Here is a 72089-nt window from a genome sequence, read left to right on the forward strand (position 1 = left end):
TTTAAAGTCAGAGCTGCAATGTGGCTGCTTATTTGTTAATTTCATTTTTAAAAGACTTTGCAGAAATTGTAGACAGTCCCTCCAAATGATTCTACAGGAGGCTGACAAAAAGCCAGTTTATTCATTGCATATGAGCCATCCTTTGTCTGCATATAAACCATGTGATTTCCCAATAAGAAAGAGCAGCTGGAGGCTTAGTGACATCTGAGGGACAGGGAAAAATGCACAGAACAGCCAGTGGCTGCTTAATGTCTCTCAAACTTCTGAAAAAGACATTATTCCAGAAATAAAATTGCCATGTGCTACTTTCCAGTGATTCTTCTGTGTATAAAGAACACAATTTATAATCTCATCATGCATAAACTTCAGCCTGTTGGCAAACTGTTTGCAGGGCCTGGTAGCCCAAAGTCTCCTGGTACCTGACTGCCTCCTTCCCCTGCCCAGCTGTCAGGTTAAAGATGAAATGTTAGATAGTCCTAACCTAAGGGGGAAGTCTGCTTCAAAATTAAGTAATTTTAGTCAAGGAAATACTCTCAACACTTGATAGATTGTAGACAAAAATAATTCTCTTTTTTTTTTTTTTTTTTTTCTTAATGTGGGCTTTTTTTGTTTGTTTGGACAGCTTGGAAAGATCATCTAATCCTTTCTCCTGGCCTGTGGCAGAATCAGAAATACTTGTCTGTTCCTTGGGGCTGTTTGTTTAACCTGTGTTAAAATCGTTTGCTTGGCAACAACTCAGTCCAGCATTCTCTATCCTACAGTTACAAATAATGTAGTTTTCTTTTTATTTTCTAACCAAAATAGCTCTTGATCAAAATTGTTCCTAACCTTTCTTGTCCTGTCTACTCTGTGAAGTGAGATTTTTCACTCTTTTTTTTTTTTTTTCCCCCCATCAGGCTTTTCTGTTTGAAGCCTGTTCACATGTTTTCCTTTAGCATTGTTAAACTTGGTTATTCTTGAGAGACCTGAGTTCCTCCAACAATTGATCTCAGCCTTTAACAAGATTGAAACAGACACAAAGAAATGAGGAAGAAATGCAAAAAAATAGTGGTAAAATTAATCAAGATCTGAGGAAATAACACTCATTATGCAGCAGCAGGTTCTTGGTGACCTAGTGAAAAATCTGTAATCTCAAACCTCAGTACATGTCAAGTTCATAAAACTTAGCTAAATAAAGTTGATAACACCGTATTTCTTTCAATGTTAAAAAGACATAGGCCTCAATAACTTAATTGTATCTTTGCAGAAAATTTATACTTTTACTGAAGTAATTCAGTATTTCAGTGTCAATCAGTAAAAAATTCATTGATAAATATGCTTTTCTTTAAATAAAACCAAATAAATAATAAGTATGTTTATAAACATATATAAGGATATTTATAAGCATAAGCATATAAGCATATAAAGCACAATAACCTTTCTGGGGAAGTTAGTTTTCTTTAGACTGTGTAAAAAAAGCCTCAAATAGTACAAATTTAAATTTTGTTTTCCTTTTCTTGGGATAATGCCATCAAAGTCAGAAGGCAGGGATATATTTTGCAAATACCTGTAAGAGAAAATATGAAGGAAAAAGGAGAAATTGAAACATAAAAGGTAATGAAAAACACACCCAACAATCCAAAACAACCAGTTTCAGGTCTTAAATTTTCCCTACAGTTAAAACCAGTCTGTACAAACTGGTATCCTGGAGTTCAAATATTCACTGTAGAAGCTGATAACCTGGATACAATCTTCACACAGGGAAAAAACCCCAAACCTGAAGACATACTGGAATTCAAAACAAATGTTGCAGAAGCTAGTACCTGGCTCTAACACTTCCTTGAAAATTCTTCCCAGAAAATATTTTTTTGTCATTGGGCTACTGATAAAAAATGGCAGTTTCTGATAGTGCTTTCCCACAGTGAACATTAATTCTGAACTGGGATTTTAGCCACTGGCTTCCTCTTATGAATGCACCTACTCAAATGCAATACACTGATGAGTACCATTTTATAGTGAAAAAATATGGTTTGGATCAAAGTTTTCTATTTGAAACAAAGAAATATCATTTGCAAAGATGGACGAGTTTATACAATTCTCTGAATGTGAATAGAAAAATTCAAACCAAGCCAATAATGTAACATGACTGATTAATAAAATCCTTCAGAAAACAAGACCTTCACAAGGAAGGATGAAATCTCATTTCAGCTGGTGTTGTTGGGAGGGAATGAATTTTGCTACCAAAAAGCTTAAATCTTTCAGTTCATCATTTTCTCCTGAATTTTCAGGGCATCTTTGATCTGTAAATAAAATTTGCTCTTGTTCACACATCATTTTTTGTTCCCCATGATGGGTTATTTTTTTACCTTGCTCCTTGGGAACAGTAATTTTCCTGCCATGTTTTGTCCACAAACTTAATTTACCCTTGCATGCATCTACATCCTAAAATGAAGTTCTGTGTTCACCTCAGTCAGTGTAAATAGACATGCTGTGACATGCTGATGAGTGGCAGCAGGAATCCACCTATGATAAGAGCTTGAAGCTGCAGGGAAGGTTTCTTCTTGCAGGATGCATTTTGTATATGCTGTCCTTTTTGGATTGTGGTGGGGGAACCCATGCTTTGCACACTGTGTAGAAGTGAGCTAATATCCCATTTCTTGCCTTGCTCCTGTTTCAAAATTATGTTTAGGTTTGCAGAGTGTCAGAACCACAGGCCAACAGAAAAACCTGACTATCAGGGAAGGAAAAGGTATAAAGCTATACAGAGAGATATGGATAGTCCAGAGTGACCTTCAAGGTTTGAGTAGCCTTGATGGTGAACAGTAATTATATGGGTTATGTACTTGATTAAAGAAAAACAAGGGAAACTGAAATGAGAATTTATATATGGGTGGTGAAATGAACTAGGTTGGATTTTGCTGGGTAATTAGCTAGTTACACTTGACCATATCACCTCCTTGCAGCAGGGCACTAACAGATGGTGTACAGAGCTGTCAGAACAAAAAGCCTTGCCTTCCCCCATCAAGATATGCTGCTGCTGAAGGATCAATTCTTCAGTGCAAGCACTGGGGGGCTAATAAAGACTCCAACCCTGGGAACGGGAGTGATTTACAATTGAACTTAATCTATTTGAAAAATTCTAGCAACCACATTAAAAAAACCCCAAATCTCATCACGCACCACCTGAATTTCCTCAGTGCCATCTGTCTGCTGCATTAAACAAAACCCTGGAGACCCTCGGAGGGAGAGAGGCAGAGTTTTAATGATTAACCTAACCTGGCTGTCAGAATGGATAGCTTGATATATAGGCCCTGGGTTGGCAGTTTCTGCTGGCTAGTCACTGGTGCTGCAGAGGAGGTTCAAGCAGCAGGAATTCCCCTCTGGTGTGGAAACCAGCCGGGTTCTCCCGGGACGCGGCACCGGGGGAGATTCCCGGGCTGGAAGCACCTTTACACCTGCAAAGGCAGCACCTGCAGAGGCAGCACATCAACCACCACTAACCCTGGCAGCTCCTCTGCACCTGAGCTCTCTGCAGAGATACAGCACAGGCTCCCTGGCTTTATTCCTGTTATCCCTGGCTTTATTCCTGTTCAGGAGTTTACCTGCTGAAAAAACCTGAAATGTTCTCAGTTTGGCACCTGAGCATTCAGCTTGTGGTCCTGGGGGTGCTGAAGAGTATGAAATCACCAGCCACAATTTCATGAGCTGAGATTGCAGTTTTATGAGATTTCTCTAAGATTCAGAAGTGAATGTGGCATTTTTATAATTTCCATTTGATCAAGAGGAACAATACCTACCTTGGCATCAGTCTCAAACTTGGATTTATAGGGGATGCCAAAAGTAAGAGCTTTTAGTCTTATGAGAGCAATATAATTTTAATCTCTAAGTAAACATTTTTCCTTTGAATAGAAAGGACAGCTTTTCACTATAAAAATAATTATAAATTATGGGTGCTATTTTTCACTCACTCACTCACTCACTCACTGACATTTTTCATCTCATGCTGATGTATTTGAAATATTTAAATTAAATTGCTACTTCTTTGTGTTTGTGGAGAGAATGTAAACAATGCAGCTTTTCTGTTAGAAAATGTGTAAGAATCATCAAGATATTTGTGGGTGTTATTTAGTGAGCAATCATTTTACTTCTTTTACAGTAAAATTAATGGTTCCACTTTGCAGGTAAAGAAAATGAAACCTAAGCTATCATTTTACAATAGATTTTACCAGAGCTAGCAATTTACATGTGAGCAGAGAGAACATAAATGGTGAAAACACATTCATAAATTATATATGTCTGAAGGCTTAAGGGAGAAAAACATTGTCTGACAAGCAACAACCAAAAGTATAAATTAATTCAGTGAAAAATTCATAATTAAAATAAAATTTCCTAGAATTAGTTACATTTTGTATTCATCCAGATGCTTATACATAGCTATGATTATCTAAATTATGAAATTATTTGTGCTTTATGCTCACTGCTAGACTTACCTAGGAAATCTCTCTAGATCTGTAAAACCTTCCTGAAAATCTGTAATAAACACCAGCAGATTTAAATGTATGTGAATTCTACATAGATGAAGAACACAATTAAATAATGTTGGTATCTATTATATTCTTTTCTTTGGTACTAATTATTATTTTTATTAATTAAAAATCAGTTGTGATGTAAATTAACTTTCTGAAAAAAAAGTCATTTTCTGCCTTTTGACACTTAGTCCCTGCAGTCAATCCCCAGGGTTCAGGGATGAGAACTGATCTCCCAGTAATTACTGAAGGACTCTGCTCTCCCAGCCAGGGAGGGGAGCAGGGCTCATGTCTCTGCAATGTCTGAGTAATCCTTCATCACACAAGTTATATATATTTCTCATAGCTGGCCCCACTCTTATCAATCCTTCTGAAATATGAGAATCCCACTGAGGTCCATTTAGTCATCCTGCATCCTATTGTTAATGAATATGGCAAAGCAAGACAGATCCTAATGCCAGTATCTCCAGGCAGGCTGGCAGCCCTCTTGCTTTCATTTTCATGCCCTGCTAATGCTTGCCAGTGTCATTTGATGATTGCTCTGAAGTGTGTTTCACACACAAGGTTCACATCTAAGCAAATCTGAATTCTGGGTATAAAGTCTCATGGGCAACTATGATTTACTAGGAATTTATGTATATTTATATGTATATATGTATATATATTTATAATGTTTTATAAGTCTTTCTTTTCAGGTAACAATAATAAAATAATAATAAAATTAAAAATTGGTTCCTGTTTTAGTAGTTCAAGGCTCCTCTGATCCTCATGTCCATTAGGTGCTTACCAGGAATGTCTGTTGCACTCTGCTGAATCAGAAAGTGTTTCACCTTGACCATCAGTGTTTTAGAAAACATGGAGACCCCACAGTTTGTACATCTTTTGGGATGGATTATCAGGCACAATATAAAAAATTTCTAGCATTGAAAAAATTAGTTCTTTGTCATTTTTCCACACCCTTGTTCCTCAGATCGCTGTAAATTTGCTCTGCTCTCTCATTGGTGTTAGGGTGATGGAAGGTGCAGAAGAAACACATACTCTGCATCTATAACCCATGTGCTCTGCTACATTGGAAAGGGAATTCCACTGCTAAGAAAAGGGTTGGAGGGTTTTTGGCTAGTCCAGCACATCTCTTATTTTCTATTTATATTTCCTCTAACTCAAAGGGTATTATGAACATGCTGCTGTGTTCTAATGAAGTGACCACAGAATGGGTGACAGCAGGGATCAATAAGATTGAAGGCAAAGAGCAGGTCTTTTTACTTTCCCTTCCTTGAATCTTCCTATTCCTTGCCAGTTAATTATGAATTTAGGCCATTACTCTAACAAAAACCACCATGATATTTTGTCTCTTGGAATAGCAAGAATTGCTTCTCAGCTACATGTTTTGAAAAACCTGTAGAAGAGTGTTATATAAGGTTATCATGAAAAGGTTATTGTGTGCACATTTTCTGCCAGATAAAGTTTTTGATCAAAAACAATAACTACTAAGATGTCTGAATTAATTTTCATTAAAATATTTTAAATAAAACAAAGGGTCTTGAGTTACATTAAAAATACTATGCATATTATTTTGCCAAAATCTGTTTTATAACAAGAAAGAATCAAGTTGAGTTATCTCAGAGCAGTAATTGCTTCTACTCTGTTTAAACATTCTTGCCACTAAACTTTAATGTATAAATGCAGAAGTCATTAACTCCTTGCTAGTTTTATAAAACAAGTATTGTGAAATTTTTTTCTGTTTAAATATTTTTTTCGCATGTTTTACTTTTCTTCAAAATATCCAAATTTGTTAAAGTTGCTGGTAGACCTTATTTCTCCTTATTTTATGCTTTTAAACTTCATCTAGAATGGGAAAAGTTAAATAAATCTTTATCTAAGTGCTGCCTTTCCATAATTGCCCTGCATATAAGAGGCTAAAAGACTTTAGTCTTGTCTTCAGTGGGCTTGGGCAATGAAGATCACCTGGATAAGGTGGGTTTTGTCAGACAGCAAAAAAGCTGAAAAAACCCCACTTTAGATAAGAAAGACAGCCCCATGATAACAAGGCTCTTTATAATCTTCTAATATCACATTTATATGTTCCAGTGTTTCATTTAAATCCTACTGATCAAAGGTTAATGCTCATTGTTGGAGTAGAGCTGCTACCCAGCAAGGAGAAAAGGGCAGCAGGAGCCCAGTACAACCTCTAGAAACTCCAGAGAGGGAACTGTGACCTCAGGACTCCTTGTAACCTCTTCTTTTTGATATCAAAAAAAGAGAAAAAAATGTGCCCTCAGCAGGACCCTTTGAATATTCTCACCCTGCTCCCTCCTCTCTGTCTGTGTGATTCTGGCAGTGGCTGAGATTCTGGATCTGTTCTGTTAACAGGAACTTTAATAGGTACAAACTTTCCATATCCAGTTGTGCCAGCCTGTAGAAAACTGCTGCTTCAGATTATGCTCATTCTAGTCAAAACTTAGCCAAGCCAGCTGTAAAGCTACTCCTTTCTCTTCCAACAGTTTGGAAAAGGCTTAACCTGAACTGCTCTCAGGTGTCCTCATACCATAGGGCTTCTTGTTGAGTAGTTTCGATGAATTTCTTTCAAACCATGACTTGTTCATTAATTTTCTCTTGCTACTTCATATCTTTTTCATAAAGGAAAAAATGATATTGTCCCCTGTCAAGTGGCTGATGAGCAAACTGCAGATGATAAAATTCCAGTCAGAAATTTTGGACTAGTTTTCATACCTGAAATGTCTGAGAATAATAAGGCAGGAGGTTTCTTATGCAGAGTCCTGAATATTAATGAGTAACAAAAAAAATTGCATTAATTCAAGCTTCTACATTGTACTGTTATTCACAAAAGATGTAAATAGATAGTATTTTAAAAGTTCATGACTGAATCCAATTCCACACACTATGTTCTGCATCTCTTGTCTTCAAATACTGTTCTTTTAACAAGCTTCTCTCCTTGGAAAATTCTGATTTTCAGTGTGACTTTCTTTTATTGATGTCACCATTAAAGCTCTTACTTGAAACAATTTGGGATGCTCTAATTTTTAAGTGCTTTTCTGACTTGTGTCATGGTTTAACCCAGCAGCAGCTCAGATCCTACAGCTTTTTCCCTGCAGTGGGATGAGGAGAGAATAAGAAAACATGCAAGCCCCATGGGCTGAGATGAAGATAGTTTAAAAGGAGAGAAAAGGAATGGAAAGTAAGAAAAATGATAAAAGAACAGACAGAACAAGTGACACACAATGCAGTTGCTCACCACCCTCTGTCTAGTGCCCAGCTAGTCCCCAGGGACGTGGCTGCCACCCCCAGCCAGCTCCCCTGGTTTTGCTGTTCAGCATGATGCCATGTGGTGCCAAAGGGATGTCCCTTTGGCCACTGAGGGTCAGCTGTCCCAGCTGTGTCCCTTCCTATCCTCTCACCACCCCAGCCTTCTCACTGCCAGGGCCACACGAAAAGTGACTTTGTGCAAGCCCTGCTCAGCAACAACTGAAACACAAGTGTGTTATCAACATTATTCTCACTCTAAATCCCAAACACAGCACAGTTCCAGCTACTTGGAAAATAATTAACTCCATCCCTGCCAAAACCAGGATAACAGGACATAAAAGCTTTTCCTCTGTCCTTGTCATGTATCTTTCTCTTAGGGAATTTAGACCTCCTTTTAATCACCAAAATCACAACATTATTTTTGCACTGGAAGAATTTTAAGAATTATTTTTCCCCCCATCATTTTTGTGAAGTTTTAGTGTCTTGTTTTACAGTTAAAAAAATTCTACATTTTATTTTACTTTAGTTCCATTTCTGCCTCCTTGACTGCATGCTGACAGGGAGCATACTGAGAAAAAAAAGGGGCCATGCCACTTAGAACTGCTTCTCATTGACCTCTTTCTATCCTTACATTTTCAATGCATTCTTCTGATTGCTTTTCTATGTTAAAATCTGGGTGAGAAGCTTTGAATGCTGAATCTCAAATGTTAAGTCATATTAGCTGGATTTCACTGGAGTAGTTTAGGATCAAAAGGATGTAGTATGTGCTTATTTTTGCTCTCAGTTGAATAGTTCCATTCTTTAAAATATCTGTTGAAACTCTTTTGAATGAAAACTAACTAAAATACATAGAAACACAGAATCATAGAATCGCATAATCATGAAATACCAAGTTGGAAGAGACCATAAAGGCAGTCTGGTCCAACCTTTCTTTGCAAAAGCAGAGCTAGGACAAGATTGACCAGCACACTGTTTAGCTGAATTTCAAAAAATGTCCAAGTTGAAGAATCCACCACTTGTCTAGGGATGTTATTCCCTCTCCAGCCTGTCCATATCTTATTGTTAAACATGCTTGTATAAGTTGGAGTAGGTTTTGGTGTTTTCAATTAATAAAACTTCTGGATTTACAACATCATCTTTTGGTTGTGTTAAATGTGTAGGGCTTTGGTTTGCTTAAATAGAGGCTTGCCACCAATCTAAAAGGAAGCAGATTTAGTTTATTGTATTTTTTTAACTTTTTCTCCAAAGTAATCAGTGATTTGGAGCCTAGCTAAATGATTGTTTTCAGAAGTGTAGGTGCAGTTCATCTGACCAAAAGAGAAACATTTTTGTCATAGACAAATAAGTGTTTGCAATCCCTTTGGAATAGGTAGAAGGAAAGAGGTATTCTTAGGGTGTAAATCATCTCATCCTGCAAAAGATATTCCTCTCCTCTCCTCTCCTCTCCTCTCCTCTCCTCTCCTCTCCTCCCCCCCCTCATCTCCTCTCCATCCCTCTCCGCTCCTCTCCTCTCCTCTCCTCTCCTCTTCCTCTCCTCTCCTCTCCTCTCCTCTCCTCCTCCTCTCCTCTCCTCTCCTCTTCCTCTCCTCTCCTCCCTCTCCTGCTCCTCTCCTCTCCTCTCCTCTCCTCTCTCTCCTATCCCTCTCCCTCCCTCTCCCTCTCCTCTCCCTCCTCTCCTCTCCTCTCCTCTCCCTACCTCCTCTCCCCTACTCCTGCCCCCCCCTCTTCCTTCTCCTCTCCTCTCCTCTCCTCTCCTCATCCGCTCCTCTCCTCTCCTCTCCTCTCCTCTCCTCTCCTCTCCTCTCCTCTCCTCTCCTCTCCTCTCCTCTCCTCTCCTCTCCTCTCCTCTGTTCCTGGATCTCAGTGTCATGGGAGTGTGGATGCCTCTTTGCTTAGAAGTCCACACTTCTTTTAAGATAATCATCATCTCTTTCCTCTCAAACAATTTTCTTCCCTGAAGAAATTGCTATGTAACAAGCTGTTCAATGTCTCAAAGCCCAAGACATTTTACTTTAAACTTATTTTTTTTATTCAACCTAGAAATAGTAAGTATGTTTTTTCATCTAAATATCATGTCAAGTTTAGCAATTTCTAGTCTAGTTATGTAATAATATATTTATTAATGTAATATAATATAATATAAATACAAAAAATTTTGTAACAAAGTTATACTCCATCACCCAAATTCCTCCAACAAACAAGATAGAAGTTCCCAAATAGTACATGATTTACAAGTGCAATGAGACAGATAATTTGTTGGGGAGAGAAATTGGTTTCTGAACAGAAATAGTTGCAAACAGCATTTTAGGCAATTATCTCTCTTTCAAAACACTATTGTCAGGTTTTCAGGAAGCAAACCTGATAGTAACCTGTCATGTGAATTTAGTCTGTTCAGAAAGATTAAACATCTTGTTTAAGAAAAATACTCAGATCACAAACCTAATCACAATATATCCTTTTTTCAAGACTGACTGATGCTTATACCCTTAGGGTTTATCGTCATGGAGAAAATGTTATGAAATAGATATAAAACTGTCAGAGAGTGTCCAAAGGAGGACAACAAGGATGGTGAAGGATCTTGACCAGAAGCTGTATAGGGAGTGGCTGAGGGCACTGGGTCTGTTCAGTCTGGAGGAGACTGAGGGGAGACCCCACTGCAGCTACAGCTCCATTGGGAGGGGAAGAGGAGGAACAGGCACTGATCTCTGCTCTGTGGGCACAGGGACAGCACCTGAGGGAATGGCCTGAAGCTGTGCCAGGGGAGGTTTAGGTTGGATATCAGGGAAAGGTTCTTCACCCAGAGGGTGTTTGGGCACTGGAACAGCTCCCCAGGGCAGTGGTCACAGCACCAGCCTGGCAGAGCTCAAGAAGTGTTTGGACAGTGCTCAGGGTGTGACTTGTGGGGATGGTCCTGTGCAGACAATGAAGCTTCATGATGTTCGTGGGTCCCTTCCAATTCAGCTTATTCTGTGATTCTGTGATCTGTAAGATGGAAATTTAAAATGCAACAGCTATTCAACAGGGATTTACACTGCTGTCCTTCACTAAGAAATGCACTATATCTTAGCACCTGCACTGAAGCTACTCACCTCTGTTCTGGTCTCCAAGTCCCCCTTAAGAATGAAGTTGTCTCTGGAGACAGAACAAGAAGCAAAAGACAGAGAAGTGGGAACACAGAATTGCAAAGTTCCAGCTGCTGAGGTCTGTGATGTACAGAGAAGATCCATGAATATTTGACAAGTTGATATTTCAGGTTCCTTTATAGATCCTGTTATTTAGGTAGGAGCAGCACATGTGCCTGAAGAATTACAGAATTCAGAGCTTAGGTACTCTCAGGAGAGGTGGTTGGAAATTCTGGCCTTCCTATGACCTTGAATAGATGCATAGACATACAGAAAAAGAAAATAATTTCTTCCAGTTTCATTTTTTTATTATTATTTTTTTCCCAATTACTATTTTTGACTGTTCCTGTGTGTCAACAAGTCCTTAGGAAAAGAACTTACAAGAAACATTTCAGAGCGACACCTGGTAGCTCCTGTCAAAACTGTGCTCATCAATTCCTGCCAGGGAAGCTAATTTCATTAGAGATGAGGTTGAAATTGTCACTCAGCAAGTTTATTAATTCTCAAATACCAAGAGTGAAAAATGCACCAGCTGGGTGATAATCACTGAACATGTATAAACAAGCCCCATGCTTAGCTAATCTTCACTCTGCTGCTGGTTACAGGCCCCAAGCTTTTAAAATAATGTTTAATAGACCAGATTGTTCCTGAAGGTAAACGAGGATGTGAGATTGCTGACAGCAACTTGTTCCCCATCACACCTTGTGCAACACATATGGACATCCTACCTGACCATAGGCTTGTCTAAATCTCTCCAGGTACAGTCTCCATGGGGCATTCAGATACATGACCCCAGTTCTCAGGTGCTTCTGAACAGGAGGCTCACCTGAGCAAGGTGATCTCTTGGGAGACCCTGGAAAGAGCAGGGATGTACATGACTGTGCATCACACCAGAACCTGTGCCAAGCAGCCCTGCACCTCACACAGGCACAGTGAGAGCTGTCTCATTGCACAGCAGATGTATTATTGCCTTGCAGTGCATCCTGTTAATTCTGTACATTAACAGAATAGCACAGAAGAGGCAGGTCAGACTGATCTGTGCTAGACATGCACTGAGCAGTAGCTCAAAGGGGGAATTTTCAGGGTGGTGCTGTTTTTGGAAATGTACCACTGGTTGCAGGAAAGAAGAGGTATATTTTCTCTGTAGAGGGGCAGCACCATAAATGAGAGCCTTCCTTTTAGCTCTGCTGCTACAGAGAGAGTCTAAAAGGAACACAGCTTGCAGTCTGCAGTGGGGTTTAGTGACAGGGTCCTCTGCCCATTGCTGTGTGCAGTTAAATGCACAGAGCTGCAGATAAGCACCAGCCATGTGCAGTTCAGTGTATAATGCTGTTAATAATTACTTGGTTCCCCCATGGTCACTGATTTCTAGTAATCCCTCTGTTTTCTCCCTTGTTAGATTTAGATATATCAAAGGCTCTTTGCCCATAGCAAGGCCACACGGAACGAAGCACCATTCTGTATTCAGGGGCTCTACACAATCACTAGATTTGCACAGGTTTTTCAAACTTGCTGCTGGATAAAACCACCAGAATTTTTAACATGCAAGCGTCCAGCAGCAGGACACCATCTCATTAACTCTTATAGCTCCATTTTCTGAATACTGCTGTGCAGCTCATTTATATTCATGTATTCTTCCTCCTGCTGTTCCGAGCATACAAGGACCGAGAGCCCTCACAAGGGATGTTTGCATTAAAGCTGCACATTAGCTTCCAATGCCCTGAGGATCCTTTATGTTTTAAGGTAGATACAGCATTTTGTCTTTTACAAAAGGTTCTGCTTGAAAGGTTCGGGGTAGGAAACCCAGCTTTGTCCCAGGGTTGACAGATGTACTAGCCAATTTAACAAAAATATTAGCTGCCAAGAGGTTTGGCAAAATACATGTAGTGTCCCAGCTTGATGAGAAAAAAAAAAAAAAAAAAACAAACCAGGATATACATTGCTTATGTGTGGAAAGCTTGTTAGTAAGGTCTGGTTGAAAGTACTTAGAGAAAAAGTCATTTTGTCAAATACCCTGCAGTATCAAAGATAAAATATTTTGCACAGGCATAACAGTTTCAATGAGATTTTTCACCTTGAAGGTTTCTGTGAGAATCAGTATTTTTCTGATTACTACTGAAACAGCAGACACAGGTGAGGGTGAAAGGCAGAGGAGAGAATGGAATGATTTTGAAAAATCTGAAGACAAACTGTCTCAACAAAAGTCTATTTTTACAAAACTGGCTGAAGAGTCTTATTTCCCAGAATGGAGTTTGAAACCTTGCAAGTCCTTACCAAAAGCCACTGCCATCGTTTAGCAGGCTTCAGTGCTAACTACATTGATCACATTACCTGTGACACTGCTCAAACAAAGGGACAGATTTCAAATATAGATTTGAAAGTTATTCAGGGTCCCAAAGCATTTCAACAGCACTAAAATCAATAGTATAATAGACAGAAGAGTGGCAGTTGGTGAGCTAAAATGAATTTATTTTTCTGAATTGTAAGTTTGAATTCCACATGTAAGTTTCTGCCTGACATAAAGGAGAGTGAGTGAAAAACATGGAGAGAATCCAAGTTCCATAGCCTGCTTGCAATAGTGGCCCTTGGACCAGAGCTGCTCTTCCTCTGACAGCATCTGCCCCAGGTACTGGCTGCCCCTTGCCCTGACAAGCCCTGAACATGCCTCCAGAGCCTTCCTGTGCCCAGCTATGAAAATAGTTTTTTCATGTGAGCAGTCAGTTGCAGTGTCTATTCCCTGTACTTCCATTAGGATTGGCTGAACTGCTTTTGCATCAGAACATTTTACACTGATCTTGTTCTCCATATTATTCTTTGGACTAAGTCTAATAAGACTATACCTGTTTGTATTTCCTGCATTTTAATATATTTTTCCTTAATATTTTATTAGTGATTTTTTCTTTTTTAGAAGACTTGCTCAAATGTACTTCATGGCTTTGACTCTATTTTATGTAAGGAATGGTATTCAGATAATTTTAATACAACACAAGTACGGAAAATTATTGGATATGCTGTAATATCAAGGCAGAATTTAGTTCCAGTAGGAAATAGAGAAGAAATAAGAAATGTTTGGAATCCATAGGATGGTCATGATCTAGTAATAAAACACCTAAACAGTGGACAGGAACAGAGATTAGGCATTGTCAGGGGCACATATGGCCTGAACCCAAAGTCAGTTAGTCATAATAGTACATAGACGTGTTCCAGATATTGTTACATGGCAGAATGGTCTATAAATGGCCTTCTAAAACATCAATCTTTTGCCTTCAGAACTGCTTATTAACTGAGCTGAGGAATACATCAAATATGCTAATAACGTAGTAACCAGCAGCTAAGGAAAAAAAAAAAACCCCACCAAATGTTCATTTACATTAGGATCACAGCAGCAACAGCATACTGATAATTTAACCCCCTCTGCTCTGGATAACAACCTCAATGTGACACTAAGCACAGACTGTATAGAGAATACTGTAATTGAATGACCTCATTGTCAGTTTTAAACAATTAAAGATATTGAGATAATTCAAAAGGACAAGTGGAAGCCTGTTTGCTTCATCTAAGGCTACTTAATAATCAGTTTTATGCACTGAGATAATGAGATATATTAGCCCCAGAGTCGAGGGAGGAGAGTCAATGAAAAAGCTCCAACTCTTAAAGTCTAAGGTCAGAGGGAACACATGGCTTTTCTTGCTTACAAGGAGGAATGCCACACTGAAGCAAATGATAAATAATAAATAAGTTAATAAATATATAAATAGAACTAAACAAGAGAAGGCAACCATTTGCATGCATGTAATTAGAGGACATTAACTTAGACATTCTTCCAATCTGTACTTGACATTTTGGGAAAGGTTGGTGGTCATTCAGAAACAAATCCTGGGCTACCTTGCTTTTACCATCTTTGGCAGCAACTACTATAAACTGCTCTCTTTGATATATATTTTTCCATTCACCTCATGAGTTATGCATGTGAAATTTCAGAATCTTTATTGTCATCAGAAACATCTGCTCATTACAAGAAGATTATTGTTTTGAGATATATACTGCATTTGCGTTGGAGTAATCAGTTAACACTCTATGTACATGAGAGTGTTTAAAAATGCAGCTCCAGAAACATGTTGTGCATGTGTTACAGCTGTGCAGACCCAAAATTTTTAACATTATTTTTTACTTTCTAGCAGAATGATACCTCAAACCTACCAACTCTCCTTTCACGGATTTCCAATTTTCCTTCTCCATGCAAGAATAGGTGAATGCCTCACTATCAATCTACCATCATGCTCTGAATGGGTGAATAAGAGGATTGAGTAAGTGTGGATTTGAAATCAGTGTGGCCTCCAGCTTTTACAAATGCATTGTAAGAAAATAATTTATATAGAATCAATATTGCTAAAGCATCAAAATTTCAGACATTTTTGAACAGAAAGCGGTTCTGTTATTCACCTATTTTTACATCTATTTTTAATTATAATTTAAAGCAATTTACAGGAAACTGTTTATGATATGCAATATTGAGTGCTCAGCAGTCAGCATGAGAAGGTCTTTGCTACTTTCATGTGTTTTTGTTCATGTTGTTTATGGGCATTTATGCACCCTTACAGGTTAACAGCAGTGGGGTTTGTGTTACTGGCTGGTAATGCACTAGTCAGTGTATCCAAACTAAGGTCATATCCTCAGATAATTAAGCTTCAAGCAGCCCAAATTAAACTACAGAACTAGCTTCCTTTTTGCATCATACATGGTACATGTCTTTTTAAAAGCTTCAGTCCAGCATAGTATGGATGCTTAAACCCCTCCCCAGTGCAGAGGCAGGAGATTTTATCCCTGAAGAAAAATGCAGGGAGATAGACAGAGTCTGAGCTTACAAGATGCACCAGGGCAGAGCCAGGTCCTGATTCAGTCTCTCATCTCAGCTCTCTAAATGAGCAAGGTGCTGTGGGCTCTCCACAAACTCAATCTTCACACCAGGTTTGTTATACCAGGCCAAGATATAGTCAATAAATGGGCTTCCACAGAGGGTTAATGAAAAATAAGCATTTCCAAAGAAAATCACTAGACTGAGGAGGGGTGAGGCTGAATGTGAGGCTGGAGATGAAGAAAGTGATACTCCCAAACTGCTGACATATTGCAGTGTGAAACTGGCTCCTCCAGGGTATTTGGAGCTGGCTTTAATTTTGAATCTGCCCCACTGCTCTGAATGATGACAGATCATTAAGGAGTCCCTATCTGCCTTCCTCTCACACATTCATACAACCAAGCAAGATGCTACAGTGTGGCAGAGCTCCAGAACACTGACATCTTTTTTTGGCAAATAATTAATTTCAAAGTATTTTCTCAAATACGTGTAGGCTTCTAGTCAATGAAAATATGAGTTTGCCACTTATTCAAACCATCTGTCTTTATTTTTTAAATTATAATTGTACAATATGTCCATTTTCCAGGACTATTATTCATTTTTTTAAGATTACTTTTAAGTATCTGAAGGTTTTATGTGTAATTAAAATATGTATACATGGTTTGACTAAAGTTACTCCATCCAAGCAAAGGTATAAAAATATTTCTTCTAACAAAGGAAAATCCCCACTGCTGTGCACAAATGACATGCCTTGCAATATATAGTGCAGCAATAAGTCAGACTTAGGATCCTGACTGTATCATGGCATTGAAAGAAGTTCATTAAAATGTGAGAATGGAAAGATCTTCACATTCAATACTCTATTTATATTAAAATCTTCTTAAAATATACCACTGGGACAATGCAAGGTGTTGATACACTTAGCAAGTGACAGAGGTCATACCTTCTATATTCTGCTTATTAAAATACATATTTTATACTAGGTTTCAATAATTTCCTGCTTTCTAAAGAAAAATGTAATTTTGGAAAAGCATAAAATGATGAGCCCTTTGACCTCCAGAAAAGATCTGGAAAAAAGCATATTGCATTACAAATCATTTATCATTCATATGATCTTTGCTGCCTGAATACAAGACTAACTGACTTTTGAATGCAAGCTGGTGATTTCTGAATGCAAGGCTAAGTGTTCAGCTTATGGTACAGCTGGGCCATTCTCACCATGCTGACAAAAAAAATCAGCTGAAAGACTTCTTTTCATATATCAAGAAAATGAAAATGGAATAATTATTTTTCTTCTCTAAGCTAAGAAAAATATGGCAAGTATACATTTTGAGTCAAGAGTTTTACTGAATGCATTACCATTATTTTTCCATCAATGAAATATCAAGTATTTAGAAACAAATTTTAAAATATAACATTTCTTTTTGTAAAAGTCTGCTTTATGCTTCCTGGGTAACAATGGATAACTTGCAATTCTGATCAAAAATGCCATCAAGAAGGCAAATAGAAAAAAATGCAGTGATGCAGGAAATTATTTAGACTTGGTTTAGCTTCTGTTTAAGAGCAGACCTATGTCTGCATACACCAAGCTACAAAGGGTGTGTTTCTGTGAGACACTGCTGATTCAGAGAAAAATGTGGTTTTTAATACCACATCATATTCAATAGCATATTTTTCCATGCAGTTATTGAATTTTTTCATCGTGTTAGTGTCAGAGACAATATGTTTAAATCTTGCTATCCCATTTAGACTTCTGCATTAGTAGTCAAAGCAATTAGAAATGAACTGATTTTAACATGATGAAAATTAAACATTTACTTCATAAAAATGAAGGCTTGTGGAACACCTCTTTCAATTTGAGAAAAAAAAACCCCACAGTCTAACTTTCTCAAAACACTGTTTTCTAATACAATGAAAATTTTGTTTGAATTTGTTTATCAGCTGATAAGGAGACTCATTAACCACAAATCCAAGATACAGATACCAAAGAAAAAGAAACCTGCTGTTCAGCATCACCATACACTGCAACAGCCCTGGAGGGTCACCCTTGCCCTGGTCACAACCTCCCTGAGCACTCAGTGGTGGCCAAGCTGAGCAGTGGAGACACCATGGCACTGTAGGGACATCACCCTTGGGGCTGCTCTCCAGCACCCCCTGAGCATCCAGGCAAGCACAGAGAGCACCAGAGAGCACCTGGCCAGGTGTGGCAGTGCTGAACTCAGCCACTGGTGTGACACTCAATCCACAGCCTGACCCAGACACAGCACCTGGCCCTCTGTGTGCTCAGCTGAAATTGGTACTTGCACAGCCAAGTGTGCCTAACCAGCTAAACTAGACTCACAGCAGGCACCTCTGGGAACTTCAGGTGCTCAGTAAATAACTGTTTCCTATCTTCATAGGTGAAATTTAAAGGTTTTTTTGTCCCTGTCATCCAAAACAAACAGTATTTTTACCACACATCCATATTATCTGACAAGTCTGTTGCAAAAGAAGCAATTTTAAAAAACTAAAATCCAGATTTGAGAGTTACAAGTGTGGAAATGTGAGGAATAACAGATCCATTTTTATCCAGGAGCTCTGCTTGTTCTCTCACTCACTCAAGCAGCCTGCACTTGCCTCTTCCACTCAGCTCTGGGTGTCGTGTTGAGGTGACTGTGGGGAGCTGGGCTTGCTCTGAGTGCTTCAGGAAGAAAGCCCAGGAAAGGTCTTCTTTTGTATTTCTTAGACCTTATACATCTATTTGGGCTCTACATTATAGCAATTTTTATATTTTTAGTCTTCCACAAATGTACTCCTTGTACCTTCAGGTAGTGAAAAGCATCTTTGTGTGAAACAATAAAGTAATACCTTGATTTATACCAGGTTTGCCCTGCTGTAAAAGTTTATTCAGAGTCTCAGGAAAACAGAGAAACAGATTGTTTTGGGGTTCAGTTTATTGGAAAGCAATATGTGTTTGTATACTTGGAATGAGTTAGTTATCCTTAAGTCTTATATAAGTATACAGATGCATGTACACACACACTCACCTGAACCAGTAATAATTAATCAGATTGTCAAAAACCAGAAGGGAGGGAACAAAGTTTAAAATATCTCTACTTGAGAGGTTTGGGATTTTCAGCAGTGCCTCTGAAGAAATGGGATTTAAGGCTACTATGGGTTCTATAAAAGCATAGAGGGGAAAAAAAGAAGTCACCTCAGTCTTATGTGGGCAGCACAGCCCTTTGTGAAGCCCATGTGTATTTTGCAGCCCTTCTCTGGCCCAGATGTGAGACTGTGAGTGTGCCTGCCTGCAGGCAGGGTGCAGCAGGGACTGGTCTCTGGGGAGCATTGCATTGTGCATGGCACGTACTCTCCATGGCAGCTTGTCATGAGAGCAAATGCTGACAGATTCACTTTGCTCACAGCCCAGCCTCTTCATTCCCCTCCAGAGCCTGAGCCAGATGTGCTGGCTGTGCTTATGGCAGAGAGGAGGCCCAGATACTTCGTGCTGATGCTGTCTTTGGGTTTGGGGTCTGCTTTTCCTATGAATCTTAATAAAAGCTCAAGAAAGCTTCATCTCCAGGCATTTGACAGGCTACTGCCAGCCCAGAAGCAACAGGGGAGCGTGCTGTGCATACTTGCTTACAGCAGCCCTGCTGGGTTTTCACTATTAATTGTTCTCTCATGTGCTTTCATATTCTGCAGGGGTAAAAAAAAACCCCATAGTCTCTGTGTGCTGAAGGAGATGCTTCGGACAAAATGGAGTCAGTACTGGGCTCCTGTGCAAAGACTTGCTCCTTCAGGGCCCATGCTTTCAAAAAAGAGACACATTAGAGAGCACACTAAATTTGATGTGTTTAAATTACCTGACAACCACCATGAGTTTCTGCTTTTGCTGATTACTGGTCTGCCACCATCATCTGTTTCTCATTTAATTGCTCATGGTGTGAGCGTGATTTTTATGCTGCAGAGGGAATGCCACTTCCTTCTGTTCCCCATGAGGGTCACTTGGAGGATGATTGTCCCCTCACACTTCAGGGGGTCACTGGCACTGCACTGGTGTTGAGCAAATGGGAGGGAAAGAATCTTGCTGCCTGCTCCTCTCCCACACTCTTCATTGACCCATCAGCTCTGGCTGTGTGTGTACAGCTAGGTGCAGAATAATTTACAGGAGATATTGCTTCTGAAATTGCTGACTTAGCAAGCCTTGAAAAGAAAGCCAGAAAAGAGGGCATTTGGGCTGATGGATGGTTATAGAGATATGTTATATACACTACCAAAAAAAAAAAAAAAAAAAGCCCAAACAAAATAGAGAGCTGTCATACTGGTTCTGCCTTTCCCTGTGACTGGTTCAGCTTTCCTGGCCAGAACACTGAATCACTCTCCAGACCTTTTAAAAAAATCACTCATCGTCTATTTTCTTCTCCTGGCTTGAATGACTTTGCTCCTTTTCTAGGAGAAAAAAAGTGTATACAAAACCATCACACTTGCAAAAAACATGCAAGATGTTAACTATGTGAATTCTCTTGCAGCAACACAACAATTGGAAAAATGTCTTATTTCAAAAACATGGTTTCTTTATCTCTCCCATAATGAAAATAGAAGGAACCAAGTTATGAATTGACCTCGGTATTGAAAATCTGGGATTTTTAATATTTTTTCAACAAATACAAGAATCTGGCCTTGACATTCAGACTGTGTAGAGTTCTTTACAGTTTCAAGCTAACAGGCTAATCTTTCCTTCTGTTGTGATCTGTAGGAACAGGAATAATCCCAGAACATTTACTGTGAGGAAAACTGTCATTCCAAAGATGTCATCCCTATTCTCATTAGAATAAGATTATTTGAGTTCATAAAAACTGCTAAGAAATGTAGAAAAAATTGCTTCCATGGCCAAATCCTTCCTTTCCAAGTAAGATGTGGATTATGAAAGCTGAAAAAAAAACCCCAACTGTCTTATTTTCCAGTAAAATTCTTAAGGAGTCATTTAGTCATGTGTTCTTTGTCCATCACAGTGTAATACAAAATTAGCTCTAAATGAGTGAGACTGACACTGGAAACCAGGTGCTTAATTTGTGAGACAACTCCTCTAAAACCCATGTAATTAGAGATAATTTAAGGATATATTGAAAATACAGTACAATACAAATGCTTGAAAACAATGGTTAAGATTGCCTGAAACCTGTGAGCTTGAAACTCAGAAGTAAAGTGTGCTTTTGTTAGATGATCCCCTGTGATAATGACGTCCAGAGATGAGAAATTGAGGCTAGTGTTATTAAAGAATTTACTTAGTTGCCTTGCCAGATATTTTGGAGGACCTTGAGTGTCCTTAGTGTCTTCAGAAAGGAGTCACACAGAGTGGAATGTGCATTATTGAGTTTTACAGTCACTAAATTGCTCAGAGTTCCCACATGGCTCCTTCCTTCCTGTTTGGCATGTCCAGGGTAGCAGTCACCAGAGGAGGATTGTGTGTTGAACATGCAGGGGGCTGGGCAGCAGCAATATATGAACTGCCATCCTGAATAAATCTCTGTGCTATCAAGTCCAGGTTACCACTGCCACACATCTCAGAGGATGGGAAAATAATGTGTCACTGGACAGCTGTAACAGAACCTGCACACAGACCTTCATTCCAGCTACTTCATCTCTATCCCACAGACCTTTGGATTCCTATAGTGAGCTAAAGAAAGATTTCCAGATCCCTTGAGGTATGAACAAGTTTATCCATCTTAGCTCTCTTTGGCTCCCTTTTTGTGTATTTTAACAAGAACATGGTGTAACTCATGTGTTTGCTGGCTAGAGTGGTCTCAGGTCAATGTGAACAACACCTGAGATGGCTTTGGTATCCTGGTCTTAAAGGTGAGCATTCCAAAAGTTTTATTGATGCAACTGTGACAATTAAGATAAGGTAAAAAATTTAAATTTGCACTTTAATGAGGCTAAAGATTGGCTTGAAAACAAACTTGCTTGTGCTCTCTGGACCTGTAAAATAGCTCCTTCTATCCCTTCTTTCCTTGACTGTCAAGGACTTTATGGGTTTAAACCATCTCCACACAGCCTCCTCTGCACTCCTAGTAGAGTCCTCTGTCCACTGATACTGAAATCTGGCGTGTGTGTATGTTCTTCATTTTTTTTCTGGGGTGCACAGCATGGTAAAACTAACCAGTTCTGATGGATGCCTCTCCTTGTTACCTCTATTTCCTTGGTTTTTACTTGCTGCAAACCCATGGCATTGTTTTAGGAGTCAAACCAGTAAAGACCTGACCTAACAATGACATAAAGTGGGGGTAGGGGTATCAGCAAGTTTGGCAAGTTGACCCAGACTACTGAAGGTCAGATGAATGCCACCACCACCACAAAGAATATCTGGAGTGGTGGTAGAGCAGGGATGCATGTTCTTGGTTGAGCATCTCTGAACTACAGACTTCAGGAGGGTAGCTGACCACTGTCTGTCCTTCCCCAGCTGTCATAGCCTCCCTCCTACCTCAGAGGTTGAGCTGCTCTTGGAGAATGGTATGGCCTCTCAGGACCATCCCAAACCAGCAGCCATGCTCCTGGTTCCTATTTGTCCACTGAACTGTGCATTGAAAAACATATGTACATCCATTTGGATGGGTTTGCCTGTTATGGTGTAACCTCTCTTTTGCAGCCATCATCTTGGCTTCCATTGCAGTCAGAAAGCAGCATTAAAGCACTGTGACTATATGGGTAGTACAAGAGAAATCACAACAGAAAAATGTAATTTGCAATCAGGTCTATCTGTGGCGTTCATTCAGGGCGTTTATTTCTATCTTTGTTTTTTAACGTTTAGCCACAATCTTTAGTGATTAATACAAATTTCTGCTAGAAAGGAGAAATAGGGGAAAAAAAAATCAGCATAAATTTGCCTCAGTGTAAAATTTATACTCCAATGAATTACTATTATGCTGCAGACAGCAATAACAGCAAGTAAGCCATTCAGTATAATTACAATGCTGATGGTTATTGTTCATTTCTGTTCACCAAAACAAAGAAAATCAAAAAACTGCCCACTCTCTTCAAACCCACCTCATATCAAAGCCCTTGGGCTTCATTCCCAACCTGCACCTGCCTGACACCAGTGTGGGCCATTGATTTCCATGAGGAAACACTCAATTTGCATCGGTGCCTATGACTGAAAAACAGGTCCCGGCTTTTTGCAAGGTTTGGCATACTGTCTTGAAATCAGACAAAATTAGCCAGAATTTGTGAATTGGTTATTCTTTGCCTGCTGAAACGAGGCAATGTCTGCAAGCGCTGCTTTGAGAATCTGTTCTTTTTGTCTGAGAACAGATGTCTGGGAGGGGTTTTGGCAGGACCCACTCTGTCAAACAGTCCAGCTTTGACAGTTACTTGCTTGAGGGACAGCTAAAATGCAAAGCGTTTCTGATCAGAATATCATATTCATCTGGAAGTTAATTACTGTGTCTGCCTTGGTATAAATAATTAATTATGCAAAACCCACACAGCTGTGGCTGGACAGAGTTAAGTGACTTGCTGTCACTGTCTCACGGTTCTGGAAAGGATGAAGGGATTTGGAAAATAAGCTCTTTAACTCTTGGGCCACACTATTGTGATAGCCCCTCCCTGATCAGAAGAGAATATGATTATCACTGAGCATGCTCTTCTTTGCAAAAGGACATTTCCCAGTTTAGCCTGTTCAGGCCCCAGTAATAATCTCTTCTCAATGCTCTGGCTGTGTCAAGCTAAGAAGCCAAACACTGATTGTTTTAGAGGAATGAATTTGCAAAGCCTCTGTGACTGCACAGTCATGCTCAGAGCAATCATTAGCCAAAGCAACATCTCCATCCAAGTGTGGATGTGTGCATGGGAGTGAGCAGGGGTGCAACAATCAACCTGCCCTGTTTTATAGGACACCAAGGTAAAGGGAAGGCCAAGTTTACAGAAATGATGAATATTTCTGACAGCCACAGTCCAGCACCTGATTTTCTGAAAAATGGGCAGGGTCATGGTTTCACACTGGCAAATGCACAATATTTTTGGAAGGCAAGGGTGGAGAAAATGTCTTGCTGTACTCTCCTTTATGGTATGTATTCTCCAGTAGATTATGGATTTTGAATGTACAAACAGAAGTATCAGCCCAGACTCATTTACAATAAGAGGTTTTCTGCATGTAAACTCTGGTTTGCCAAAACGTTTTTTTGCCTGTAGCATTAGTAAATGAAACACAAAAAAAAAGCTTGGTAAATGTGTCAAATACCTTAATGCAGGCAAACACTGCTGAAATTACTGCAAGAAAATACAACCCAGAGGACATATTTTGTACCTTCAAAGGATCAAACACACCATAATTAATAGAATGGTAGGGATCTCAACATGTATTTTATTCCTTCCTTTAAGTAATGTAAAGCTGTGTAAGCATCTATCTACTCCAACAGGAAGGGAAAAAAATTAGTCTGTGAAAGCATTAATGTAGAAGGTACTTATCTGTGACTCTTTCCAGGATTTGGCTATATTATTAAAACAAACTGAGTTTTACATATTGAATTTTATATACAAATTTTCATCCTCCAAGGATCCCAAAATACATTAAAAATTATAGTAGAGATTTTAAGCAAGTGCAGATATAATGTTAGACATTGTAAAATGTGAAAAAGAAATGTAGTAGGAAAACGGCTTATCCTTTCAAATAAATGTTACAGACCTCCTACCTACCACCTGGAAGGGTATTGCTGACAGACATGACAGGACATTGGCTCAAACAAAACTATTTTTTCTTCCACTGTGCCATTTCCCCCATGTGCTGGATGCAATCTAAACTCCGTGTTTGATTTTGTGTTCTTGCCACAGAAATTCAGATTATAGCCCTGATCTGTGTAAGGGTACTGTCACAGAAACACTTGGACTGTTTCTCCAGCAAGAAGCAAGGCTCCAGTTGAAGGTCCAGGCAGTGGCTTGGGATCCTTTATGCCATTTAATTGTTGACACTCACCTTGGCATAGCTTTGGTCCTACTAGATATTTGCTTTCAGTTCAGGTGCCACCCTGAGCTAAGGACTTTTCATAACAGGCAACATTCATGAGGCTGCCCAGATTTCTAGAAGAAATCTGTCTGGCTGTGTGGTGCCTGTTGTCAGCACCAAAGGATGGACCAGGCTGGGGAGCAGCCCTGGTCCTATTGAGGCCAGTGACAGTTCAGCCACTGGCTGTAATGCAAGTGTGACTATCTATCAGTAAATAAATTCTACCACTGAACAGAAATGATTGCATGTGGATTGTCTTTAGTTTAAAAATTCAACTACAAACATCATCAAAAGCTGTGATAAAACTCAGAGGCCTCATATGACCTCTGCCAAAGGCTGTAAGAAAAGGTGTTAGTGTTGAATTAATGCTGCCAAAATTGACACCTGAAAAGCACACATAATTATTTGTGTTGAAGAATTCCCTTTCTGAAGAGTTCTGATGTGTCTGCATGCTGTCATTTCTGACAATGGCAACACCTCAAATACCTGTAAGCATTGTTCAGCAGTCATCTTCTAATTTATTTTAAATGTCACTTTAAATTATTAGTAAGATGGACAGGAAAACAAGAAAGAAAAACTGAAGTTTGAGGATACAAAACTACAGTCATGGAAAGATTCTTTTTGTTTCAAGATTATTCCTAAGCTCCTTCATGGAATTGAAAAAAAAAAAGTCAAGATGTCTGTTTGTCCTTGTTTTGTCAGTGGTGACAAGCATTGCTAATAAAGGTTCTCATTGGAAAGCAATTATTTATCCACAATTTTCTTGAATCCTGGATACGCCACTGTTGTTCTGAGTCTAGCAAGATGGAGGCAATTTTCCCCATGGCAGTGCTGTGCTCTGCACTGGTGGCTGGAAAGGTGCTGATCCCACACCAGTGCTTTGGTGTCTGCTGAGCAGTGCCAGAACCATCAGTGCTGCCTCCCCAGCTCTCCATCCTCACTGGTAGCTGGGGTGGGCAAAATCTTGGGAGGGGATGCAGCCAGATCAGCTAACTCACTCTGACTGCAGTGATATTCCTTGCCTTATGATGTCTGCTCAGCCATGAAAACTAAGAGGAAAGAGGAGAGGAGGCATTTAATTTACTGTTTCTGTTTGTCTTTGGGAGAAGCCCCTTCATGCATTGAAGCCCTGCTTTCTGTGAAGCAGATGGACATCTCCTGTTGATGGGAAGAGGAGAATTCATCTTTGCTTTCATGCATGTGCTTTGCTTCTGCTTTATTAAATTAGTGGAGTTTTTTGATCCACAAGGTTTTGTTCATCTTATTTTCTTTCCCCTGTCCTGAAGAAAATGGGAGTGAAAGACCAGCTTTGGAGACACCTGATATCCAGCCAAGGTCAACTCACCACTGTCCTTTTTTGCTGTCCAATATGGGACACGAGGAATTTGAGATAACAACAGTAATAGAGAGAGGTAACAGACAAAACATGAACTGAACACACCCAGAGAGTGAAAAGTGGAATAATCGTGGAGAATTTCTGTCATTGAAATCATGGTGAGATAAATTATTTGCTTTTGCGTCATTATGATAATGTTCTTGTGATTTTGGTGTGGGGAATTATTTTTTGTTGGTGTGAGTGAAGCTTGTAAGTATTTTGTGATGAATGTAGATTTTATTGCTAATTCTTAAAGACTTTCTTTAGAGATGTAAGGTGTGCTATGTTTTGGGTTTGTGTAATTTGGTAGTGGGGGAGCTACAGTGGTGACTTCTGTAAGAAGCTTCCAGAAGATTTCTCCATGTCCAACAGAGCCAATGTCAACTGCCCAGCTGAGAAGTGCAATGACAAACTAGCTTTGGTAGGCACCCAGAATCCAATCAAGGTCAACCCATCACACTGGTACTTCTTGAGATTCTCATATTCTAGGCAGATTCCACTAAGTTTTGTCACCTCAAAGTGTTCATCTTTGCTGGCACCTCTCAGCCTACTCCTCTTTCTCCTTCTCCCCCATTTAGTCTTTTCACATCCTTTTTTGTCTGTGTACCTGTGCTCATTTATCTTCTTTCCTCATCCCTAGGCAGAGGTCTCCCACCATTCCTTCCCCTCGGGGCAGTGCCTTAGCACAACCTCTTTGTTCTCTCACCCTTCTCCCCTTTAGTCTTTCCTCTTTTGCAGAGCAGCCATGCACACCAGGCACCATCCATCATCCATGCAGACTCAGCAATGCCAGACCTGCCTTCTCTGATATTCCTGTTTAAATCACACCATCCTGACATCCCCCTAAATGGATCAGTACCTGTTCCCTGCACGCAGATCTCCCTGTGCTACATCCCTAACAAAGGCTCTGCAGATACATGTGAAGAAAGGGAGGGTTACAGTGGCAGGCACTGATATGGATTTTCTGCTTTATTTTGTTTTGTTTTTTTTCAGTCTATATCATTGAAGAAATCACCAAGTGTATTTCTATATTTAGCATAACTATCCATAAATTTCTAGATAAATTTCTCACATACACATATATGTATGTACATATATATATAGACACATATATATATACACATGGATATGCACACATATATATTTCATACTCTCAGTATTCCCGGAAGGCCATTTAGCTAGTCTGTAGCAGGACTCCTGTATTTTAGTTAAAGGAAAAAAGAAATTTAAAAAAGAGATTGAGCTGAAAGTTACTGATGAGTTAACATTTCTGCAGTTTCCAAGTTCAGCACTTAAATCTTTCCCATTTCTCACAGAAGATTTCTTCAGCGTTTTGTGGAACTGAGTTCAAGTTCCCCATTTGTACATGATTTAAACACCAAGGTTCTGAGGCAAAACTAAATCTTCTGACTTACTGAGATGCTATGACAATAAGGCTATATTACTGCCCAGCAAAATAAAACAAACTGTAGATAGGCAATTCAGTTTTTACACCCTCTGTGATTTGGGGTGCAATTTCAGGAGTTTATCCAGAGTAGCATCCATTCTAAAGCTATATCCCATTTTACTCATTTCTTTCTGATGTGTATTTAAGTCAGTGGAGTAAGGTAAAATGTGTAATCTGTGCCTGGGTTTGAAACTCACATATTTCTGTTGGGCAAAAGTTCAAGTTTTATGCAGGCAGCAGATTTATCTTAGCACTTAGAGGGATCTCCACTTGCTCAGAATTGTATGTAACAATTCTGGTTTTCTACAATACAGTCGAGGTCATTTTCCCTCCATATATTTTAATCCTTGCATGTTTCCTAGAATTGTCTCAGGTCCTTTGGAATAAGAAAATGTAACATCTCATGTTCAGTCCCCACAGACCTCCTTCATTATATGGTTCTTCCCCCACACCTTGACCTGTGGAGAGCTTTACCTAACTCACCTCTAAGGGAAATGGCCTTAAATTTACAGGAATCCACTGCTGTAGTGCAGCAGATCAATGGGGTCACTGTCCATGCATGCAGACAGATTAGGCTAAAGACAAGTGTCTTCCCTGGAGTTACATGATGGGTAAATCTGCCTCATCCTTAAAAACAAGCCCTGGGAAATCCTTTCCATCAGTGTCCCTTACCTGAGCACAAGATCAGGAACTTGTGTGGGATCTCACTAATACTTATTTCAGGAACATTATCTTGTATTTCTAGGACGTTCTGATAAAGTGACTTCAGCATGTTACACATTATTAGCAAAAAACCCACTGTGCCTTCCCAGTCAGAAACCTCAGCTCAGAACTCCCAGCAGGAGCAGGGCAGGTCACTGCATCACTATTAACCAACAGCTGACAGCTAATTGATTTTACACTTGTGTATCAAGGCCTGCAAACCATAATTTAAAAGCTAATTTGTTCCATACTTTTAATATCATAGGCAGTTTTGTATCCTGTCCTACAAAGCCTGAGCTAATCACAGTCCATCATTTTTACTGCTGTTGGCCCCAAAACTGGTCTTTTGTACATTCATACTTGGTGACACTCTTATCTCTTAACCCAAATGTGAGAAGCAGCCCTCCAGCACCAGTTGTCTGGTGGATACATCAAGGGAGAGTTTTCAAAACTGAAGCCACTATAGGGTAGTTTTAATGAGGCTGTGTTTGCTAAAGCATGACTGACAGAAATAATAAGTTAGCATTTGTGAGGGAACCCTCAGAAACTGAGCTTCAGCAGGCAAAAAGCCAGTAGAAATTGTTGTGCTGTTGAAAATAAGCGAGCTTTAGAGCTCCTAAAATAGCTCTCCTAGCTCAGCCTAATGCAATTAAAGCTACTGATGTACATAATATGAAAACTGGGAGCTCTTCCTGTTAATAACCACTGTGTAACCAAGGTAATCCATTTCATTAATTTAATATACACTTTTGTATCCCCTGATAATAGGTACATAATTAAAGGGATAGGCTTTGCATTCCAAAATTAAGGTTTGTAAAGGGCAGTTTTATAAAAATAAGGCATTTTGCTTAATTTTTGCTCAATGGTTAACACTTTTTTATTTTATTAAAGTATCAGTACTAAAATTCAGAAAACATCAATATAGGTATGGATCAATTCTATCAATAGCAAGGCATGATGCCTGGTAAAGATGAAAAGAAAATAATAAATTATTGTATAATATGTGGCTAATGTGGTTAAAAATACATACTGAAGTTGAAAAAGGTCCATATTTAATTCAGTATTTTATATTATGCTGATGTAAAAATACTAAAAAGATTGACATTCTTTTATTTTTCAGAGTATTGATCAGAAATTAAGGAAAGGTGATTGCTATTTTGTATTTCTCAACATCTTTGACCAGAACCTAAAATTACATGAAAACCAAGAAAGCAGATTTTTAGTAGGTATAAAAGAGACATTTAAAGGAAAAATGAAACTGAAGAAGTTATGTTTAACAGTTTAGGAGACTAGGTGATTGATTAGAAAAATATTAAACTGAGAAACAATACTCCCTCAATTGATTATTCTGGGAAAACAGGAAAAATTCTATATTTGTTTATTCCACATAGTTAATATATGTGTGTGTGTATATATATATATGTGTGTGTGTGTGTATATGCAAATATATATATTTTTACAGAGATTCATGTCTTGTGAAATTGTATGGGTAGGACAAAGAAAAATGTGTAGTGTACAAGCAGGAGTAGAGATGTGTAACCATAGGAAGATAATATGTAATTATAATGAAAATAAAGGGGCAAAAATGGACGTTCAAGAAAGCTAAATATTCATGAAATCAAATGATTTGAATAGTTAATTATTAGAGGGGGAATATATATACCAGGACTCAGAAACCATGGTAGTGTTGAACTGCATGGATTTCAATTTGTGATTTTGTAACAGGTGATAATCACAATATCACTTGTAATACGTGATATTATATATCACATTATATAACAATAAGTGAAAACATTCCCTCATAAAGATGAGGGCATCTGAAGGCCAAGTTCATTCCTATACCATCTTTGCAAATGAATAGAAGCATTTAATATATATTTTTTAAATTTTTCTTTCCCACAGCTGAATTGAGAAATAAAAATGCAGTTCTTTATGGTTATTTGCTAGCAATAAGCCTTATTAACAGCTTCTGAATACTGTGGTGGAAGTGTCAATGAGGAAAAAACTTGGGCACTAATGGAAGTATTAATATATGTAATATATTTAAAAGTAAACTGAAACAGGATTTCCTGGAATACCAATTGTTTAAAGGGTACAGAAGGAAGGACCTCCCTATGGTTGATTTTGTTGCATTTTGCTTTCAGTTAAGAGTCTTGTCAGAGGAACTACCAAAGACAAGACCAGGTTTTGCTTACCCAGTGCTTCCATACGTCACCTAATCTATGTGATTTGAGAGATAATTTTCTCTCTTTCTTTTTTTTAGGGAGTTTAAAATTATACTTTGGAATAATTAAAATTATACTTAAGGAATAATTGAAACTACTTCCTTTCTTCCCTCTTGTTCTTTCCATATTTTTACCTTTGTCTTGAAGAAGATGAGGTTTTCAAATTTCTTCTGTGTGATTGTCTGTACAAGAATCAGGATCACACTGTCAGTGAAGAATCTGGATGCTAAACTTTTGTTAAATTTCATATAATCAATGGTTATCCTATGCTACCTACCAAGATCTCAATGTAAGGCCTGCCTCTCCTTGAGGGTATCAGCAGCTCCTCCTAGTTCAGTGTTGTTAGCAAATTTGCATAGTGTGCACAAAACTCCTTTATCCAGGTCATTTGTAGGAGTCCAGGGTTTCTCCCTGCCTCCTTTAGGGATGCAAAAATCCCTCTGGCAGACCCCTCAGAGACCCCCGAGTGCTGCCCAGGAGCTGCAGGGGCTGGATTTGGCTCCTTGGGAGAATCTGCCTACATTGAGAGAAGAGACACAGAAAATAATGATGAGTAGAATGTAAATTAAAATGTTAGAATGTAGTATAAGTAGGTTTTTGGATTGTTTATATTAAGGGCCATGTGGCCAAAATGGAAGATCCTGGGTGTGGTGGGCTTCTTCCTCCTTCTTCTTCATGTCATCCATGCTGAAGATGCACCCTGGGAACCACAGATTGGACGAGGAAAGAACTGGACATTGTAAAAAGGTTGCATGGCATTGGAAAAAAATTGTAAATATTGTATACGTAGTTTAGAGTATTAAGACCTTGGCACAGCCCTCCCAAAAGACCTTTCTGCAATGGTCGACCTGCAGAGCGGACCCATGCTGGGCTGGCAGAAACATTTTTAAGATAAGATAAATAAACAGCCCTGAAACAACACAAGGTCGTTTCAAGCTGCTTTCTTGCTGGTGCCTCCAAGAGAACCCAGACTTTTTACCACCTTCATGTCCTTTCTAGGGAAGTCTCAAGCCTGAAGAGACCCTCAAAGACAGGACAGTCACTGATAAAATGTTGTAGAGACCTCTCCCTAAAATTGATCCCTGGGGATCACCAGTGGTGACTGGCTCTCAGACTGATGTCCCAGTAAAGCAGCACTCAGTCCATCCTTCCAGCCAGTGACCACCCTCCACATGGTGCATGTCTAGCTGGATTTTCTTCAGAAGGATACTGCGACAGACGGTATACAAAGCTTTGCAAAAATTAAAATAAACTTCTCACACCTACTGGCTTGTTGTATTTTGTTCAGTTTCCTGATACATCATGATTTTTCTAGTGCTTTAACCTCAACAAAAATCAAGATTCACTTAGAGTTCTTAGGACAACCTGTTAACTTTGCCAGTTAGTGTACAGGAGGGTAAAAAATTTATGAGGTAGGAACTAGATCTGTATTCAGTCAGCTCATTAACTGATATCATTATCAAACTGATACAGGAATCATTAAAAATGTATTGGATGTAAATAGCTTTCAATCTATATTCAGTTGGCTGGATTTACACCAGTAGTGCTAATATATACTCTAAGCCATCTGTTCCCTTAATGAATAGTAGTAGCTGTATGCACAATTCTTGCTTTCATGAACACAAAGTTGGAATAATAATTAAGGGCATGTAAAGCACGGGAAAAAAAAAAAAAATTCACATTTAAGGTACCTAGGTATGAACATAAATTTGCTATCTCTTAGAGGTATGGGAAATTCCTCCTGGATCATAAATTGTCTGTTGAAACTCTGCCTTGGCCCCAGGAGAAGACAACCTTGCTGTACACTCCATCCCAAAGCAGAAGAGTCTCAAGCACTATTTACTTCTACCAGATGTCTGAAAATCTTCCAGTTTATATGGCTGTGGTCTGACATGGGCTATAAGACCTTTTGGGTAAGGCTGAAAAGGGAGAAGAGAATGGACCTTCCCAAACCAGTAATTCCTTGCCTGAATCTCCAGAGCAGGAGGAGGAGCGAGCCTACTGACCACCCATCCTCTGTCCCAGCTCTATTTTCCTTCTTCTAGCTGGGACTCACACTCACAAACAGGCAAACTGCTCTTTGATATAAATCACTAGGAAGGATCAACTTTATTTCAGCTTCCCATTCCTACATTTATTCCAATACAATAAAGAAATGAAGTCTCTTCCTCATTATCCCCATTCTGTATAAAGAAAATAGAAACCAAACAAAACAGCTGAAAAAAATCTGAAAAAGTAAATCCAAGCCCAGAAAACCTGACATCTGAAGAAACAGAGGCGGCAGGAAAAGCCCTGAGCAGTATGAGTTTGGCTTACTTTTTAAATACAAGCTGCATGATATATTTTCTTTATGGGTAGAAATTATTATTGTGTTATTTTGTTCAGCTGGCCTTCTTCCACTTCCACTGATAGGGAGCAGTTTAAACTTGTTCATGTGTAGATTTCTTTGCAACTTCTGAATGTGTTATTACTGTGAAAAAAAATTAATTTCTTTCACTTGAATGAAAAGAATTCACTTTTGCAAGATTTTTCTATAATAGTTGTTCTAAAGCCCACGTGCTGTTGGGTTGCCAGGTGCTGATTTTCCACACAGTGGTACTTACTGTGTAGCATGAAACAGGTGCAGTCCTAGGGGTGTATAAACTGAGAGCATTGGTATGCATTCATGTAGGGAAAAGTACAAAGAACTGCACTTCATACATTTGAGTGAGGAATCAATAAAATGTTTACAAACTCTGGATGTGTCATTGGATGGAAATGAAAATGAGAAGAACTTTCTGAAAAATTGAACTGGGAATATTTGGCACAGTTAAAGTCTGGGTTTCTATCCTTCTAGTCTTCAGAGGTGAGCTTTTCCTATGGTGCTGAGATACATCAGTAAGCTGCAATTATGTTGTCACTAGATTTATAAATATTAAAATAAAAGTTGCTGCAAGTGTAGGAGTTGACTGCATGTTGAGTCCTGGCTTTTAACATTCAGTTTATCTGTGCACAGGAATTATATTCCAAATCAGACCTATGGTCCCTTGAAATAGTCAGTCATAAATAGAAGAGGAATCCTGCAGGTATGAAGTGTGGAAAAATCCATCTAACTTAGCTTTTTGCTCTTCACCTTGAATAGCTAAAGCATGACATATTCTGAAAGAGAATTTATTACTTAAAAAATGTACATATGGTACTTTTGTTTTTATTTCTCTGTTCTTCCATATACTTCATTTCAATCATTTCCTGTGAGTTCTTTTGCTTCCTTACCTGCTGATAATTACCAATTATTACTGAGAGGTGAACACATGGAAAAGAGTTAGAAAACACAACAAATGGAACTAACAAAAATGCCCAAAACTATTCTGATTTTTTCAAGGAGAGAATTACATATCAGGTATGATCCATTGCATTCATTATCTCACAACAAAGAGGTAAATGCCAGTCTTGAGTAATGATGAATCCTTTTATTTTTAAGTACACAATTATATTATGTATTATACCGTGCAGATAATGGTTTGTGGAGCAAGTGGCCATCTGCCATGCAGGAGTCACACACAAGTCAGAGCTTCTCTGACCCTACTTCAGAAGCAAGTATAGATACTGCTAGGAGATCAAGGGCATCTCTCTTCTCATGAAAGCTTTTGTCAAAGCAGGGGCAAGGCAACCAACCCCAAAAGAGGGTGATGCTACTTAGCAAGATAATCAAACAGAATGTCTTTGTAATAGGCAGGTCTACTTGACCCCTCTGAGAAATAAAGGTCTGAATCTAATTCACTGCATCAACTGCTTTCACTAAAATGATGAAAAATGTATTATAAAAAGCAGTTAGCTCCAGAAGTATCACCACAAAGTCTCAGACATCTGCTTGCAAGTCCAAACATGCACAGTTCTGTTAGTTATAGCATTTTGCCCTCTCTCACTAGCTGATTAGACTGGAAGTGTTGCAGAACCTTCTTTTGCCACATCCTCTTCCTAACCCTAGCAGTGCTATTGGCATCTTGATTACCACCAGTTCCCTTTCTAGTTCATTTTAGCCTGTTGAGGGTTCCCTGGGGAAAGCACAATCCTTTGCTGTTTCAGGATGGCTCCCCTAATCCCAGAGTGTGTTATAAGGTAAGAGTCACTGTATCTCTGGGACTCAGCTACAGTCTTTATAGGAACTAAATAGGCAAAAAGAGGCTGGTCAGTCACCTGAGGTGTGCATATGACTTCAACCCATTTCTGAACATATTCTCTACTTTCTTTACAGAGACAGGTGCAAACAGACACGGGGATCAATGGTTTTCCTTCCAGGAACATACTGGAGGCAACTCACTTTTCTCATGGAAAAAGCAAAAGCAATTTTCAACAATATTCCATAGAAGGCAAAGTCTGGGATAGGACAGAGAATTGTCATTGGCTGGTTTGTACTAACTTCCTGATCTGTAAGGCAACAACTAACAGCTCTTATGATGCTTTGCTGCGTGCTCCTTAACATCCACTGAAGTGTTCATCAAGCACTGAGTTGTATTCTCTGGGAAGGCCCCAAGATCTAGGGAAAGTATAGGAAATGTACAGCCCAAGGCTGAAACAAATTATGAACTAAAAAGCTGGAGTCTTGGCAAGAGGAAAGAGTGGTGAGGAGGCATTTTGTGGGAGCCTGGGTTTGGTATGGAGGATCTATCAGTAATGTGTCCTGGTTTCAGGGCTTGCTAGTGGGAAATGGGATGTGTGGCAAATGGATAAGAGAAGTAAGGAAACAGAGAAATGGAATGTCAGAAGGAGGACGGGTGCATGGCTGGGCCATCATTTTGACTAAGCAGAATGAGCAGAAGAATGTGGAAGACTTACAGGGTTATAGATAGAGATGAGGAATGAAGTGGGCTCTTGAGTGTCAGGTTAGTACAGATAGTCTTTTCTTGATTTGCTCAGTTTTACTTCTAAAGAAGCATTAGACTCATTAGCCTGTCTTTCTTCCCAGAACTCAGACCTGTTAATTTCAACTCTGAAAAAAAAAAAGCAACTTAGAGTTACTCTTAGATATTTCTCTATTAGCAGCTCAATGTGCATCAGTAGCCAAAATGTTATCATCATGCTGGACACTGTCAGGTCAAGTATTCAGAATAAAAGTGAAGACACCATTTTGACACTACAAAAAAACATTGATTTGCATCTCTGGCAGCTACATCTCAAAAGGAATATGATGGAGTTCAAAAAAGGCATAGGGAAAGAGCTAAAATTGTCAAGAGAATGAAGCAGCTGTCTTGAGAAGGGGAACTGAAAGCAAGCTGCATGGGGATACAAAGAAAGTTTACAGAATCACAAAAGCAATGGACAATCTGAGTTAACTGCTGCTCCAGTTCTCACTCAATAGAACTAGAAAGGAGTAATTTTAAAACAGATAAAAGGAAGCACATCTTTACACAGTGGGTAGAAAAGTTTTGGAATTTGCTGCTACAAGAGATTGTAAAGCAGATTGTAACGGCAGGGCCAAGGAGGATTTAGACAGATTTATGGACAGCAGGTTCTGATATGGATGCTAAAAGAACTAAGAAAAGTTGCATGCTCTAATTTCCCTAATACAGCATTTTGAGATGCTGGGGAAATATGACAGGAACAAAGAACAAAATATGGCCAGGCTCATGTGCTGACCAGACTGACTTCCAGAATATAATTACATTTAGCTGCAGCAAAAGTGCAGCATATATGTTGAGTATATATGCACATATAAGCTGTTTGCAGGTGTTTGTGTGCCTGTGTTTGTAATTCACTCAGTCTGTTAGCATATTCTCTTGCTATTACTCATGTGGAGTAGCCTGCTTTACAAGTTGGATGAACCTGATAACCTTGTGCCATGAGGGATGGACAGCTTGGTGGAGGGGAAGAGCACTGGGTGCCATTTATTTTCACTTTAGTGAGATTTCTGACACTGTCTCCATGACATTCTTATAGAAAAGCTCACAGGGTATGGTTCTGGAGGGTGGACAGTAGGGTGGATTGAAAACAGACTGAGCAGCCAGGCCAGAGGACTGTGATCTTTGCTGCAAAGTCCAGCTGGGGACATGTCAGGTGGAAAACTTGGTTACTGTGTAGTGCATGGGACAGAGCTCTGTAGTTAGATGATGTTCAGATGCTTTTTCCCCTTGACTGTTTCCTTCCCAGGCAGTGTTTGTAGTAAGATCTCTTCAGACACAGGAAAAAGACAGAGGAGTGGATGACAGAAACATGAAGGTCAGACTCTTGTTCCAGAATTATAGCAGTCACCAGTCACTCTAATTCAAGATGATAAAAAGTTATGATGCCCTGGCAGATGGATTGTTCCAGTCACATCCTATCACCAGGAAATCAATTGCATAATCAAATCTTATTCATTTTCTCTGGCATTTAATCACAGTCATCCATTGCCTGATCTTATGAAACTAAGGAAAAAATACAGTCACAATTACATATTACTAGTAAACAAATTATTCTAGGAGTAGTTATTTAAGTGCATTTTTCTTAAAAATACAAGGACCAAAATATGTATTTTTATACACTCTTAAATCTTTGATTTTCAGAGAGTTCTTACTCATGAAGGTTCAAAACTTACTTGGAGTTAGCTAAAGTTAATTCTGTCCTCAGCTGTCTGCCCTATACCTCCCCTGGAGGTCAATGCTTACATACCACAAAGGCAGCTCCTGAATCAGCAGTTCTGAATTGTCATTGTTTTCAGGCTGGAATAATAAATAAAAAAGGAATTGCAGTTTCTTTTTTTATTTTGCTATTTTTGGTTCTAATTTGGTGTGTGTTATGCAGGTGTCTCGAGTTGGAGGGGAAAGATGGTAGGCAGCTGCAGAAAGGAATGCTCCAGGTTCTTCCCAAAGTACATCAACCCTGCTGTAAATCAGAGCCTGAAGTCAAAGCTGAATGAAAGCTAGCAGAAGAACAAAATGAACAGACGTAAAAAAAATGTCAAGCTCTATTCTGAATAAATGGGTTTCTCTGCAGCTTGGCTGCAGTGCAAGAGGCATGCTTTGGAGAAGACAGTTCCCTACTGGAAATAGGTGACATGTCAAAACACATTCAGTTCTGAGGATGAGCAAAGAGAGATGAGCAAAGAGAGAAAACAAATGATCCAGGAAACTATCATATTACTGCTAATTGGAGGAGATCAGCTTGGAAGAATTTTTTGATTCTTTTTCTACTCAAGCAAAGCTTATTTTTGTTTGTAATCACTGAATAGTGGATTCTGATTTGAGAAGGTTTTTGATTTGATGCATGCTTGTATGATTTAAACCCTGGACTCTGTGAGGCTATGAAAAATGCTGCCATCACCTCACCAGGAATTTCCTGTAATGTATAAACACTTGACTTCACGCTAACCTTGCCTCCTGCCTGTCCCACATCCTTACATGCATATCAATGTCTGCTGAAAAGGGCACTGCTGTATACCAAGTCCTAGTCAACAGGCCAAAATGACCAAGGCCTAAGGATTACTGCAACACTGGTAATCAATACATATTGAGTGCAATCCCCTGCTCTAAATGCAACAGGGTTAATATGTGTCTACAGAAAACAATGCTCTGAAACACAATCTCTTCAGTGAGGGAGGGGAGGTAGAAATGTTTGCTTCAGCAGCTGCAGATAAAACCTGTGGGAGGCAAAGCTTTAGCTTTTACCCAAATTTGGCCTGAAGCATTCTTGATTTGCTAAGTGTGCTGTGCATTAGAGACAGCTTTGCTGCTGACAAGAGAAATACCACATATGATGACAAGTTTCTGAGCTCCCAAAAGTCTTTGTTTGATGTTTTACTCAGAGATGGCATGTGAAGCTCCTCATGGTCCCATCTATTAGACCTTTGGTTTTGCTTTTTATGCTCTGTATGCAAGACTAAGCACATGCAGGATGGAGGAAAGGAATTCAATTTAATAGCTGGCCAAATGCCCTTTTCTCTTTTGAATAGGCAGTGATGCTATCTAGAGATGAAAGGTGACACTTAAACAGAGCAGCAGCACTACCTTTAAAAGTCTGAAATTCTTGTAACTTTGCTTGATGGCAAAAAGAAAAACCTTTCCCACCCCCCTGTTTTACATGATTTACAGAGTGAACTCTTAGTACAACTTAAGATCCTGAGTGAAAAACCCAGTGCTGAGAGACAGTGTGCCAAACCCTCTGACTAAGCTGGGGTAGTCAGCCAAGCTCAGTATCTGCCGGCTGATGATGAATGGTGACGTCTCAGAGCTTCTCAACATCTGTCTGCCTACTTCACTTCTAATTGCACCCCTGCAGATAACTGGGAAGGGGAGAATGCTAGATTTCACAGAAGCAGTATAATGTGACTTATTCATGAGTGTGAAGAATTCGGTAGGTATGTCTGTGCTGTGTTTTCAAGCACACCTTCAACAGATGTCCAGCTCTCTACAGTTGGCATGCCTGGTTCAGGATTACTGGCTGTCTCAGCCTCTTTGCAATTATACAGGAAAGTTATACTTTTGCTTGTCACCGTGGTTTTACTGAATTCCTCAGTGGGAGGAGTCAGCAGAAATGCTGCTTCTTATCAGCCAGAAGAGCTGCACTTGTTAACAGATTATGGAATATGAAGAAGGACGTACCATGACGTGTTCTTCACAGGTACTGCTTTTTCTCAGGTTGAGACAAATGTATCATACTATATGCTGGCATATATAACTGTCACAAAACACTTTAAAGAACAGAAACTACAATTATTTCTTTTTCTTTAGACTTGTCTGTTATTTTCCTTTTCTGTTATTTTGTCTGCTTTTTATAATTTCATAGGGATTCAACAAATGTTACTTTTAAGTGACAACTTCTGTCATTCCCCTGTGTTGACCTAAAGCTAGAGAACACCCTTTGTATTCCTTATTTCTGCTGTCTTGCACTTTTTCCATCAGAATAGAAGCATTAAACTGTCTCCATATACAGGCAAGGAAAATGTGTAGCTGGAAATAGAGTTTGCTAAAACAAGACCCTCTATTATCTGCTATGAAATTATAGGAAACAGAGACTTCAGGAGGTCATTTAGTACCCTCTCCTTTGTCTCTTATACTTTTAATCTCATCCTTTTCTTTCATCCTTTTACCCCTTCTTTTTTTAACCTCTATTTTCTTTGGCATATCCTTGGTTGTGTCTTATTTAAGCTTTGGGCTGTACATATGAAAGCAGGAACACAAAAAATCCTGACTCACAGATGTAGCTGCTATGACTGTAAAGGTACCAGGCAACTGTGCCTCTAGTTTGGAAATAAATGGGGAAATAGGCTTCATCTATGCTTGATTTCCAATGCATAATTCTCACAGTGGAGTTACAATAAAACACTGGTGACAGATTTATAATAGTGGGTTTAAGATTTTTTTGGTTTTCCAGTATAACTGAGAATGTAAGAACCGAGGTTGGTACTATGGGGAATTGGGGCTTTTTTATCCCAAGACTAATGACTTCCAAATTGGAACACAGCTATGGACTCAGGCTCCATTGTGAGGGTTAATTTTGTTTCACTCAGAAATAATTATTGCTGGCTTATCTAAAGTAGCAGAAGCTTGGAACAGGAGAGTACTTCACTCCTCCTGGCACAAAGACAGTTGTGATAATGTAAGTTATATAAAAGGTGCCAAGCTAAGGGAAGGAGTGGGGGACGGTTTGGAATAAAACCATCAACAAAACAGTGACTTTAGCCACCTTCCCACTGTTCAGATTATTGTTCCTAATTATTTACATTTATATTGACTTTTCATTCTAACCAGTAGCTTGCAGGAAATCTTGCATTGCAGTTTTCCACCAGGAAGAAACAAGTGACCTAAAAATGTGGTATATTTTTAATAACAATTATTAAAATTGCATGAAATGTGTTAGTCCTTGAACAGCAGAAATGGCCTGAAGCAAAGAATTCTTCTTCAAGGAACTCAGCCCAAAAGCTAATACCCAGCTCTCAGTCAGCATTGATGTAGATTCTTCCCATTTGCCTGCTAGAATTCCCTGCTAGAAATTGCACAAAAACACCACACATCTGAAGGACATGGCAATATTTATGGAAGTAGTAAGTGCTGATTGTTGGGATACACTCCTTTGTGTGTGCACTCTGTGCCAGCTCCTGTGCTGTGGTGGGTCCCTCTCAGTCCCACTGGGCTCAGGAATTCATGGCACTGGCTGATCAACAACAGGCAGATCTCTAGCTGGGGCAAAGACTAATTGGTGCAGGATTAAAAAGGTGACATTGTAAAACAGGGCTAAAGATGAGTAAAAATTGTTCCTGGGAGAGAAATGGCCCAAAGCCATTTACCTGGGTATCAGAAAGAGAATGAAGAGTGGAAATAAGGGACAGACCATCATCTACCAGTTTAGTCCTAAGCACCTTGTTTAGGAAGGCAAATGGTTACCAACATGCAGAGTGATGAGGATCAGTCCTGGTGATACTATATTGAATGGTTTAGTGGATCAACCAGGATCTGAATGATAATTCTGTTCTCTTATTATTGTCTAGCCAGGCTTACCTAAACTAGCCACTATCAGTCTACTACTCTTTGTAAAACACCCACAACCAATCAATCAATCAATCAATCACTTGGAGGGGAAAAAAAGAAAATCCAAGCCACCTACATCTCTGGAGGTTTGGTCTTTTCAGTCTAGTCAGACTGGAAGCTATTGTGTGAGTATTCACATTTCCATTTCACATTAAACACTGGCTTAGGGCCATTAGCCCCATGATTTGCTGCTTCTTTGTTTTACCCCTTTGCTGCCTTTCTGATACCTATATTTGTGAATATAGAGTTTGAGAGTTTAACCAGGTGGTGGCAGTGATGAACTGATGTTACCTATTTCTACAATTCCTGTTGATGTAACAATAATAATAATAAAGAATGTAGGCAAACAGGTTAGTCCTTCAGGGCTCAAATTTTAAAGATGTGTATAGGGATTTAGTATGATATTAACTGCAACTGCTTGGTCAAATCCCTTCACAGTGCTCTGATGGTTTGTCCTGGACTGGTAAGGGTTCAGCTCTAGTCCTGAACTTAACATAAATTTTTGATAGGTTATAGCAAAGAAAATTGGAATAAATTTTGAATATGTCATGGGTGTAAAACACTCAAAGTCAAGGCTGTTCTTGTGGATTTCTGAGACTTCCCTCAAGGCTTGAAAAAGGTTTAAAAAGAAAACTGTTTCATCAAATGTGTAAATGAAAAATTTAATGTATGTTCTGAGTATATTGCAACTACATATAGAATATTTTGTCTTTATTTTGATTCCCAAAATTAATTTCTCAGATCATTTGAGAATAATAACTCCATTTAAATAATAGATACCTGCAATACTTTGTCTTGCAACTAAAGTACAAAATGTGTAGTGAAAAAGATGAAGCTCTTCTGGACTTCCACATCATATATTACAGTCTCTCAAATTTAAAGTGAATTTAAAATCTTGGGTTTATTTCTAATTATCAATTGCTTTATTTCATTAACACTGCAGATCTGACTTTACGAAATGCTCGTCATTCTTCACACATTAATGTTGCTCTCTCACCTTGACAAATCTTTCATAATGTTGTGTACAGCAAATGAGAAACATGCACTTGCATGTAACCATGAATATTTGTTTGCAGAGACAAATATGAGATGTCCAGTCAGATGGAATCAGCACACAGCCCCCAGTTGGACAGCTTGTGGGGCTGCTACAAGTGCCCAAGGGCAGCATCCCATATCCCTCTGAAGGTCTGTCATTGTGGACATTGGCACATTATTTTTGTATCATTTAATATGAGGGATGTGAATAACATTTTTATTCTTCAAGCAGGAGGGCTCAGTTGGAAACTGTTCTTGTTGCTGCTGCCCTCAATGCAGCCTACTCATCTTCCCCAGCCCATGCTTCTGCCATGTTCTAGCATAAAAGACTGCTTGCAGTCACTTGGAGCTGCATCCCTGCAGGAGTGACTGTCCTATGATGGCGACAACCAGAGAGATATTTCCTTCATGACTTAGAAGAAGGATGTGCAGGTATTTCTAGAAAACCACAATCTTTAGGCAGCACTTAACAGGTAGAACTTGAAATGTCAAGAAATCTCTCCCTGGAGATTATTTTGTGGTGGTTTTTTTGGTGTGTGTTTTGGTTTTTGGTTCTGGGGGGTGTTTTGGTTGAATTTTTTTTTTTTTGGCTTTTTGGTTTGTTCTTGGGGTTTTTTGGATTTTCTTTTTTCTTCTTTTGCTTCTTTTTTTTCTCCCTTTTTTTTTTTCTCAGCAGGGCAGAACACTGACAGAAACAAAGTGCAGGATGACTTAAAAGAAGAAATGCTTGTCTTCCTTTCCACCCACTCATTTTGATAGCAGTTAACTAACTTGTACTATAACCACTATAATCAGAGTGTAGTTACACAGTTCTGCTGATACAGAATATTGCTGGACTTGGAGCCAAGAATTGATTTTTAAATCCGCAGAGACTTCAATTATTAGATACAAACTCTGCTGACACCAAGACTAGCACTTTTTCTGTGGGTGGAAATGACAGAAGTGAAGGCTGATTCAGTTCTGTGAGTGTGCTCAGAGTGGAGGGGCAGGATGCCCATCCACCAGGGCTAGCAAGGACTTTTGTTTTCTTTACTAGCTCACCTTAAAACACATAAAAATGGTTCAAAGAGGTTCTGTATGATGCTTGCACCACCTACCTTTTATTGTGCCCAGCCCTAAGCTGTGGTTTCAGAATCTGTGCTCCATTTCACTGAACACTTCTCTTATACAGACAAACCCTGTCATCTACACAGCAGGAACAAAACCACTGTAGATCTGTAGTTTTAAAACAGGCAAGTTTTTCAGAGAAAGGTAGTTTCTAGAAAAGCAGACAAGCCTTTGGGCACAGGCACTCAAAAAACACCAGTTAAACTGAAGTATTAGTGGCTTTTTGTCTAAATAGTACTTGCTGTCTCCCACATGAACTGCGTCCCCAAAAAAATTAATTCAAGGCAGGACCACACCCTGCCCTCTGTGACACATAAGAACTGGTCTCCCAAAGCCACCAAGAGGAGTTGTGTGGCTTTTACTGCTGGAGGGGGAAATGTGATCCCTGACCCTTTCCAGAGATTCAGTGAAAATACACAAAAATCTGACTGGATCCACCTGTCTGGCTAGCACTTCACCCATTTTTCTACAGTGATATTAACTGAAACTAATTTGCTTGAACAACCTTTCACACAAACATGGCTGTGAACAATTTCACAAAGAGCAGATCCTTGCACCCCTATGCCTTGATCAGGTTGACACGTGTCATTCACATAAAAACCCAAGGCAGGTATGGCAGGGTGTGTTTGTATATTTGCCTACTTAATGCCTTTTAAGCTGCCTTTTGCTAGTTATCTGGTTCAAATATCTGAATAAATGTAAAGAAAACATGAGAGCAAGTCAAAAGTGCAAAATTATTAATCTAGTTGAGCAAACAAATAAATCTTAGTGTGGTGGTTACCCACAGACACATTTCTAGGACTTGTGCAAATGAAGCCAAGGAGTTATACAAGCTCTGCTTCTTATCAACCTGGTTTATCTCAGTGTCTTGCTTACTCTTCATTAGCTCTCAGCAAAAGATGAAATTGGATTGCAGAGGATGCACTAGGCTCATTGTCTGCTTTGCTTTTAATTGCTGACACCGTTCATTAATCAAACAAAGGATACCACTGGGGAGGGAGCAGGTTTGGCTCTACCTAGCTGACTAGGCTGATGTGAACCAGTTTTCTCAATGTGCCAGTGAAAGGCACTTGTGTTAATCTGCTGTAAGCTGTTGTGACAGTCAGAGTGCACGGTGACAGCTGGGGAGTCACAGTGCCACATCCTGCTCCTCTCACCCCTCCTGGGGAACTGGGACACATGGCCAGGGGCTGGGACACATGGCCAGGGGCTGGAACACATGGCCAGTGGACCCTGGGAATGCTGCAGCCTGCACACTCCCATGCCCTGCCAGGTTATGGATTTCAATCAATACATAGCCCTGGTGGCTCAGGGGCAAGAGCCAAAAAAAAACTCACAAAAAGAGACAGAAAAAGAAAAACAGGCAATTTAGAGTCAGAAGAGCAAGAAATAATTGCTATGAGGTAATACTTAATATGCATAATGAACAAAATTGCCAGTTTTATGCATGATCTTCAGGAAAAAGGAAATCATGTATAGGTTAAATATGGTTATTATTTCAGCTCAGTCATGTCATATCCCTCAGCATATTTCAGGAATATCCTAGAAACACTACAATTTCTCAAGTGTACTCATAATTTGAGAAACATTAGTGTTTGGTGTCTTTGCACATGATACTAGTTCCTGTTAAGGGAGTGCATGGAGCTTTTGCAGTACCACGAGACTCAAAGTGTGGCTAACCTGTGCCCTTTGCAAGGTGGCACAAGGGATGGCCAAGGTTAGCACAGCCTGCTAATGAAAGACCTGCTCCACAAGTTCTTCCTTGGATGATGCATTGGTCTTCCAGCACCTCCCCAGTGCTACAGGAGTGGGGTTCATGCTAAAGAAATAGTGAGGACAGGCTACAAAATTATTCGACTGCTTTAATTTGACCCAGCTGCTGATAGGAATCAGGGTCAGAAATTTATACAAGCTTCATGACATTACAGCCTGTAGTTACACTAGGGATGATGCTGAAACCAAACATCTCCAGGCTATTGGCAATCTCCAAACAGAGCAAAAGCATTTTAAACAAGTCGCATGAACATTCCTCCTCTAAAAGCAAATATATTACTGTAATGTATTTGAGCATTAGCCAATGAGGTGGGGGATTTCTGCAGCCAGGGCTGCCTGGAATGACATCTTAGAGACACACTCACCTGTGAATAGCAATGAAGAGTTAGGAAAGGTCATTCACTAATATTTCTTTGCTTGGAAACACATTGACACAGCCCCTTTTGGGAAGAGTGGGAGCAATACTAAATTAAGATACTTTATTTTTATTTAGGTACTCTACCTACTAGTTATTCTAGGAGTGGTGGGGGGGGAACATTTCTTTATTTCATCAGACATATATGTCTGAAATACAGAGAATAAATACTTGAAATTAATGCATTTTTTTTATAAAAGCTGAACTCCATTCTATGATCCATGATGGCAAGCAATAATTTTTTCTCGGTGAATACCTTTGTAAAACAGGATGGAAGATATATGTGCTTTCCTCACTCCTTTTCAATACAGCCTGGTATTCCAGAAAAGTCTGGAGGAAAGGGGTTCAACCTGCATTACATAAATGAACTACAAATTAGAGCTTTTCAGCATCTAACACTGACATGCTTACAGGGACAGACTGTATGTTCTGATACCTCTCTGCTTCTATTGCAAATTAAGTTTAATCGGAAAGGAGAACAAAATTTAATTTTCTATCATTTTAACTCATATTATATGACAGCCAAATCACTCCTTCATCTGCCACTTTTTTCTAGTAGGAGAGGATCTGAAGGTTACTGCTGTTAGAAGGAACTGGTGTCACTAGCAATCCATGTAACAATGATATGTACTTCATCTCTTCTCCAGCATGCACTGTTGGTATTGACCTGAAAACTGAGGCAGAGCCTGCTTTGTTAGCATCCTTCTCATTTGCTGGCATTACTTTTCTGTCTTGACGACCTGCCTGAAATAAAGAAAATTTAGAAAACAAAGTTATGGTTTTATTTCTAGTTTATAGTTTACAAGGACAAAGTCAGGTTTTCAATGTCAAGAGAGTGCCACCCTAAATAGAGCATCTTAAACTCTGTTTACAGAGCTTCTCACATTCCACTGAGATCTAGTTTAAATAGCTGTGTTTCTATGCAACACCTGGAAACACTGGCTTTTCAAAGGGCAGCTGGAGGTAATTTGTTTGGTAGGAGAGGGAGTCCTGGCCTGGAAAACTGGATTGGCAAGTGATTATTGTCATTAGCAAACAGACCTTCTACTATAACTACCAGGAGTATCTTCTACAGTGTCAGTCTTACAACTTAGACATTTTGCTGGAGTGGATGTTCATCCTCTTTGAAAACTTGTCACCTACAGAGGCTGCACCTGTCCCAAAAAGTCATTTGCTGCTCTTGCAAGTTTCTTTTCCACGAGATGTACCTCACCTTATTGTGATGGATGTTTCCTTTGCATTCTCACTTCCATCATGAGCTTTCAGGAAGCTGGGAGCCCAGCCTGGCAAGGTCAGGTCTGACCACACTGCCTGTTCACACCCCCTGAGTGTGTTCCCATGTACTTTGTTCCCCATTCTCTGGGAAAGAGGGCCCAGCACAGCGGGTCCCTGTGTAGGAGGTGCAGGAGAAGGAGTGTGGCTGGGGGTTCCTGCACAGCCCCCCAGCCCCAGGAGGGGCAGGTTCTCCCCCAGGAGGGAGCACACAGCTCCTGGACCATTTGCACAGAGCTGGAAGGCTTCAAACTCTCGTCCTGTCACTGTAGTCAGCTCTGTATAATTTCTTTCTTACTTCTGCCTGCCAGCCTATCTCTGGCTGTCTTGGTGGTGCCTGTTGCCTTGTTACTGCTGTTGGCACTGGTGTTTTATTTCTTATCAGTGCTGGGAGCTGCCTGTTTTCTTTCTGGATTTATACAGATCTAAATCCTACATTTATCTTTCTTTTATCAGCAGCAAAGCTTGCAGATACTTCTGCCATCAACCTACACTGAGTTTGGCTACATATTCACTTGTCCTCCATATTTAACTCATGCTTAACTTACATTGGTAAGTTAAGAAGCAACATTGGGATATTTAAATTGGAAGTCCTCACAATAGAGCTAGGGTGGTTTTTTTCAGTTAAATTTCCCCTTGCTTTTGACTTTGAGCTGGAAAAAAAATCATTACCAGGATAATTATGACAAATCTGAATTTTTCAAAAAAATTATAATAGAAATGACATGACATATCAATAACTCATGATATAATTCTATTTTAATTAGCCAAAACATAGAAGAAAAATACCAAGAGGATTACTACATAAATGTAAACATTGGTTTAGAAAACATGCATTTTTAAAGTAAGTTTTATTGTTTTAATGTTTCTAAATTTCAGTAAAAATTCTTTTCATTGGCACTCTGCTTTGAATCTTTGACATATACAGAGAGCTTGGAAGATTGTCTCTCAGTATCAGGGGAGGTTTTTCTGCTAAACAGTCTGCAGAACAAGAAACCCTCCTTGGCAGCTGCCCGAAGACAGATTGGATGTTGAAGGAAGCTTACATAAAGAAAAAGAAAGCACTGGCACAGTGACTGAAAAATCTACTCCTGCTTCCTAAAAAATGCTGAGCTGAGGGAAAAGCCACCATGAGATCTGCAGTCCTTGGGAAGGAAAGACAATTTCCAAAATTTATAAGACCCTATTTTTCCACCATCTCTACTTTTGGGACTCCAGAATGCCTCTGTGACAGCTGATATCAATGACTCACCTTTAGCTCATTTCACTTCACTTTTCATAAACATTTGCCAAGTCTCTCAACTTTTTATGGAAAAGAATTCTGTCTCCCATTTCTGCAGTTTCTGCCACATGGCAGTTCAGGTGTGACTCCAGTAATGAAACAATGACTCACATCCTGGCTCTGGGGTCAGTGCTTTAGAGTCATCCCTGTGACATCATCACAATGGGTATGTATTCCTGGAACCTGGTCTGTATCAGATAAACAAAGTGTTTGAAAGAGATTGCACAGACCAAAACCAACTCCTCCTGAGCTGTGGCTCACCTGCAGAGTGGCTCCTGATTGAAGCCTCCATCTATCAAGTGGCAAACTGAGAAATCTCTCTCCTCTGACAGATTCTGCAGTGAAGAGAGATCCAAAGATGCATTCTCTGTTCTCTTCTTCTGTTAATTGTTGGACAAGCATCCCAGAAACTTTCACTCTTCCACAGTGAGTCAAAGAGCCAAGTTTGATATGACATTTCTTGGGGCTGTGTATCTTGTCCTGCAAAAACTGTAGGAGAATTGTGTTTTAAAGTCCTGACTTGTAAATGGAACAATGTGTTCCATTTCCTTTCAACTATTTGTTGATGAAAGAATTCTTATTTATCATAGATAATTCTAGTCTGAATTCCAGTTTTAATCTCTTAGACATTTTTTATACTTTCTTCTAAAAAATTCTATGTTCTTTTTTAGTTAATATGATTATTGGAGTATCTTTTATATTGTCTAAATTAGTTTTCCTTTAATGTATCTAGAAAAGAGTTTCAGCCTCCCTCAGGAGATCAAAGATTAACTGATTAACAGATAATGTCAGTAATGGAATTTTAAGTCCAGCCAGAGGCAACCCAGACAGGAAAATTTTGATATTTTTATTTGGCTTCATATATTTTTAATCTTTGATTTTGTTTTTCTTTCTTCTTCTTAAGAAGGTTATCAATGAAGTGGCAACTGTTAAGAAAAAACCGTTCAAAGCACCATTGATGTTCTTAAAGAAGCACAACATTTGCAATAAATTCTGTGTATAAAGGAACAAGTGTCTGGAGTTCATCAGTGTATGGGTGTTCAGTGTTACTGCCAAGATTAGCACACACAGACTATGTCTGCTCTTGTCAGGATATGTCTATTCAAAGAGGCAGGATATATTGACTCCAGGAAAATTTCATGAGGAGGTGTCAAAACAGCTTTGGTATTGATTTACCTCTTGTTGACTTAGAGCAGAGACAGCATGAACTCATAGTGCTCTGCACCTAGGCAGGTAGATGTGTTTATAGACAGCCTGGTCATCAGCAGGGAATGAATGTAACTCTGTCATCACCAGACATATGAATCCTTTTATGAGTTTCAACACATTGTTAATAATCCAGACTGTAAAAAATCAATAGAGAGACATAATTATAAGAACAGTCAATAAATAGTAATTTTATCCTATAATATCCATTATATTTGAGGTAGAAATATGTGGATTTCCAAATTATTTAATGTGGCCCAATACACTTAAATAGAACTCAGTTTCACGGCTAACTTTATTAAAGCTCAGTACTGAACTAATGCACTAACCTGAATGGATAGAAGAACTTCAACTTAATTATCTCACAATATCTACTGTTTCACACCTGTGCTCAGTTTAAGATGCTGTCTTGACAATGGTGAGTGATGGTAACAAATCAGTCCCTTACATAGTGCCCCCATTATACACAGCAAAGAAACAGAACATACCTTAAAGTTGAAGCTTTTACAAGTGACCACATATCATCTGCCAGAGAGAGGTAAAGAGCATAGTCTGAAATATGAACTCCTTATTATGTTAATTTTTCCATTTGAAATGACATCTGCCTTCCTGGAGGATTGATTTAGCCACTGACATGTTGAGAAGTCCTCAAAACAAAGAAAAGTTTTACACTAATAATCAGTTTTTGATCAGGTGAAAAAACAGATCATAAAACAAGAGAAAGACATGGTATTTCTTCAACAGAGTTTTTTGGATTTTTTTTTTTTTTTGACACAATTGGGAGAATATGTGCTATTGACTTTCATAATAAAGGACACCTACACTTAAGGCAGAGCACAAAGTCATATCTGATAGCCAAATGCTAGTTCTGAATGATCATTATTTTTTAAGGATTTAAGATATCAATATTTCCACAGTTAAAACAAATAGCGTTGTTTAAGTCTTCAGAGTGTCTTAGGAGACTGACTCAGATAAAGGTCATAAAAATTGCACAGATGAAATTTTGGACCTGATTTTGAAAAGTCAGGTCAGGGGAGATGTATGATTGGGTCAAGGAAGACCAGTGCAGATAAAAGGAACCCTTATACTAAGCTATTCCTTTTAAATGTCACTAGAAACTGGGTTTTTTTTACATACCTACCTCTTGTGTTCTTACCTTATTTCACTCTCTGGTACACTTCTCCCTCTCAAATAGTAAACATCTTGAAATCCTGGCAAGAAAACCTCAGACAGACAAACTATCCATTAAAATAAAGTGGAATGCTTTGATTTTTGCCTAGAGGGGAGGAGGAATCAAGCTCTTTTCTGTATCAGAAAAAGGCTTGCAGGTGAAAAAGAGAATTGAAGATGCCTTTAGCTACTCAGCCTTGTCAGTTCAGGTGCCTTCCAGCACCCACACATTTTGGTCCTCAGAAGTGAGGCAGTAAGATTTTTCCTCAGACAGAAGCCCCCAACTTTCTAGCACATTAAGTCATCTGGCTAAAGTTATTAACAGCACAATTACCCTTTCTTTGGGCCCCAGCTTTATTTTATAGACATGCATTTAGGCTAGAAACAGTTCAAGAGGCTCACACAATATCAATGGTAGTCATTGTGCTCCTCTTGTAAATACGAAAATCAATTACGTGTAAACAAATATGGAATGAAGACTCAAGGTCTAGAGGGAAGGATGAAATCAGACTTTAAAAAAAAAATTCTGTGTTCTATGACAGACTGAGATGAAAAATTTTCCAGCATCTAATTCACACCAGCTATATGTTTTTGTTTCCTTGTCTACAATAATTATCTTGGGTCTAGTGTTTCCTATTTAGGATTAATTTGATTAATTTGTGCTACTGATGGGAAATCAGGAGTTGATGACAGAATATAAATCTTTTCCCCATTATATAGTCCTTTAAAAATTAATTTATATGGTTGTGTATGTGTGTAAATATATATGAAGAACACTAAAAAGTTTTTCACAGGAGGAATGAAGACTACGCTAACACTGTGATAAGCACAATTTTCTAGCAATTAACTAGATTGCAATTGTCTGAAGATTACTTTCATTTGTAAAAACAGCAAGTTGCAATCATCTGATTGTTCTCAGGTACTTTTCAGGGATTTTGTTTGGAATTCTTTGGCCGGTTGTGGGTGGATGTATGCTCTAGCCAGGAGCTTGAGAAGATATAAGCTACAAAAGAGTTTGTTGGTTTACTGGCTGCCCCAAGGGACAAACCCAAGGGAAAATCAAAATATGCTCGGTTGACTTTTTCATCACAAGACTGTGGGTACTTCTTATCTTAAAGCTTGATTTGAAGCTCATTGACATAAAAACTGAAGTTACTAGGTTTTGTACAACCAAATAATGACACACCCTGAACAGAAAGGACAGGGGGGTTCATTTTTTTTTTTTTGTGGTGCAGAAAAGGGGCCTCCCCAAGGATCTGTTGACAACACTGAGACAAGTGTGAGCTGCACCTGGAATGGCTGGAGTCTGAAATCAGGTGCTGTTTATAAGCATTGCCTCATGAAAAAGAGCTTACAGGAGAGAAATTTATTTTGTATATATTAAACAGTCAACAAGAAAAAGAAGAAAGCATGCTGTTCTGTAGGTCAAAATATTACTTATTACTCTAATAAGCACTTAACTCTTTTTGAGAGTGCAGCACAGGCAGACAAGGGATTTTTTTTCTGCAGTGCTTTAAGTCATTCACTTGATTTGTTGCCATTTACTGCAGTTGTGTAATGGCTATAAAACTGGAAAAAACATAAAATATAAAAGAAAGGTGTTGAAGTCAGCCTTAAGGTACTAAATTCCTGACAGCAGCTTGTAAAGCAGTGGAAATTTAGGTGCTGTAAGATGACACTGGAGGTTGTGGTAGGTGCTGAAGTGATGAGTCTGTGACAAACCAGAATTACGCAACTATGAAAAATGGACCTGGGCACCTCCTGATCCCTGCTCATTCCTGGGGACACCAATGCTTCACAGATGCTTTCATTTGACGTAAATGGTCTTTGGACATCTAAAACTCCTGGTTTGGATATGCCCAGAGCTACACCTAAATTCACCCTGATCTGATCTGCATTTACAGAGAACAGCTGTCAGAGTCTAAAAGTACAAAAAGCCATACAAAATATAAAGGGGGTTTTAAAATATAAAAGGTAATAAACAAATAAATAAATAAAGTCAGTGATGTTCTTTCATGTAGTTTTTTCAGATCTGTAGTGTAGACATCTGGGAGCTGAGCTGTGGACTCAGCATCACATATGTTTTAAAGTGCCTGCTGCCTCCCACGTTCCAGTAAGGCATATGTTGAGGAAGGAGAAGACCTTGGTTCAGTCCCTCTTCCTCAGACTGAAGAAACTCAGCATTTTCATTTCATCTCTCAGGAAGATTTTCTACCCACCTGGCTAGAGGCCACCTAGTAACAAAATGCATTGACTATTGGATCTAATCCACCATGGAGCAACCAACTTAAAATGCACGTCTGGGTTGCAAAGAATGAGCTTCTCCCTTGAAGCTGGTGTATTCAGATGTATTTAGAGTAATGCTCATTTTGTGCTCCCATGGATTATTTTGCTGAAAAAGCATGAGATTGGTTAGTAGAGATTCAAGATAAAGTCATATCTTTAAATATACCTAAAATACATTTAAGGAAATTGTCAGAAACTGGGTGTGCCTTTCTAATGACAAAGAAAAATAGGAATGATTAGTGATATTTAAAGGTAAGAAATTCAAAAGGGGCAATAAGAAATAATTTTCACAGCATAAGGGTTATGTTGCAGATCCTGTTTGCTGGCCACAGAAATTGGGATCAAATCTTGGTTATCAAATGTTCTCAGAAGGGAGACAAAATCTTATATAGCCTGGTGCTCAGGCCAAGTTAACTGAAACCCTTCACTACTGGATGCCAGAACCTTAAAATGCACTGTTTGCCACCATGGGAGTCTGGATGCTAGAGTAATTGTAATGCAGGATGGTCGTGCCTCTACTCCATTAAAACTCTTTCTATTGCTATTATTATAATTCACTGATGAACTATTAATACTGTACATATTTATGCACAGACATTTATACATATAAATGGAATAGATTAGTTATATTGTGTTCTTGATTTCAAGAAAAGCACAAGGTGGGCTGTGGTCAGATGCCAAGAATGAGGGGAGAGGGAATTATAACAGGAATATTAGATGGGTATAAACTCTCCCCTTCCTCCCAGTAGTGTATTTGCATGTGGTTAGTGACTTGTGTTAGACTGTAGTGAGTTACTGTGCACCCTTGGCTTTAATTACTCCTGTCAAAGTCACTCCTCCCCTCCTTCACACTGATCAGGAGCTCTAGGCAATGCTTGGATCCTGCATGGCCCCTGCCTGTTTAGCTCAAAAAAAAAAGACTTGGGCAGAAACAGAACTATGATGGGAACTTCTAGTGGACAATGGCTAACATATTTTTAAAATGCAAGTAAATGGTGTTTTACAATCCTTTGACTCTCAGCAGTGAGGTCACAGCTCATCCTCCCAAACAGAGCTCTATTTCCTGTAGGCAGAGGTGAGATTTCAGAAGTTTTTGCATAATTCAATCTCTCATTTAGTCATTAAACATGGAATCAATTTCCCTCGTCCCTGCTTGCTGAATGTGTCTCACATTAGTCAACTATGTCCTGCTTCTAAATTTATTTACATCACTATTTTACTGTTAAATGACAATTCTTTATCAACAACTATGTTATTGATGCAAGTTAAAATACACCAGAACTTCAGAACAGCTTCCTTTCATAGACCCCTTTCCATCCACCATCAAATTTACAGCTGATATGCATCCATATACACTCGTGTATAAGGAACTAGTGCACACAGCAGTGCTTAAGATCCTCCTCCATAGCCTACAATAATCAGTGACAGTCTCTCCTGTGGCTTTTGTGGGCTGTGGATTGAGTTTCAAGTGCCAGCAGTTACTCAAATTACATATAAGTGTTGGAGTAGGGTCTTTAGTAATAGGACTGTTGGTTATTGAGGCCAGAGTTAGGTCTCAAACTCCCTGCTGAGCAGCTGAGGTAGAAAAGTAAGCTGAAGTCAAGGAGCAAACTTCTGCTAAAAAAGACATTGCACTGGGAGAATGGAAGGGTGAAAGTGGAAGTGTGCATGGTGTTTTCATTGTTAGAGACTGCTGCTTGATTGTCCACATTTTTCACAGGCAATTTTTCATCCAGTATCTAGGAAAAAAATCTCTTTTCCATAGACTAAGCAAAAGGAGAGAGTGAACAATTCAATACATTCATTAGTGCTGCACATTGCAATCAGTTTACCAAATCCTTTAGGAAAACCTGTCTGATAAGGACCAGTTTATAATAATCACCCTCTTGAAATATCATATTTATTGTATAGCAATGCAAGGAAAATAATTTAATAATAAAATTATGCCAAGAATTATGGTAATTTTCAGCTGATGTCTCTAAAGCCAGTGACATTTTACCACCATTTTAATTTATGATTATATGGAGTGGCATAAAAAACTAAGCCTAATTCATGATCTGGGTGATCAGGATTACTACAAATACATCATATTACTCTCTTACCTATGGTTATACTAGTACTCATAATATGTCATTTATTTTCAAAGCACAAAGCCTTACCTATCCTTAAGTACTGTCATGAATCAGGTAAAAGCCAGAAGGGTCTAGAAATGCAGAATTAAGACAAATATAAAGGGATGACCTCAGTGGCATCTCAGATGATTCAGTGTTAATAATAAAGATAAGTGAAGAATATTTTGTATAACAACACAAGAACATGGAATGAAACAATGAATCACATCCTGGATAGATGAGCTCACACACTAGAGAGGGTCTTTGCTACTAATTTCCCTTTTAAATTAATACATGCTTCCTTTGACTTTTGCAGTGATGTTTATGGCACTTGAAAAGCTTTGCCCATACACATGAATAAACTCTTTAGGTTCAGACAATTGAAGGAATAGGTAGGGAATGGAGTGGACCAGTTCCAAAGCCAGCAGGGCTGGGAGAGGGGAGATAAGTCAGTCTAAGTTACTCATCCTGCTCAAGCAAATTAGCCCAGATGAAAAGATTCATAGTGAATTGAAGAGGGCAGTGTGCAATGGTAGAACCAGCAGGGAGCAATTTTAAGCCTCCATCCTGCCAGCTGTTTTACATGGGTGGTCCCTAAGCATGCCTGGTATGTAATTAACCTGAATCCCTGGGTAGCATCTGTGGCACACACACTGGTATTGCAAGCTACCATTTCATCCTTGCTTCCCTGCAGGTCTGACAAATGATTGTTGTGTTGCAATTACAGCAGACTCAAACCAGCCCTACATTTTCCTGCTTCTCTTTAGAAACAAGGAACACTCTTTTCCATTAGCTGCCAATTAAAACAAAATTTACATCAGGATTAAAAGAAAAAATCAGCTCCAGCTGCAAAACAGTTGCCTCCATCCCTGAAAGGAAGTGTCTAGAGTGGAAGGAGCACAACTTTTTACCCACTGATGCTTGTTAAGTAGAAAAAAATTTTCATCACATTCTTAAAATCAGTCAGGTCTTTGATCTGGGATATTTCTAAACCAATGATCAGTTTTCCTTTAAAACCAGGGTTGCTGTGCTCAGGTGCTTCTAGTTAACTAGACCAGGATGTCAGTCCTGCCACACACCAGACCCTTGGTTGTGCACCATGTTCCAGTGCCTGCAGTCAATGGTCAATGGCCATTAGAGTCCCTTGGCTCAGGACTCTGCAGAACCCAATGCTATCCAAAGATAGTTGCTTATGAAACACCCTAAACCCCTCATCTTTCAAGCTGACACAGATCTGCTAAGTCAGGAGGTTATTTTAGTGGTTATTAGCTGCAATAAGACATTTTCTTGAACAGGCAGCACACTGCATATATTGTACAATTCAAATATACTGTAAAATTTTGACTTTATTATGTTATGGTTCCACTGGATGTATTAACATTTTAACTGCATTTACCATCTTCTCTTAATTTAAAAAGAATCTGTTTCTCATAATGACAGATTGGTTGGCATCATGAAAGTGTTTGATATCATAAAATCCTGTGGCTTGTGAAATGATGTGATTTAACCTACAGTTACCTATGCCAATTTGTGAGTTCTGATTGACAACAGACACTTGTGCAAATAGTGAGATATTTCTAATTAGAAGCACTGTAAAAGCAGCAGAATAGTGACAGTGGGCACTGTGCTATCACTTTCAACATTTTGTCTTGATCCTCTAAATACCTGACTTACTGGGAAAGTTGTTCCTTTGTCAGGGAAGACCCATAAGGCATATCATATTGGTGAATTTTTTTTTTTCCCAAAACACATTCACAAGAGTGGAATTAATGTGTCTTGTTTGTGCAGTGTGGGATAATGGGATTTTCTTGCTGGGAATTTAGGAGGAGTGTTCCTGGAGGACTCTACGACTATGTAGGGAAGAGCTCAGCTCAGCAGACTGAGGTTTGTTGTCTAGAAATGTTATGTATAATGTTGGCTTGAACCTTTCCTGGCTCACAGAGACAATTTCCAGATGCTGGGCCAGAAATTTTTTTACTACTCCAAAAAATGGGAGAAGGTGGAATCCACCTATCTGCATCCCAATGATTGCACACACTAAGCAAGAGAGATCAGCCCTTTGGAGCTTCCCAAATTTTCTCAGGGACTTAACCATGCGCTTTGGCTCAGGAAGAGCACAGACTCTTTGCCCATGGCCTGAAACACTTATTCCTGGCTGAAGCTGAAATACTCTGGCATTCTGCAGCTGCATGGGAGAGAAACAAACTCCATCTCAAAGCTGCTTTTTCTATGCTGTTTTTTAGTCACCCTTTCCAAATGATGAAGGCTTGCCAGCTATTATGTGCATATATTTGTAATTTTCTGGCCAGCACATGGGTCTATACTCTATGGCATGTGTCCTACACGCTGCTGCCTGAGGTCACAGCATTCCCTGAGGATCTGTGCTGCAGCAGAGTGCCTGCCTGCACCCACAGCCCTGGCTCCAGAGAGGGCAGGAGGCAGCACAGCACAGAGCTTCCTCTCTTTTTTACTGATTGACTCTTCTGGAGAGGACAGTGGGGTATCTCTGTGGGTGACAGTGCAGAGTTGGGGCTGGAGTGTGCTTTAGATGACTTCACTGTGGTGCTGGCAGCAGCTTCGTGTGACATTTCTCTCCTGGGTAAATTATGCAGCTGTCTGCAATATATATGTACTCTGTAGAACTAGGGCTGTCTGTTTGCCCTGTTTTCTCTCATTAATATTCTTCCTGCAATAACTCCTCCCTACATATATATATGTAGATAACTGTGGGGTTTTTTTGTTTTTTTTTTTCTGAAGGGAGAAGCATTCTGTTCTAGAAAATGGAACAGATTTCATTGTCCTCCACCCCTTCTTTTTCTCTTCAACCCCTGGGATTTTCAATTCACCCTTTAAGAAAGATTCATGTCTTCTGAGAAAGAGATGGCTGGAGTATGAGTTTTCCTCCCCTGTTATTTTCCCAGTTTTTTAGGGCAGGGAAGAGAGTGCTCCTATAAAATAACCGTATTCCATTATGGTTGGTTGAAATGTATTTTTGTTTTCTAATAGTTTAAGAAGTAAAAGTTTTGATATTTTTTGTCCAGGTTTTATTACAATATCTTTTTTTAAAGAAACTGTGGAAATACTCTATTTTAAATCACATCTTTAATGAAACAGAAAAGACTGATATCAAGCTTTTTAGAACCTGCACATCAAACCAAATTCTTCATGGCGCTTTTTTATAAAAAGTTGGAGGGTTTGTTTTTTTTTTGCCATAGCCATTTGCTGTTATAGTGTGACAATTTCCATGACAGTTTTGCATGTTGATTTAGTTGAGAATGACTGTTGCTCTCTTGGATCCTGTCTGCATAATTAATGCCTCCTATCTGTCTCTAGCAGAAGGAAGAAAATCTCTCTTATCTCTGATGGAAATGGTTGAGAGGCCCTCTGGGGCCAATTAGATCACCAAATGGCAGTGGCATCCCGGAAGAAACCACCATGGTGCATTTTCATCACTCTTTTCAGCTGAGCAGGTTGGAGCATGGGAGGAGGGAGAGGGAAGGGAAATGTTGGGGTCCCTGATTAGAGCAATAAACTGGCAAATAGAGCACATCTTACTTCCCAGTTGAAGGTGATGACACCTCTCATTTTTTCAACCTTATTTCTTTCTGGTTAAATAAATTCATTTCATTGCTGTTTTGAAAGCACAGTATCTTGATGACAGTCTGAATCTATACCATTTAATTCTAACATTTCTTGTGTCTCTTGACAGCAAGCAAGCAAAAAATACTGTTTGAGATAAATGACATTTCTGTCCAGTTCAAGTTGTAGTGCTTTTTAATCAGAATATTTGAGACAGCATCAAGAGCTGTAGTGAAATTATTTAGGGTTTTCTTTTCTCATTGAAAAATTTAATAGCATGTAAGAGTCTGATGCTTTTTATAGCATTACTGTAATTCCTGGTTTTAGTGATAAGACATTTAGTAGAATTATCAGCTATTGCAACAAAGCCCTAAAATTCAGAACCACTTAAAATTTTAAGTAGTATCCTGAAACCATCTGTACAGTACAGTGGAAATCTTTAAGTGCAATAAGTTTATAAGTGATATGCATATCATGCTGTTAAAATGAACATGTGTGTTGCCTTGACATTTATAAATGCTAAAACCTTTACCTTGTTATTCAATTCACAGCAGGAGATGATATTTAAAATGGTAACCTTCTCATGCTTATGGATTATTGCTTAATTTTATTAGTCTTCTATTTTTACAAAGAGAAGTCACAGTCATCATAATTTCTCCAGTGTCAAGGAGCACAATTGTAAGTTGATATATGATTGTAAGTTATGGGAACTAGCATAGGAAAAATTAAGCTTAGGAACATATATCTCTGATGCTGTTCTTAAATATCAGCTTAGGAAGTGTGTTGATGGATAAGAAAGATGGTGTTCCATTATACAATGATATCAGTATTACAAGTAACAATTGTTTGGTAAATCTTGTATTTATTCCTCTTAAAAGACACAAAGGAGCAAGCTGTAGCTTTTGCAAGATTTTCTCAAGATAGGCAGGTCAAATATGACTCCTCATGTAGCAACTTCACATGCTGAAGACCAGACTGTCTTTGTACATGAAATGCTGTCCCTCTCACATGTGCTGTGCCCAACTGTTCTCATCATACAAGGAAATATTTTACTGAAAGTTAAGACTTAACAGTCTAATGGTCCAGCACAGGCCATCCCTCACCTGAGGGGACCTGGGCTGAGTGGGAGACCCCAAGCAGTCCCTGTGTATGTATCAGTACTGAAGTAATCAATGCAGCTCGAATCCAGAGTACAAAACCAAATTAATATATGATAGGCTTTGTATGCTCTGGAGATAAAAGCCTGCAGGGACCTTAGAAGGTAAGGAGATCACTTCCTCCTGAAACTTCATCCTCATTTCATTTCCTACCTGTGAAGCTCAGGTATCCACCTGTCAGATTGCAAATCTTTGTGGGTTGCAGATCTGCTGTGGTGCAACCTTTTTGCCCACTCTTGTTGCTCTTTATCATTCACTTTTCAGGAAAGCATAAAGTCAGTTAGTTCTAGAGATTTTCCTAGACAAAGGGCCAAATTTGGAAGAACTGCCCTGTAATGGGAACATGCTGCAACTTTGAGAAGTTAAAAGACATTGAGGTTAATTATCAAGACTGTGTAAATATGGAATCAAAGGATTCTGTAATGATGGTTGAGCCTCAGTTTGGGAGAGCCTGAGGGTTTTCCAGACTGAGAAACCAGCAGGAAGGTGCCAGCTCCTTTCTTGCTGAGATCTCTGAGAGGTGCTGCATGTTCCCAGCTGCCACCCTGCCCAAAGCCACACTGCCCACCTTGCTGAGAGGGGTCAGGGCAGTGGGATGCACAGCAGGCTGTAATCACCTCTGCATAAATTTTATTCTGGTCTGAGACAGGCTCTGCAAGTTAAAACAATCTCTGCAAGTTTCAACATTTACAACTGTCTGTTGACAGGAATTAAAAAGTTGAGAGCAGTGAAAGCTCAGGAAAAATCTTCAAAATATTCTTGGAAACGGCTGCAACTCTCAGGGGTCTTGGGTCCTTATCAGCCCTCAGATAAAATCTCTATTTCTCTTGCACTGAATAGAAACAGTGCATTCTGCCCACTGGGTGCTGTGCTGTGCCTCTGCAATACCCAGAGAGGGAATTCTGCTGGACATCCCCAAAGCTGCAGAGACACACTTGTATCTATTGCAATTCTGCCTGCACAGCACACAGCAAGAAACTGGATTGTCCTGACACCCCAGTTGTCCTGACATTTCATTTGTGAGCTGAATGGTGAGGATTCATGATATAAATTTGTAGTTTTGCATTCCATTTAATGTTGAATTTGAATGAAATAGATGTGGGGTTTTTTTTCTGGAAAACCTGTTACAGAGCTCTGTACAGTCATCACCTGCATAGTCACCTTCAGTGGGTTTTTGCTGCCTGGCAGCTTGGGGTGCTGCTGGAGCAAATAGCCAAATTTGTCATATTGGAGCAAATTACAAGATCAGTCACAAGGTAACATCCTTTTTTTTTTTTTTTTTTTTTTTTTTCCTGTTTTTCAGGAGTCATCAGCTGAAGATTTCCATCTTGTCAGCATTATCTATAAATTAATAATTTCTTCTGCTCTTGTTTTGTAAGAGATTGTTCTTAGATTTCCATAGTTTTATGCACATATGCACAAAACCACAGTCATACAACAGAATTCTCTGGATCTCCTCAAATGCAAAATGTATTAGGTCCACAATTGTTTAGATAATTTGTTGTTGATAATGACCCTAAGAATAATCAAATTCAAAGCTCTAATCTGTTTCAGAAGAAATGCTTTTTTTCCATGTTGACTGCTCATGAAATAGATAGAAATTCACTTAAATAGTTAATACTGGTATGAATTTTTCCACTGTAATAGTTTTGGGGTCACTTAAAAATCACTGGAAATGTAACCTCTTGCACTTCCTGTAAAACACTGAACTCTGGATGATAATCAAGACCTCTTGAAAATTGTGGGCTGCACAAAAATTGCAGCTTTTGCAATTTTCTGACCGCTGTGTAATTTTCTGGCACATTTAAATGTGTGTTTGGTTCAGTGCCAGGCTCCCTCCTCCCCCAGACACCCTAAAATTAACTAGGAGCTTTGGGAATTTCATCTGTCAAACAGAGACAGAAGTGTCCAATCAGCCTGGAGCTGATGGCTGAGCAGTGCTGACCCAAAGCCCTTCTCAAAGGAAGGAAGGAGAAAAAGACAGATGAGGAACAGTCTAGGAGAGAAAGGAGAGGGAGGACAAGATCAGAGGGGAGAAAGAAAAGCTCTGGAGAAAGGGTGAAAAGGCAAACTTGTAAGAGAAAGAAAGCAGTAGAAACATTTAGAACAATAGCTTGTAGTTCTCTTATAGAGTTGTGGGCTTTTTGTTGAGACTTCATTTGGGGATTGAGAGTGGGAAGATTTTTATTCTAAAAACCCCTGGACTTCTCTGAAAGCTGAAGCAGAGTCTAGACTCTTTCTGGCTGGATTAAGGAAACCCTGAGAGCCTTCAGAAGCATATGAAATACTGAATTTTCGCAGGGAATGTTCAGGTCAGAGTGAATTTACAGCTGATGGAATTTGCACAGCTGATGAAAGCTGGTAGATGACAGGTGGATTAGGGAACAGACTGATGTCAAAATGGGAAGAGAGCGCCAGTACAGCACTTTTATCACCACATCACCTGCACTACACAGTTCATTGCCTTTCTACTGTAACATTCTTATGTCCTCTAAGGTCTTTAGGTGTTGTGAAGCACCAAAAAATATTTTAGACAGCCTGAATTTGTCCCATGCATCTACTCAGCTTCCCCCCATTTATAACTGTGACTCATTGAGAAATAAAAAAATTGCCTGTTCTTGAAGCTCAATGCAGTGAAAAGAGCATCTCACAGGACTCACTGCTGTGAGGAATCAGGACCAGCAGTACAAGGCTCATGGGCTTCGGAAGCAGCTTTTTGAAAGTCTTGAGGATGAGGGAAGTATTTTAAATAGAGAAGCAAAAGGATAAAAGGAATGATCAGGAGTTTATCAGAAAGGGCCAAGGAAGAAATTACAGACTACAGGTGTATCACCTGACTTTCCATACAGCCCTTGTCCTTGGGATTGGGTCCCTTGGCTAGGACCACTGTTATATCAGTATAGTAGCTTTGCTCTTGGTATTTGGGCCCTAGAAAATTAATTTCAGAATATAGTAACACTTTTGTCAGGTTGAGAAATCACAGCCAGATTTAAAAAAAAAATAGAATTAAAGGATTACAGGTACAAATAATTTTGAGACTGAATCAAAATCTGTCTGATTTCTAGTTTAAGTCAAGGTTATTAGATTGAGAAAGACATGAAAAGTTTTCTCTAATGTACTATGGGATATGTGCACAAGTCCTCAGTTCTCTAGGAATATTTTTTATTTACTGTAAAAGTATGATTTGAAGCTCTACAACAAATACACCACATGTTCATTTTATCCCTACAGGCAGATAAAATGCTTCATCTTTTGTGGAACTTATGCATTCCATGCTACTATAAAACCTTCTGGCCTCAATGGTGGCACGAGCTGTTGCCACAAAAACAAACAAACTAACAAATCTACCAAAAACTCCAAGTCTAAAACTAAATCCAAAACCAAAGCCAAAACCAAAACTGACTAATTCACCCTCTAAATTAAAAAGAAATCTAAAAGAAATTGAAACAGTTTGAGGTCATAAAATAATAGACTAAACCGTATGTTAGAAATAACTATCAAGTTTCAAAATCCTTCAAGATTCAGAAATTCAAACATTCAAGGTTGCATATACTGATCTGAACACTTTCTCAGATTTGGAAATCTCATGAGGACATGGTTTCATGAGATATCCTGCTATTCTGTTTTCCAGTTTGGTTAGACATATGGCACAGCATGAGCAGCTCTCCTTCCAGTGTTTGGTTTCTGTTACTCAGCCATGAAATACACAGTAAAATGATACTTCCTCCAAACTGCAATGCTTAAAAAAGGTTTTGTTCCAATTCCAGTTGTGCTTTGGGGTCTAATCTGGTTTTATTTTCCATGTGGAAGACTAATGGGTTGTAATATGGGATGTACATAACCCAGGATGTTTCATCTTTAAGCAATATCTATCATTGCAAGTCACTGGTGTTACACATTTGCAGAAGAGGAGAGTTTGTCCCTATGCAGAACAGCCCCTTTATCTTTGTTTGAAAGGTCTTATTTGTAACTCTGGGGTTTTTTTAACCCAAATAATTAAGGATCAGCAACATGCCTCAGGCTACTTGCTTCCTTCTTTCCATCCATAAGTTTCAAATGGCTGAATGATTTCCAAGAATGAAGCAAGTAAAAGAACAATTGACCCATTAAGGCCAGTGAAGATACCATATTCTGCACCTTGCTCTGCTTTATGGCAGCATTAGTATATAAGTTACATTTAGTAAAGACAATAGGCACTGAATTTTCCTGCAAAGTCAATTAATTCTATGCAAAAAATGGCATCTTTGACACTCATACAATATTCACATGCCTTGCTTTTTGTTGGGTCCATGCTTCAAAGCATTGCACTAATACACCTTCTCAATAAAAACGTTGCAAGAATTTCTCAATGTAGACAAAACTCTGTGTATGGACTTTATCCCGGTCTCAAAAACATTATCTAAATAATTTTGTAAACATTTTATTTTTAAATGAGATGAGCCCAAGGTGGATCTCTGAAACAGGAAATTTCGTCTTGTTACTAAAATTTAAAAAAATTATGAGCCCTTGGAACTATTTTTTTTAATTTACAGTGTTGAACAATTGTGACTACATGTACAGATATTGTTATCGTGGGTAATGCCAGAATATGTATGGGAAAACCTACACGGCATCTAATTTTAATGTTTTCATAGCAAAAACCATCAAACATTTTCCAGATAACAGTGATTATTTCACTCATGCATATTGAGTAAAGTAAGGTCTCTCATACCACATCACACAGTGAAAATATTTCTCAAATCCTTTTCATAAAAATATATTTTCTTTTTCTAAAATAATATTTTATTTTTCCTAAAAATATTTTTTATGAAAGTAACAGAAGATTAAAAAGAAAAGATACCCTCAGGTATTTCCTTTCATCTAAACCTGTAGTTCAGTTTTACTTGAAGGGATTTCTATCAGCACTGCATGTTCTTGGCCTCACCTTGAGAAGCTGTCAGATTCTCACTTGCTAAATGTTCTCAGAGGTCTCTCAGCTTGTTAGTGCATGTGTGACTTCACAGGTCTGGCTTTTGCAGTGACTACAGACATCATTGTGGTTGTAAATCCCATGACATGCTAAAATACTTAGAGTATCCATGAACTGCTGAACTTGTGATTACAGCTTCCTCCTCCATCCAGAGATTGTCTATGAGAAAGCTTCTATCTGGTCTTTGTGTGATTGAATAGTGGAAAACAACCCACAAAGGCTCTGCTTCAAAGGCTTTTCTGAGCAGGTTAATCCTCTGTTCTCCCATATGGCATCTCCAAGTAAATTTTCTTGGAGTCAGTTTAAACCATACTCGAAGGATTCCCTGCATGGTGGAAACTCTGCACAGCCCTCCATGGTCTACATCTGTGAGATGTATATTTCTATTATATGTAAATATATTTTATTCCAAAGGACTAAAAAGAGACTTGGAACAATTTTTTTTTTTGTTGTTGTTGTTTCCTGGGAGCAGATAAAAAGTCTTAATAGGAATGGCATAGGAATGGTCCAGTGGAGCAGCTTTGAATGAATGGTGTCACTTTATTACAAGCCATTTGTATAAAAAGGGACATGCTGAAGTCTCTGCAAAGTTTAATTACATAAAACATGGAGGATATGAGAGAGATTTCTACACCTCAGTACATCTACCTTCAAGGACCAGTTTGTCATAATAGGGTGACATAATCTTTAATGGAGAAAAAAATAAGACATAAACTAAATGCACATGGGGTGCCATCCTATAAAGTATTCATATAAACATATATAGAGGGGTAAGACTTTCAAAATCTTCTGTCTCACATAGCCCACTTCTTTCCTGCTTTGAGAGCAGAACCCACATTTACAGAGGCTGAGGAAGTTCTAAAGAATGTCCTTAGCAAATGCTCATTTTCAGTTACCTTTAAAAAAGAAGACTTATGTAACAGACACCAAAATATAATTGAAAAACATAGATATAGAAAGGTACCTTTCTTCCTAGTTTTATACGAACAAAGGCACACATAATCATATATAGTAATTATATATTTATTACAAAAACTGGATACCTTGTCTTTTTAATGTACTTTCAGAATTATCTCTGCATTTCTTTCAATTCACTTTTAAAAGTGTGCCATTATAGCAAATAGAAAAACTAAACAAATTTTAAAATCTAGCAAGATAAAAAAAAAAATCAGATTAAGCACACATATAATTTTGTTCTTTGGAGTTATATCTATCCATTTTTCCTGAGTTCCATAAGCTGGAATATTTTCTGCTTTAAAGATCTCTCTTTTTTTTTTTTTTTTTTCCTTTATCCTGGCCCTCAATATTTGTTTTCCCAAAAGAGCTGAGTGAGCTCACATTTTCTGCCTTACATTAAATTCCATACAGCCTTTCCCATTTTTAAATGAACTGTAAGCCAGCAAGGTACTGAATTAGAGACTACTTTTTCCTGGCAGAGCAGACAATATTGTGTTCAGCATGAAATTACTACACATTCTTTGATTGAATAACTAGATAAGGGTAACTTGTTGCTCCCCAATCTTCTTCCTGCCTCCTAAAACTTAGAATGAAGTGAAATGGTCAGACTAGAGTAATATCTTTTAACAATGAGAATGAGAATAAAATGGGAATATTCATTGATAAAAAGATTCTTTCTTTTTCTTTCTTTCTTTCTTTCTTTCTTTCTTTCTTTCTTTCTTTCTTTCTTTCTTTCTTTCTTTCTTTCTTTCTTTCTTTCTTTCTTTCTTTCTTTCTTTCTTTCGTGAAATCATATTTTGGTCACTGTTGTGTTTCACATCAGCAGCTTTGCTGTGGACATTCAAATGAAATTCAGGGAAAAAGTAAACCTAGATTAAATTGCTATGCATTACCTTGTGATGCAGAGCTATACATCATTCATGATATCTTTATAATGCAGTACTATTTGGATGTTTCAGTCCGGAAAGGAGCCCAAGTGTTTCCAGGCACACTAAGAGCACATGAAATTATGATCAGGGACCATATTTAAACCACCTACTCTAAATGCCTAATTTAGGCATTGCTACTAATACAGTGTTTCAGAGTGAGATGAGTGATCCAGGCCTGCCAGATCTTGCCTCCTCTATAGCTGGTGGGAAAGAAATAGCTGTGACTCCTAATTTGAGCACTGGAGGTGGGATTCATCTCACCTAACTTATCACACAGGATAAATATTTGTTTAAATCTGAGCTGGAGCCCCTTCCTACAGTGGAGAGATAGAGACACCCCCACAGTGTCTCTCCTGCTGTCACCTGCTTCAGAAAGGGGTGGATTTCTCTCTAGCAGTCCTTTTTCCTGTTTGATAAGCTTTGACTGAGGCAAGTCATTTCTGCATCCATGACCTGAGATGACTGAACTTGGTCAGTGTAAGCAGGAAGGCTTGGCCACACCTTGCCACCAGCTCCACAGGGTGCTGAGGCACTGCCTGGGAGCTGCAGGGACAAGGGAGCCAGGAATTGGGGTGACAGCCAGGCTGGGCAGACCAGACCTAGCTGGTCCCAGACAATCTCAAAATGAGATGAAAACAAAACTTAGTGAATAAATGTATGAATTTCAAATGACAATTTTAACCCAGTCATTCATATTTCTCACTTAAGGAGAATTTTCTGTATTAATAGAATAATTCCTCTGGAAGTTCTGCCACTTTTGCCAAGTATTAGGAAAACTCCTGCCTATGTGAACAATTTGTGACCTTGTAATCAACCTATACTAGGATATTAAATGTGAGAAGTCTGCCAAAGCTAACAAACTTTCCCTGGAGGTGTTATGAGGTGGATGCACTCTGAATAAATAACATTGTCTGCTGTGATATGTCCAGCCCTGGGCCAGCACCTGGGCTCTGCCCCACCTCTGCTCCCAGACAGCACTGCTTGGCTGTGAATGAGCAGGGACATGGTGCCAGGTTCCCTTTTTCTGCAAATCTAACTGTATTTTGGAATTTGTGCTGAATGGACGGACTGAGCAATTTTCCTACATTACCAAGTGATTTTTGAACTAACACATATGTGAATGAAACTTTAAGGGATGAGATGAAATTTTAGGGGAAATCAAATAATTGTGTATTCTCTCTGAAACAGGCTTGTGATCTCATGGCAAATGTAAGCAGGCAAGTCCTGAGTGTCAGTTTCTTCCTCCAAAATCGACCTTGGCTTTAATCTCACATGGGCTTCCTTTGCTTTGTTGGTTCCCAGAGTTTAGGCTCTACTTTGAACAAACCAGTTCATGTATTACAGTTGCAGGAGCCAACAGTTTTTGCATCTAATTGTATCAATCATATATAAACAAGAAACTTAATGAAAAATAATAAATTCAATTAAAATGCAAACAAAATGTAAAACAGTAAACTGGAGCCAAATAATTCAGCACTAAAGAAAAAGAATGTCAAAGCAGAAAAGAGCAATATTCAAAACCTATAAATCACAAATTACCTTGATGTCTATCACATTTGTGCTTTAATACTCACTTGAATGAGGTTCTGAATTCCTGGAAAGAGAGAGTGGAAGGATTCCTATGTCATCTTAGGGAAGCATTCTATATCATTTTCCATGTTATGAATGAGTTTTTCTCCAAGCTGCTGAAACAAAATCTCACAATTACTTAATAATAAGAAAGAACAAAAAGAATTAGGAAGGAGGATGTTGAGACTCATTTAATGAATCACATTTTGGATTTCTGGCATGTGTCTTTTTTTGTTCTTCCAAGTATTTTGATGGCCTATGAGATTATGGATTGTCATTTCAGAGACTTTATAATTGTATTTCTATTTGTAGCTTTAATGTACTCCTCAATCAGATTCTTTCTCTAGGCTGGTGAATATTCTCCTTCTCATTTGAGTGCAAAATTTTGGCTGGATAAATGAAAAAAAATTTTTATTTTATTGCTCTATGGAAATGATGGTTTGAAAATTTACAGTTAGGAGACTCTCAAATATGTCACTTTTATAAACTTGTATTCTACATTTTTCTTAGTTTTATTATAATGTATGTGTGAATATTTAAAAAGTGCTAACACTGTTAGGCACCTCAGTGTGTTATACTTGTGTCCATTCAGTCTTTCAATAAAATTACAAATGAAAAGTCTAGCTATAAAAAATTACAATTTACTTGACTTCAGTTGACCTGTTTTGCTCACAAGGTACAAACAAATGCACCATTTGTAAAGCCCTTCCTCCTTGAGGGAGTCCCTCAAAATCTGGAACATTTGCTAGCATATTCTTAGTAAAACTCTTACTTTATATGTATCACTGATGGTATTTTATGCTAAGAGGCAGTTTCTGAAAACATTTTTTGATTAGCCAGTCATTTTCTCCTGTTGCAAATCTACATGGGTGACAGTGATTTAAGTGAAGTCTGAAGGCTCAGTCTATCCTGTCTCATCACTAAAGCTGTCATTCACATGTGCAGTGGAGAAATCACTCTCTCTGGATGCAGCACAATTGCAAATTGCTGTAAACATACCTCTTGCTGAAGGTAAAGAAACTTATGACAGCTACAGTTCTTTGATCCCAGTCTCTGACCATAAGGTAACAACTTCTAACCTTGGAGTTGCAATGGCATATTTCAAGCTAAAAGATATGTAGAGCCTCATTAAATTTTGGGAAGCCCAATACAAGCACAGCTGTCAGTTCTGATGTCTGTACATTTTGAACACAGTCTGTAGAAGATGCCTTTTCAGAAACACAGTCTGTTGTAAATCAGGGTAATAAAAAAATAGCCTGATGTCTGAAATTAGGTAACCAGTAGACGCAGCAGTTTGTGCAGCAGTTTCTGGTTTCTGCTCCCAGGTCTTTCAGAAATGCTTCCTAAGAAATTTTTGAGGAATTTTGAGAGTTTCTGCTACCACGGGGAAAGGCAACAGTGAACTGAGTTGATTAGCAAGCTCTAGTCATGTCTAACAAGCTCTGTCAGGTGCTCTTGATCAAAAGGTGCTTTTCTATTTGCTGCTAATTCTTGATTTTGGAAGGGAGGAGGTCACCAGGCAGTGCAGCAACAGAGGGGGTGAGAAAAGCACTGACTGAATCTTCACAGATGCAAACCTCTGTGTTGAGAGAGGAATAGATCAAGCCTGAGCTTATTCTAGATTTCCATGATGGTGAAGGCTGGAGTCCTGTGGCTTCTCATGCTGGGAGGATAACTCCTGCCCCACCTGCAAGTCTGGAGCTCCAGTGTGGGTATGAAGGGCAGAGAGCTGTGTCCACTGAAGCTCCTGCATGAGCTGTGGGAAACTCTGCTGCCAGGGATGGACACCAGCATCTCCTGGTCTGGCCTGGTGTCTAGGGATGCTTGCAGCTTGTCAGGAATTTGGATTCAGGGCACCAGGTTGCCAATCTGACCCTCAGCTTATTCCCCACTGCTGCTCTTCTCTGTGAGCACCAATAGTTGTAGGGGAAACCCAAACTGTAGCAAGCATGATATTGCATTTGAGATGGAAGCCAAGGGCCCAGGGCCTCAGATGACATCTCCTTGATACTTCCAGTGAGAGGGAAGAACTTGATGAAAAATGGGTGGATCCTATGAGTTAAACTGTTGTATAGCCAGTGTTGACAACAAGGATAATCTTTTACAAGCTTGGGATCCTCTCTGAGATAGAAATATCATCCCCATGACCAGTTGCAGCAAGAACCAAGGGGTAAATGATCTTTGTCAACAGGTTGGCCAGTCTGGGAAGGAGAGCTTTAAATTGGGAATAAAGGAGCAGGCAGGGGAGATGGTGATGACCCACACCCTATTGAAGAGGTTGTGGACTGGCTTGGTAAGAGGGCACAGAGTAAGGGTTGGTAGAAGAGACCTTGAAAACAAGACAGAAGAAGGGTTCTGAAGGGCTCATTGATTTCTAAGGATCATTTTCCACAAGCTCAATTTTTATCCACTCTTATGGACGTTCAAGAAAATACAGCAAGAGACCTGTATGGATGAGCAAAGACGTCTCAATTTAAACAATTGAACAGAAGCTGGTGCTTCTCAAGGAGAAATATGACTCAGAAGGGATACAGAGGCACTGCACAAGTGTGCAGAGTGGGGTTAGAAAAGCCAAAGCCCATCTGGGGTTGAATCTGGCAAGGATGATAGTGTGGTTGTAATCCACCAAGAGACTAGTTATACTGGTGCTCTCTGTGAGAGATTCTGCAAAAACAGAGAATGAATGCTCCTGAACCTAGGAGTGCTGGTAAAGAAATAACTAAAAAATTATATTCTATTTAGTCATGTGTGGGCTCAGACTTTTTTCACATAAACTCAGACTCAACCAGCCCTGGATGCATTTAAATTAGGGATTGGTTTTTGAGAAAGTGGAATTGTAATGTGTCTTAGTATTTTCCTTCTGCTATTTTCAGACAATTTGAAGGGATGTGATCATCCTTCAGTTGGAGAAGGCTGTGCACAGAAAAATGAGGAAAACTACAGCAGCAGGGAAAAAAAAAATTCTAAGTAGATGGAGCCAAAGGGAATAGAAAATAGGGTTTCTGTGGCCTCAGTCACCTGCAAAAGTGTAACACCATCCTCAATTACCCCTCATCTAAGTCTTCCAAAGGGAAATGGAAAGCACTTGCCTCCCTCAGAGAGGATTATGTGTTAAAAGGATGGGAAAAGGTGATGATTTTTTTTCTTTCTCCCTCCAGTTAAATCTTGGATTGCACAGCAATTGTCATATTTTACATGCAGGCCTCTGGATAGGCTGGTTTTCTCTGTTTTCTGCAGGTCAGTATTTCAGAGAGATGCTGAAATATCCATGAGACCCCAAAGTGAAGGACTCCCAGTGCAAACAGAAGGCTTGGCATGTAGAAGAGTCGAAGAACAAAGCAGCCAACATCCTTTCTCCAGAGACAAAACACATTTTGTCTGTGACATTCTTAGTCTCCATCTGCTCGGGAGAGGGAAAGTTTCCCATATGGTGCTGCAGTGGGCTAGTGATTCACTCTATTGACTCACTCCACAAAATGCACAATTGAATGTTAAGTAACTTAAATCAGCTTTAATGGATACAGCATATGTATACTTCATGAATGCAAAATATGCAAACTATTATTATGTCACCTCTTTTTGTGCTGATAGTACTGCATTGATTACTGATTGATTCCTAATCGCTTATTAATCAGTTATCACTCTCTGAATAACTTGCATTTTGAATTATCAGTTTCAAATAAAATTTAGAAATATCTGTTTCTGCCATGCCACATTATATTGTACATTTTTCATATTATTTTCAGTAATATCTTGAGTCAAACACATGTTAGTTAAGATATTAGTGGTTTAGATCTGATGTGAAATCTCCATTTCTAGAGAAAAGGATGACTTACAGCAAGTCATGTTCATGTATCACAAATTCTTTCTGTGTTTTTTAAGAACAGTAATTTTTAAAAGGTCTATGAATGTAGGGACCATTCATGAGACAGTTCATTATGAGACAGTCAGAACAAGGTTAAGCAACTGATGCCTATCCTTATGGGCTGCCAGGCTCATGATACCATAGTGATTTTAGTTAATGATCTGCAGAAAACTGCAGGACAAGAGATATTTGAGGGGAAATATTCTGCTTCTGATATTCTGAAATCTGACTAGTCAAATTAGAAGATCATTCTGGAGTTGTGTGACAGTGACAGCATGCTTCAAGTAGCAAAGAAAAAAATTCATGTTCAGGATTTCTGGGGAAAAGATTAACCACGATGTATAGTTATGCCACTGCTGTGACATGCTCCACCTAGGGGAGAAGCCAAACATTTCCTATCTGGATAAAATCTGAGATTTGGAGCACCAAAGCCTTTTCCCACTGGATTCCA

The 72089-nt window shown here is 39.0% G+C and overlaps 1 long non-coding RNA gene across 1 annotated transcript; it reads right to left on the bottom strand.

Moving 5' to 3' along the window:
* Positions 1-45631: 45631 nt before the first annotated feature.
* On the bottom strand, positions 45632-49179 carry LOC306813659. The gene is made up of 3 exons (XR_013777016.1): positions 49017-49179; positions 48102-48329; positions 45632-46030 (listed from the first exon to the last, which is right to left on the bottom strand). It is a non-coding gene; the product is annotated as an uncharacterized lncRNA (long non-coding RNA).
* Between the last annotated feature and the right edge of the window lie 22910 nt (positions 49180-72089).

The sequence above is a fragment of the Erithacus rubecula genome, assembly GCF_903797595.1.
Source record: "Erithacus rubecula genome assembly, chromosome: 2".
Lineage (NCBI taxonomy): Eukaryota > Metazoa > Chordata > Aves > Passeriformes > Muscicapidae > Erithacus > Erithacus rubecula.